Here is a 72,089-nt window from a genome sequence, read left to right on the forward strand (position 1 = left end):
GGAGTGCTCCTAATCTCAGCTTGTTACCTGTATAAAAGACACCTGTCCACAGAAGCAATCAATCAATCAGATTCCAAACTCTCCACCATGGCCAAGACCAAAGAACTCTCCAAGGATGTCAGGGACAAGATTGTAGACCTACACAAGGCTGTAATGGGCTACAAGACCATCGCCAAGCAGCTTGGTGAGAAGGTGATAACAGTTGGTGCGATTATTCGCAAATGGAAGAAACACATAATAACTGTCAATCTCCCTCGGCCTGGGGCTCCATGCAAGATCTCACCTCATGGAGTTGTAATGATCATGAGAACGGTGAGGAATCAGCCCAGAACTACACGGGAAGATCTTGTCAATGATCTCAAGGCAGCTGGGACCATAGTCACCAAGAAAACAATTGGTAACACAGTACGCCGTGAAAGGACTGAAATCCTGCAGCGCCCGCAAGGTCCCCCTGCTCAAGAAAGCACATATACAGGCCCGTCTTAAGTTTGCCAATGAACATATGAATGATTCAGAGGAGAACTGGGTGAAAGTGTTGTGGTCAGATGAGACCAAAATGGAGCTCTTTGGCATCAAATCAACTCGACGTGTTTGGAGGAGGAGGAATGCTGCCTATGACCCCAAGAACACCATTCCCACCGTCAAACATGGAGATGGAAACATTATGCTTTGGGGGTGTTTTTCTGCTAAGGTGACAGGACAACTTCACTGCATCAAAGGGATGATGGACGGGGCCATGTACCGTCAAATCTTGGGTGAGAACCTCCTTCTCTCAGCCAAGGAATTGAAATTGGGTCATGGATGGGTATTCCAGCATGACAATGACCCAAAACACACGGCCAAGGCAACAAAGGAGTGGCTCAAGAAGAAGCACATTAAGGTCCTGGAGTGGCCTAGCCAGTCTCCAGACCTTAATCCCATAGAAAATCTGTAGAGGGAGTTGAAGGTTTGAGTTACCAAACGTCAGCTTCGAAACCTTAATGACTTGGAGAAGATCTGCAAAGAGGAGTGGGACAAAATCCCTCCTGAGATGTGTGCAAACCTGGTGGCCAACTACAAGAAACGTCTGACCTCTGTGATTGCCAACAAGGGTTTTGCCACCAAGTACTAAGTCATGTTTTGCAGAGGGGTCAAATACTTATTTCCCTCATTAAAATGCAAATCAATTTATAACATTTTTGACATTAGTTTTTCTGGAATTTTCTCTCACTGTTCAAGTTAACCTACCATTAAAATTATAGACTGATCATGTCTTTGTCAGTGGGCAAATGCACAAAATCAGCAGGGGATTAAATACTTTTTTCCCTCACTGTATCATTCACCCATTTTTCGTCAAATTTGGGACTGTGCTGTCTGAGATATCGCGTGGGTTAACTACACTCATATCCTTGAGCATTTGTGCCAAATTTCAGCAATCCGAGACAAATAAATCAAGCGATATAAACATGTGTCCATTATAGCAGCACCGTGTGGTCGATATGAATGTTCATGCATATGTTGAGTCTTGACAGTGTTTGCAACTTGTGTACCAAATTGTGTACAAAATTGTGTTAGAATACGAATAACCTTGACTGATTTATATTCATTTATGTGCCAGACCACGCCCACGTGAATGTTTAGTGGTCAATAGCGGCCATGTTGTTTGAGGTACTACTCTGGAAAATATTGCGTTGAGAGACCTTTGTCCATAGATGCCACATATCAAGTTTTCGTGAAATCGGTCATTTGGTGCCAGAAGAGCAGCGTTTTAAGTGTATTTCACAAAATGTTAAATGGTGGAAGATTCATCATGGCGGACCTTCTGGGTCCCTGAGGCAAATGTTTTCCTTGTGAGGAGTGGGACCTATGTACCACATTTCATGACTTTAGGTCAAACAGGGTGAGGGGTGTGAACTTTTAAAGTTTGAATTTTCCATCTCTTGTTATAGCGCCATCATCTGGCCAATCAGTGTAATTTAGTAAATACCGGATCTCAATGGCAAGATGCATCATTAACCCAGGTTTCGTAAAAATCGGGCCAGGGCTGTCTGAGATATTGTCTGTGTGTAACGTACGAACGTACGACCATACGAACGAACAAACGTACTAACGTACGAACAACGAACATACGGAGACAGATCCACAGTCCCCTCCCCAATTTAATCTTCATAGAAATCTGGAAACACTGGACAGTTACTTTTAAAGGTCGACTTTGGGCAATAATGCAAAAGTAACGGCTTTAAACTGTATAACTGATCAATACACCTTTTATACTAGGTCATTTAATGCTTAAAATGTTTTGATGAATAACATATTTGGCTACAGAAGTGTAATTTCTTACCAATCTCTACAGCTTCCTCCCAAAAACAAATCCTGTGAAATGACATCAAAACATACTGGAGGAGTTACTGGCTTGCTACAAGTGGTTAGCTTAGCTAACAAAGTAGCTACGTCGGTTGTGGCATGCATGACCAGAATGACACATCGATTAACTAGAAAATTGAGAAAGAGGAGGAGTTGGACTGTTTTTCCTGCAGTTCTACACATTTTGCCATTGCTTATGACGTGTTCTTATGCTATCTGTGGAGCCCCCGACCTCCAGGGGGTGCCCAACCATGAGCCAGTTTATCAGTGCCATCTCAATGTGATGAACATATTTCAGTCGCTGGTTCATATCTGGCTAGAAGGACCATTTGCTCCAAATTTGGTAGTGTTTTTTAATCACATATCATGGTTAAATTCTTTATTTTTGCTGAGGAGTTGTGTTTTTCAGATGTTGTTTTGTTTTGTTGTCTTGTAAATAATCTATTATCTCTAAAAGCAAAATGCAAATGTGTGCTTTCACATGTAACAAAAGTGTCACGCCCTGGCTCTGGGACTCTTATGTTGAGCCAGGGTGTGTTGTTTCAATGTGTTTTGTGTTCTAGGTTGATTATCTAGCTCATGTGTTTCTGTGTTGGCCGGGGTGGTTCTCAATCAGAGGAAACGAGTATCAGCTGTTGCTTGTTGTCTCTGATTGGGAACCATACTTAGGCAGCCTGTTTTCCACAGTGTTTTGTGGGATCTTGTTCCGTGTATGGTTTGTGTCTGTTACCTAGGACTTCACGTATCGTTTTGTTTCGTGTGGTGAATCAAATAAAAAGTATGTTCACTCATCACGCTGCGCATTGGTCCACATCCTCCAACGATCGTGACAAAAAGAGCCCAGTTTACAGTAAAAGTGTCTGAAAACCGCTGTACGTGTTGAGACCATTGAGACTCCTCCTGTTGTAATTGATTCTATATATTATTCTGTCTTTATCCCTGGGAGATATTTGCATTACTTTTACCCATACAGTGCCTTGCAAAAGTATTCATCCCCCATGGCATTTTTCCTATTTTGTTCCATTACAACTTGTAATTTAAATTGATTTTTATTTGAATTTAATGTAATGGATAAAATAGTCCAAAATGGTGAAGTGAAATTAAAAAAATTACTTGTTAAAAAAAATGTCTAAAACATTAATAACGGAAAAATGGTGCGTGCATATGTATTCACCCCCTATGCTATGAAGCCCCTAAATAAGATATGGTGCAACCAATTACCTTCAGAAGTCACATAATTAGTTAAATATAGTCCACCTGTGTGCAATCTAAGTGCCACATGATATGTCACATGATCTCAGTATATACAGTCGTGGTCAAAAGTTTTGAGAATGACACAAGTATTGGTCTTCACAAAGTTTGCTGCTTCAGTGTTTTTAAATATTTTTGTCAGATATTATTATGGTATACTGAAGTATAATTACAAGCATTCCATAAGTGTCAAAGGCTTTTATTGACAATTACATAAAGTTTATGCAAAGAGTCAATATTTGCAGTGTTGACCCTTCTTTTTCAAGACCTCTGCAATCGCCCTGGCATGCTGTCAATTAACTTCTGGGCCACATCCTGACTGATGGCAGCCCATTCTTGCATAATCAATGCTTGGAGTTAGTCAGAATTTGTGGGGTTTTGTTTGTCCACCCGCCTCTTGAGGATTGACCACAAGTTCTCAATGGGATTAAGGTCTGGGGAGTTTCCTGGCCATGGACCCAAAATGTAGATGTTTTGTTCCCCGAGCCACTTAGTTATCACTTTTGCCTTATGGCAAGGTGCTCCATCATGCTGGAAAAGGTATTGTTCGTCACCAAACTGTTCGTGGATGGTTGGGAGAAGTTGCTCTCAGAGGATGTGTTGGTACCATTCTTTATTCATGGCTGTGTTCTTAGACACATTTGTGAGTGAGCCCACTCCCTTGGCTGAGAAGCAACCCCACACATGAATGGTCTCAGGATGCTTTACTGTAGGCATGACACAGGACTGACAAGCTTTTTTCCGGATGCCCCAAACAATCGGAAAGGGGATTCATCAGAGAAAATGACTTTACCCCAGTCCTCAGCAGTCCAATCCCTGTACCTTTTGCAGAATATCAGTCTGTTCCTGATGTTTTTCCTGGAGAGAAGTGGCTTCCTCGCTGCCCTTCTTGACACCAGGCCATCCTCCAAAAGTATTTGCCTCACTGTGTGTGCAGATGCACTCACACCTGCCTGCTGCCATTCCTGAGCAAGCTCTGCACTGGTGGTGCTCCGATCCCGCATCTGAATCAACTTTAAGAGACGGTCCTGGCGCTTGCTGGACTTTCTTGGGCGCTCTGAATCCTTCTTCACAACAATTGAACCTCTCTCCGTGAAGTTCTTGATGATCCGATAAATTGTTGATTTAGGTGCAATCTTTCTAGCAGCAATTTCCTTTCCTGTGAAGCCCTTTTTGTGCAAAGCGATGATGACGGTACGTGGTTCCTTGCAGGTAACCATGGTTAACAGAGGAAGAACAATGATTTCAAGCACCACCCTCCTTTTAAAGCTTCCAGTCTGTTATTCTAACTCAATCAGCATGACAGAGTGATCTCCAGCCTTGTCCTCATCAACACTCTCACCTGTGTTAACGAGAGCTGGTCCTTTTGTGGCAGGGCTGAAATGCAGTGGAAATGTTTTTTGGGGATTAAGTTCATTTTCATGGCAAAGAGGGACTTTGCAATTAATTGCAATTCATCTGATCACTCTTCACAACATTCTGGAGTATATGCAAATTGCCATCATAAAAACTGAGGCAGCAGACTTTGTGAAAATTAATATTTGTGTCATTCTCAAAACTTTTGACCACGACTGTATACACCTGTTCTGAAAGGTGTTCGCCAAAAGGCATGTGGGAGAATCCCCAAACATATGAAAGAAGGTACTCTGGTCAGATGAGACTGAAATTGAGCTTTTTGGCCATCAAGGAAAACGCTATGTCTGGCTCAAACCCAACACCTCTCATCACCCCGAGAACACCATCTTTTTCATCGGCAGGGACTGGGAAACTGGTCAGAATTGAAGGAATGATGGATGGCGCTAAATACAGGGAAATTCTTGAGGGAAACCTGTTTCAGTCTTCCAGCGATTTGAGTCTGGGACGGAGGTTCACCTTCCAGCAGGACTATGACCCTAAGCATACTGCTAAAGCAACACTCGAGTGGTTTAAGTCAAAGCCCAGACCTCAATCCAATTGAGAATCTGTGGTATGACTTAAAGATTGCTGTACACCAGCGGAACCCATCCAACTTGAAGGAGCTGGAGCAGTTTTGCCTTGAAGAATGGGCAAAAATCCCTGTGGCCAGATGTGCCAAGCTTATAGAGACATACCCCAAGAGACTTGCAGCTGTAATTGCTGCAAAAGGTGGCTCTACAAAGACGCTCAAGTTTTCTGTTTCTGTTTTTTTTTGTCTTATTTCTTGTTTGTTTCATAATAAAAAATATTTTGCATCTTCAAAGTGGTAGGCATGTTGTGTAAATCAAATGATACAAACCCCCCAAAAATCAAGTTTAATTCCAGGTGTAAGGCAATAAAATAGGAAAAATGCCAAGGGGGGTGAATACTTTCGCAAGCCACTGTATGTTTTGTAGTATTTCCCTTTCATAGTGAAATAAAAGATGAGCAATCTTTCCAGTCTTTTTATTTCCAGTCTTTCACAGTCTCTCTGTAGAGATAATCTTCTGCACTCTTCTGCCCTCCCCTTCCCTTGCTCCGGATTGCTTTCCTTTGTTAAGGACCCCCTCTGGTGCAAGCCGGTGTCTGAAATTAAGATGAATGGAGGGAGAGAAAAGGAAGAGAATAATAAAATATTGACAAAGTGAGAAAAACGAGAGAGAGAAAGCCACGCTATAAATTGTGGCAAGAGAGGGATGAGGGATGCCTGAGTAAAAAATATCCTAGCAGAGGCAGGAAGTGATGAAGGCATCAAAGGGACGTACTTCCATTGTTGACTGCATCTCTTCCTCCTTTCATGCTGTGTTACAAATAGAACCCTATTCCCTATGAAGGTTGGCAGGTAGCCTAGCAGTTAAGCGTGTTGGGCCAGTAACCGAAAGGTCACTGGTTCGAATCACCGACTAGGTGAAAAATCTGTCGATATGCCCTTGAGCAAGGCACTTAACCCACATTGCTCTTGTAAGTCGATAAGGATAAGAGCATTGATATAAGTATAAAATGTAGTAAACTATTTTGACCAATGCCCTATGGGGACATATAGGGAATAAGGTGCCATTTGGGACACAGCCTATACCAGGGTTCTTCAATTCCGGTCCTGGAGGTTCGAAACACTTTATTTCTACCTGGTAGTTAATTGCACTCACCTCGTGTCCCAGGTCCGAATTAGCCCCTGATTAGAAGGAGAGGATGAAAAACAGAGGTGTTTCGGCCCTCCAGGACCGGAATTGAAGAACCCTGGCCTATACTCTCAGGTAGCTTTCAGCTCAGCTGTAAAAATTGTGAGACTGAGAGATCACAAAACCACTATTGCTTCTGGGCATGAAAAAAGGGATTTCAGAAAAGTCTAACTTAATTTAGTTTTCTCAGAATAAAGGGGCTTTGCTTTGAATTTGCATCATAGTTTTGAAGTAAATGTTAGATACTTCCTCTAATTCTAAGACCAGGGAACCAGTGAGATAATAGTACTGTATATCCATATAAATCCTTACTTCATTAGGGGCCGCTTAGTATTAACACATATAGAGGAAAGTTATTTCCCAGGCATAGAGGAGATCTCAGTGACTGCAGAGCAGAGATGGTGATCATCATTTCTCATCACACCTCTCATGTAAATAGATGGAGAATGAAGGAATGAAATATATGGAGGAGGGAGACAAGGTTTTAATGCAGTTCTGGAGTGTTCAAATCAGCAGGCCTCTGAACCACTAGACAGCTAGGAGAATGAAACCCAATGAGTGTTTATTAAATCTCAGGTCTCCCTGACACACATACTAATGGGAACGAGAGGGCCTGAATCAGAGGAACGGGATGTGTCCAGGATTAAATCATTCCAGACACTGACCCTAGGAAATAAAGCATACGTCCCAAATGGCAATGAGCCCTGGTGAAAAGTAGTGCTCTATGAAGGGAATAAGGTGCCATTTGGGATACAACCATACTGTAGGATGCTTTCATACTTAGGCTGGAATTAAATAATGGCAGATAGTGGCTATTCAATGATTGAATTCCATCAGTTAGTTATCCCCCCCCCTTCCCCTCAATTCAATTCCAATTTAAATTTCAAAATGGAATGATTCATGAACAATATCAATAACAAAAATAAAAGTAAATAAGTAATTAACATGAGGACATGTTGGTTGGTCTGTTAGACACCGTCCTACATTTTATGTCAGGCAGCAATGTAGTGTGCTGCCAACCCACAGTTATCTTTGTCCTACCCCAACATGATGGGTAGCCTCTTCTCATCAGAGAGGTCTTGGAAACCTTCAATAATGATTTCAAATTTGGGGAAATAAAATGGTCTAATTACTTTATATTTTTGTAATTTTGTCAGGAAATGCAGCTCTGTCTCAGTTTATGAGGCAGTTACATGACTGCACAGCCTTTCCTCTACAGGGAGCCAGGTTTTCCTGTCTACCCTTCTCAATGGCAAGGCTGTGCTAAGTCTCATTAAGTCTGTACTTTGTCAAGGTTTTTGTAAGGTTTTGATCAGTAATCATTATCAAATAGTTTGCCATGGTGTACTGTCGATTTAGGGCCAGAAAGCACTGCATTTTGTTTTTGCTTGTGTTTGTTTCGCAATAGGTGATTTAATTTTGTTTTGACTGTGTTGTAATTTGTTCTAGCCCTGAAGTTACAGTGTGTTAGTAGGACAGATTTGTAAACTCAGCCCCAGGACCAGTTACAGTGCCTTGTAAAAGTATTCATCCTCGTTGGTGTTTTTTTTATTTTGTTGCATTACAACCTGTAATTAATTTTTTTATTTGGATTTCAAGTAATGGACATACACAAAATAGTCCAAATTGGTGAAGTGAAATGAAAAAAAATTACTTGTTAAAAAAAAAATCAAAAAAATCAATACCGGAAAAGTGGTGCGTTCAAATGAATTCAATCCCTTTGCTCTGAAGCCCCTAAATAAGATCTGGTGCAACCAATTACCATCAGAAGTTACATAATTAGTTAAATAAAGTCCACCTGTGTGCAATCTAAGTGTCACATGATCTGTCACATGATCTCAGTGTATATACACCTGTTCTGAAAGGCCCCAGAGTCTGCATCACCACTAAGCAAGGGGCACCACCAAGCAAGCGGCACCATGAAGACCAAGGAGCTCTCCAAACAGGTCAGGGACAAAGTTGTGGAGAAGCACAGATCAGGGTTGGGTTATAAAAAAATATCCTAAACTTTGAACATCCCACAGAGCACCATTAAATCCATTATTAAAAAATGGAAAGAATATGGCACCACAACATACCTGCCAAGAGAGGGCCGCCCACCAAAACTCACGGACCAGGCAAGGAGGGCATTAATCAGAGAGGCAACAAAGAGACCAAAGATAACCCTGAAGGAGCTGCAAAGCTCCACAGTGGAGATTGGAGTATCTGTCCATAGGACCACATTAAGCAATACACTCCACAGAGCTGGGCTTTATGGAAGAGTGGCCAGATTAAAGCCATTGCTTGAAGAAAAAAATAAGCAAACATGTTTGGTGTTCGCCAAAAGACATGTGGGAGACGCCCCAAACATATGGAAGAAGGTAGTCTGGTCAGATGAGAAATCAAACTTTTTGTCCATCAAGGAAAATGCTATGTCTGCCGCAAACCCAACACCTCTCATCACCCCAAGAACACCATCCCCACAGTGAAGCATGGTGGTGGCAGCATCATGCTGTGGGGATGTTTTTCATCGGCAGGGACTGGGAAACTGGTCAGAATTGAAGGAATGATGGATGGCGCTAAATACAGGGAAATTCTTCCAGACATTTGAGACTGGGACGGAGGTTCACCTTCCAGCAGGACAATGACCCTAAGCAAACTGCTAAAGCAACACATGAGTGGGTTAAAGAGAAACATTTAAATGACTTGGAATGGCCTAGTCAAAGCCCAGACCTCAATCCAATTGAAAATCTGTGGTATGATTTAAAGATTGCTGTACACCAGCGGAACCAATCCAACTTGAAGTAGCTGGAGCAGTTTTGCCTTGAAGAATGGGCAAAAATCCCAGTGACCAGATGTGCCAAGCTTATAGAGACATACCCCAAGAGACTTGCAGCTGTAATTGCTGCAAAAGGTGGCTCTACAAAGTATTGACTTTGGGGGGGTGAATAGTTGTTTGTTTCACAATAAAAAATATTTTGCATCTTCAAAGTGGTAGGCATGTTGTGTAAATCAAATGATACAAACCCCCAAAAAATCAATTTTAATTCCAGGTTGTAAAGCAACAAAATAGGAAAAATGCCAAGGGGGGTGAATACTTTCGCAAGCCACTGTAGATGCGGGGACTCTTTTCTTTGCTCAACTCTTGGCATATGCAGGGCTTGGTACTTATATGAGAGGGGGTTACTGTATTTGAGATGTTTCCAAAACTCAATTGCTAGTTTTTATTATTAGTGGATATTGGCCTATATCTGCCATGCAAGCATTGTTCGTAGTTTTCTCTCTCTCTCTCTCTCTCTCTCTCTCTCTCTCTCTCTCTCTCTCTCTCTCTCTCTCTCTCTCTCTCTCTCTCTATCGTGTTGAAAACACCCTCAAGTCATAATTATTGATATTATAAAAAGTATTAAAGGCTGATAGCAAAATCATGCCTTATGTGAGTTGGATTTCCCTTAAATATCAATTTTACATCTCATACGCTGCTGTTACTGTTTATTATCTATCCCGTTGCCTTGTCACTTTATCCCTACCTATATGTACAGTGGGGAGAACAAGTATTTGATACACTGCCGATTTTGAAGGTTTTCCTACTTACAAAGCATGTAGAGGTCTGTATTGTTTATTATAGGTACACTTCAACTGTGAGAGACGGAATCTAAAACAAAAATCCAGAAAATCACATTGTATGATTTTAAAGTAATTAATTTGCATTTTATTGCATGACATAAGTATTTGATACATCAGAAAAGCAGAACTTAATATTTGGTACAGAAACTTTTGTTTGCAATTACAGAGATCATACGTTTCCTATAGGTCTTGACCAGGTTTGCACACACTGCAGCAGGGATTTTGGCCCACTCCTCCATACAGACCCTTCAGGTTTCGGGGCTTTCGCTGGGCAATGAAGACTTTCAGCTCCCTCCAAAGATTTTCTATTGGGTTCAGGTCTGGAGACTGGCTAGGCCACTCCAGGACCTTGAGATGCTTCTTACGGAGCCACTCCTTAGTTGCCCTGGCTGTGTGTTTCGGGTCGTTGTCATGCTGGAAGACCCAGCCACGACCCATCTTCAATGTTCTTACTGAGGGAAGGAGGTTGTTGGCCAAGATCTCGCGATACATGGCCCCATCCATCCTCCCCTCAATACGGTGCAGTCGTCCTGTCCCCTTTGCAGAAAAGCATCCCCAAAGAATGATGTTTCCACCTCCATGCTTCACGGTTGGGATGGTGTTCTTGGGGTTGTACTCATCCTTCTTCTTCCTCCAAACACGGCGTGTGGAGTTAAGACCAAAAAGCTATATTTTTGTCTCATCAGACCACATGACCTTCTCCCATTCCTCCTCTGGATCATTCAGATGGTCATTGGCAAACTTCAGACGGGCCTGGACCTGCGCTGGCTTGAGCAGGGGGACCTTGCGTGCGTTGCAGGATTTTAATCCATGACGGCGTAGTGTGTTACTAATGGCTTTCTTTGAGACTGTGGTCCCAGCTCTCTTCAGGTCATTGACCAGGTCCTGCTGTGTCGTTCTGGGCTGATTCCTCACCTTCCTCATGATCATTGATGCCCCACAAGGTGAGATCTTGCATGGAGCCCCAGACCGAGAGTGATTGACCGTCATCTTGAACTTCTTCAATTTTCTAATAATTGCGCCAACAGTTGTTGCCTTCTCACCAAGCTGCTTGCCTATTGTCCTGTAGCCCACCCCAGCCTTGTGCAGGTCTACAATTTTATCCCTGATGTCCTTACACAGCTCTCTGGTCTTGGCCATTGTGGAGAGGTTGGAGTCTGTTTGATTGAGTGTGTGGACAGGTGTCTTTTATACAGGTAACGAGTTCAAACAGGTACAGTTAATACAGGTAATGAGTGGAGAACAGGAGGGCTTCTTAAAGAAAAACTAACAGGTCTGTGAGAGCCGGAATTCTTACTGGTTGGTAGGTGATCAAATACTTATGTCATGCAATAAAATGCAAATTAACTACTTAAAAATCATACAATGTGATTTTCTGGATTTTTGTTTTAGATTCCGTCTCTCACAGTTGAAGTGTACCTATGGTAAAAATTACAGACCTCTACATGCTTTGTAAGTAGGAAAACCTGCAAAATCGGCAGTGTATCAAATACTTGTTCTCCCCACTGTACATACAGTGAGGGAAAAAAGTATTTGATCCCCTGCTGATTTTGTACGTTTGCCCACTGACAAAGAAATGATCAGTCTATAATTTTAATGGTAGGTTTATTTGAACATTGAGAGACAGAATAACAACAAAAAAATCCAGAAAAACGCATGTCAAAAATGTTATAAATTGATTTGCATTTTAATGAGGGAAATAAGTATTTGACCCCCTCTCAATTAGAAAGATTTCTGGCTCCCAGGTGTCTTTTATACAGGTAACTCTTAAAGGGAGTGCTCCTAATCTCAGCATGTTACCTGTATAAAAGACACCTGTCCACAGAAGCAATCAATCAATCAGATTCCAAACTCTCCACCATGGCCAAGACCAAAGAGCTCTCCAAGGATGTCAGGGACAAGATTGTAGACCTACACAAGGCTGGAATGGGCTACAAGACCATCACCAAGCAGCTTGGTGAGAAGGTGACAACAGTTGGTGCGATTATTCGCAAATAGAATAAACACAAAAGACCTGTCAATCTCCCTCGGCCTGGGGCTCCATGCAAGATCTCATCTCGTGGAGTTGCAATGATCATGAGAAGGGTGAGGAATCAGCCCAGAACTACATGGGAGGATCTTGTCAATGATCTCAAGGCAGCTGGGACCATAGTCACCAAGAAAACAATTGGTAACACACTACGCCGTGAAGGACTGAAATCCTGCAGTGCCCGCAATGTTCCCCTGCTCAAGAAAGCACATATACAGGGCCGTCTGAAGTTTGCCAATGAACATCTGAATGATTCAGAGGAGAACTGGGTAAAAGTGTTGTGGTCAGATGAGACCAAAATCGAGCTCTTTGGCATCAACTCAACACGCCGTGTTTGGAGGAGGAGGAATGCTACCTATGACCCCAAGAACACCATCCCCACCGTCAAACATGGAGGTGGAAACGTTATGCTTTGGGGGTGTTTTTCTGCTAAGGGGACAGGACAACTTCACCGCATCAAAGGGACGATGGATGGGGCCATGTACTGTCAAATCTTGGGTGAGAACCTCCTTCCCTCAGCCAGGGAATTGAAAATGGGTCGTGGATGGGTATTCCAGCACGACAATGACCCAAAACACACAGCCAAGGCAACAAAGGAGTGGCTCAAGAAGAAGCACATTAAGGTCCTGGAGTGGCCTAGCCAGTCTCCAGACCTTAATCCCATAGAAAATCTGTGGAGGGAGCTGAAGGTTCGAGTTGCCAAACGTCAGCCTCGAAACCTTAATGACTTTGAGAAGATCTGCAAAGAGGAGTGGAACAAAATCCCTCCTGAGATGTGTGCAAACCTGGTGGCCAACTACAAGAAACGTCTGACCTCTGTGATTGCCAACAAGGGTTTTGCCACCAAGTACTAAGTCATGTTTTGCAGAGGGGTCAAATACTTATTTCCCTAATTAAAATGCAAATCAATTCAAAACATTTTTGACATGCATTTTTCTGGATTTTTTTGTTGTTATTCTGTCTCTCACTGTTCAAATAAACCTACCATTAAAGTTATAGACTGATCATGTCTTTGTCAGTGGGCAAACGTCCAAAATCAGCAGGGGATCAAATACTTTTTTCCCTCACTGTATATATATACAGATCAAACACAGACAGACTATGATTAGCTCGGTTTCAAGGGTGTTTATTAATAAAACAATCAAAAGAAGAGGTTAGGTCTCCCCCATGAGATCCTTTCCAGGATACCGTCTCAAACTACACGGCCGTTACCTTACTTTTCCCATGTGCTGCCCTTCTGGCAGCTTTATGGGCCTTGCACAACTGGTGAGCAATCCGCCCTTAATTACTCACCAGCTCCCAATCAGCCCCAATTAGTCCTGTCCGGGGAGCCCGTCGAGATCTGGCACGTCCAGCAGATGGAGCCACCGCCTCGTGATGTATACTCCATCTGTCACCAGGCCTTGACGAGTCTCCCCCTGGTGGCTGAACTGCTGTACTCCACTATATATATATATATATATATATATATATATATATATATATATATATATATATATATATATATATATATATATATATATATATACATATATATATATACATATACATACATACATACATAAATACATACACATATAAATACATACATACATACTGTGATGTCACGAGAGGCTGTGTCCTGGAGGGACGTTACATCCCCCTGAGGTGGCTGCAAACCCAGACAGCTATGGCTCCATCTGCTGGTATGGTCGGGAACTCCACCCCTCTATGGCCAATCTTCCCACGCAGCTGAAACAAATGAGGAGCTGATGAGCTGAAGGTTTGGGAAGGGAAGAGACACAGTCTCCAACCTGGGCTCTCTGGAGGACAAGAGTGCTGCACGTCCACTTCCATGAGGAATATAAGGATTTGGAGACACTTACCTTTGGGAAATACTCACCTTTGGATATATGCACCTGTGGAAATACGTGAGAGACATTTGGAAGGACTTTTTGCTGGGTTGGCCACTAGCTGCAACGTGGACTACAGTAAGGCTGGGGAAAAGTTATCTGAGCGAGTGAGAATTATGATTTTGGATGTGGAAGAGACATCCCTGAACTGTTAACCCTTAAAGAGCCACAAGAGAACAGAATTTTGTTATATTTTCGTTAATTTCCCAAGACCTATAATAAAATCCTTGTTTTGTTTGAACCTTGTCTCCTTGCACTACTTGAGCAATCCCGCTGAAAGCTGTGTAGCCTCTCGTGACGTCACAGATGGTGGAGAAAACGGGCACGCTCAAGCGTTAATAGTGCATGTCAGAGGAGGATACCGAAGGTTTGATCACCCAGTTTTCCAAGTTGGCCGTAGGCTCCCCGCCGACGGAAATGGAGGACATATTGAAAGCCCTTGTTGCTGGCCAGCAAGCCCAGATGCAAGCAAACGTGGCTCTCTTGGAGGAGCAAAAGAAAGCCAACCTTCTGAAGGCAGAGGAATTGCAGTTGCAGAGACAGAGGGTTGTCCAAAATACCCGCCCAATAAAGGCAAGTGACTTTATATCTAAGATGGGAGCTACCGATGACATTGAGGCATACCTGCATGCATTTGAGGCCACGGCCACTAGGGAAGCCTGGCCCAAGCAACAGTGGGTTGGTCTGTTAGCCCCCTTTCTAACCGGGGAATCGCTGAATGCTGTCCGGGACCTGGGCCCTGACCAGGTTACTGACTATGATGCCCTGAAGTCTGAGATCCTCAGCAGATATGGACTCACAAAGTTTGGTATGGCCCAGCGCTTTCACAGCTGGACCTTCCAACCAGACCAACCTCCTCGGGCGCAGATGCATGAACTTGTCCGAATCGCAAGGAAATGGCTGGATCCGCAGAGGAATACAGCAGCGGCGGTGGTGGAGGCCGTTGTGGTGGATCGTTACCTACGCGCCCTGCCTTATGAGGCAAAACGGTTCATCAGTCAACAGGCCTTGACCACGGCTGATCTGACCGTGGAAGCTGTGGAAAAGTACCAGGCCACAGCGGAGATGCTGAATGCTTCCCGAAAAGACCCCAGGAGTGCGGCCCCACCACAAATGGGAAGAACCCGTCCAAAGGACCCCAAGGTCTCGAACCCAGCCACGTCAGGACTTATCCCGGCTCCAGGGGGAGCCAGAAACCAGGCGGGTCCAAGAAGAGTACACCAGGAGGGGGAAACTCGACAGTGTTACCGGTGTGGGGAGATGGGACATATCTCCTGGCAGTGTGGGAAACCAGCCGAGGAACCTATGCCCACTGCGGAGTCCTCCAGCTCAGCACCCACACACCGTTTTGCCTCGCTCTTGGGAGTCGTAGATGGCGGCCCAGATCGACCCCCACCTGCCCGGTAACTGTGAATCACCATGATGTGGAGGCCTTACTGGATTCTGGTAGCCGGGTCACCCTGGTGCGTAAGGATTTGGTGGGCCCAACGTGTCTGACCCCGGGGAAAGTCCTCCCAGTTTCCTGTGTCCATGGGGACACCAGAGAATACCCCATTACTGAACTTACAATGACCAGCACACGGGGAACCATACACACGACGGCGGGGGTGGTTGATTCCCTCCCCGTCCCTGTCCTAATTGGACGAGACTGCCCAGCCTTTTACCCACTCTGGAGAGAGTCTCAGGAGAGGATAACCCGAGTACCTCGGAAACGGAGAGGCAAGACTCATCCTGGGAAGGCTCCGGTGCAATCCTCCGAGTTACTCACTCCCGCCCCGGGCTCTGATAGGGATGGCAGGTGCCCAGACCGACACAGAGACGGAGCTACAGAATCTGGACAAAGAACTGTCTGGTCTGAAGGGGACCGCTGAGAGGTATCGTTTGTTAAAGCAACAGTTAGACATGAAGACAGAAGAGTTAGATATCCTCCAGGCTAAACTCCAACAGAGCTCCTTCCCTAAGCAACAGGAGGAGCTGGAGAGGCTGCGCAGGACCATCGAGGAGTGTGAGGAGACCCTGCGCAGCCTCTCCAGCTCCTCCTGTTGCTTAGGGAAGGAGCTCTGTTGGAGTTTAGCCTGGAGGATATCTAACTCTTCTGTCTTCATGTCTAACTGTTGCTTTAACAAACGATACCTCTCAGCGGTCCCCTTCAGACCAGACAGTTCTTTGTCCAGATTCTGTAGCTCCGTCTCTGTGTCGGTCGTAGTAAGGAGGTCCAGAAGAAGGCAGAGGAGAAGTACAAGGTGTTGGAGAACAAGATGAAGAATGCGGAGGCAGAGAGAGAGAAGGAACTGAAAGCTGCTCAACAGAAGCTAAACTCTGCTAAAACCAAGGCTGATGCGTTCAGTAAGAAACTCAAGGAGAGACAACAGGAGGCTGAGTCCCTGGTCCTAGAGTTGGAGGAGTGGAAGAGAGAGCAGTCTGGCAAGCACCACGGCAATGCGGACGCCCTCTCCCGGCGTGATGCCTTCTTCGCTGCCTTTACCCCGACGAGGACGTCGGTCCCGAGGAGGGGATGTGTGATGTCACGAGAGGCTGTGTCCTGGAGGGACGTTACATCCCCCTGAGGTGGCTGCAAACCCAGACAGCTATGGCTCCATCTGCTGGTATGGTCGGGAACTCCACCCCTCTATGGCCAATCTTCCCACGCAGCTGAAACAAATGAGGAGCTGATGAGCTGAAGGTTTGGGAAGGGAAGAGACACAGTCTCCAACCTGGGCTCTCTGGAGGACAAGAGTGCTGCACGTCCACTTCCATGAGGAATATAAGGATTTGGAGACACTTACCTTTGGGAAATACTCACCTTTGGATATATGCACCTGTGGAAATACGTGAGAGACATTTGGAAGGACTTTTTGCTGGGTTGGCCACTAGCTGCAACGTGGACTACAGTAAGGCTGGGGAAAAGTTATCTGAGCGAGTGAGAATTATGATTTTGGATGTGGAAGAGACATCCCTGAACTGTTAACCCTTAAAGAGCCACAAGAGAACAGAATTTTGTTATATTTTCGTTAATTTCCCAAGACCTATAATAAAATCCTTGTTTTGTTTGAACCTTGTCTCCTTGCACTACTTGAGCAATCCCGCTGAAAGCTGTGTAGCCTCTCGTGACGTCACAATACATACACATAAATAAAGTTGAAGTCGGAAGTTTACATACACTTAGGTTGGAGTCATTAAAACTCGTTGTTCAACCACTCCACAAATGTCTTATTAACAAACTATAGTTTTGCAAGTTTATTAGGACATCTACTTTGTGCATGACACAAGTAATTTTTCCAACAATTGTTCACAGACAGATTATTTCACTTGTAATTCACTGTATCACAATTCCAGTGGGTCAGAAGTTGACTGTGCCTTTAAACAGCTTGGAAAATTCCAGAAAATTATGTCATGGCTTTAGAAGCTTCTGATAGGCTAATTGACATCATTTGAGTCAATTGGAGGTGTACCTGTGGATGTATTTCAAGGCCTACCTTCAAACTCAGTGCCTCTTTGCTTGACATCATGGGAAAATCAAAAGAAATCAGCCAAGGCCTCAGAAAAGAAATTGTAGACCTCCACAAGTCTGGTTCATCCTTGGGAGCAATTTCCAAATGCCTGAAGGTACCACGTTCATCTGTACAAACAATAGTACGCAAGTATAAACCCCATGGGACCACGCAGCCGTCATACCGCTCAGGAAGGAGACACATTCTGTCTCCTAGAGATGAACGTACTTTGGTGTGAAAAGTGCAAATCAATCCCAGAACAACAGCAAAGGACTTTGTGAAGATGCTGGAGGAAAGAGGTACAAAACTATCTATATCCACAGTAAAACGAGTCCTATATCGACATAACCTGAAAGGCTGCTCAGCAAGGAAGAAGCCACTGCTCCAAAACCGCATTAGAAAAGCCAGTACGGTTTGCAACTGCACATGGGGACAAATATTTTACTTTTTGGAGAAATGTCCTCTAGTCTGATGAAACAAAAATAGAACTGTTTGGCCATAATGACCATCGTTATGTTTGGAGGAAAAGGGGGGTGCTTGCAAGCCGAAGAACACCATCCCAACCGTGAAGCACGGGGGTGGCAGCTTCATGCTGTGAGGGTGCTTTAATGCAGGAGGGGCTGGTGCACTTCACAAAATAGATGGCATCATGAGGAAGGAAAATTATGTGGATATATTGAAGCAACATCTCAAGACATCAGTCAGGAAGTTAAAGCTTGGTTGCAAATGGGTCTTCCAAATGGACAATGACCCCAAGCATACTTCCAAAGTTGTGGCAAAATGGTTTCAGGACAACAAAGTCAAGGTATTGGATTGGCCATCACAAAGCCCTGACCTCAATCCTACAGAAAATGTGTGGGCAGAACTGAAAAAGCGTGTGCGAGCAAGGAGGACAACAAACCTGACTCAGTTAAACCAGCTCTGTCAGGAGGAATGGGCCAGAATTCACCCAACTTATTGTGGGAAGCTTGTGGAAGGCTACCAAAAACGTTTGACCCAAGTTAAACAATTTAAAGGCAATGCTACCAAATAATAATTGAGTGTATGTAAACTTCTGACCCACTGGGAATGTGATGAAAGAAATAAAAGCTGAAATAAATCATTCTCTCTACTATTATTCTGACATTTCCTATTCTTTAAAGTGGTGATCCTAACTGACCTAAGACAGGGAATTTTTACTAGGATTAAATGTCAGGAATTGTGAAAAACTGAATTTAAATGTATTTGGCTAAGGTGTATGTAAACTTCCGACATCAACTGTACATACTTACATATACACTATCGGTCAAAGGTTTTAGAACACCTACTCATTCAAGGGTTTTTCTTTATTTACAATTTTTTACATTGTAGAATAATATTGAATATATCAAAACTACGAAATAACAAATATGGAATCATGTAGTAACCAAAAAAGTGTTAAACAAATCAAAATATATTTTCTATTTGAGATTCTTCAAATAGCCACCCTTTGCCTTGATGACAGCTTTGCACACTCTTGGCATTCTCTCAACCAGCTTCACCTGGAATGCTTTTCCAACAGTCTTGAAGGAGTTCCCACATATGATGAGCACTTGTTGGCTACTTTTCATTCACTATGAGGTTGGGAGATTGTGGAGGCCAGGTCATCTGATGCAACACTCCATCAATCTCCTTCTTGGTAAAATAGCCCCTACACAGCATGGAGGTGTGTTGGGTCATTGTCCTGTTGAAAAACAAATGATATTCCCACAAAGCCCAAACCAGATGGGATGGCGTATCGCTGCAGAATGCTGTGGTAGCCATGCTGGTTAAGTGTGCCTTGAATTCTAAATAAATCACAGACAGTGTCAGCAGCAAAGCACCCCCACCCTATAACACCTCCTCCTACATGATTTACGGTGGGAAATACACATGCGGAGATCATCCGTTCACCCACACCGCGTCTCACAAAGACACGGCGGTTGGAACCAAATATCTCTAATTTGGATTCCAGACCAAATGACACATTTCCACCATTCTAATATCCAATGCTCATGTTTCTTGGCCCAAGCAAGTCTCTTCTTCTTATCGGTGTCCTTTAGTAGTGGTTTCTTTGCAGCAATTCGGCCATGAAGGCCTGATTCACACAGGTTCGTCTGAACAGTTGATGTTGAGATGTGTCTGTTACTTGAACTCTGTGAAGCATTTATTTGGGCTGCAATTTCTGAGGCTGGTCACTCTAATGAACTTATCCTCTGCAGCAGAGGTAACTCTGGGTCTTTCATTCCTGTGGTGGTCCTCATTAGAGCCAGTTTCCTCATAGCGCTTGATGGTTTTTGCAAATGCACTTGAAGAAACTTTCAAAGTTCTTGAAATGTTCCATATTGACTGTCCTCCATGCATAAAGTAATGATGGACTGTTGTTTCTCTTTGCTTATTTGAGCTGTTCTTAACATAATATGGACTTGGTCTTTTACCAAATTGGGCTATCTTCTGTATACCCTAAGCCACAACACAACTGATTGGCTCAAACACAATAAGAAGGAAAATATTCAACAAATTAACTTTTAAGAAGGCGCACCTGTTAATTGAAATGTTTTCCAGATTACTACCTCATGAAACTGGTTGCGAGGATGCCAAGTGTGTGCAAAGCTGTCATTAAGTGTGGTCCTCTGTATTGGTAGAGCATGGTTCTTGTAACGCCAGGGTAGTGAGTTCGATCCCCGGGACCACCCATACGAAAAAATATATGCGCACATGACTGTAAGTCGCTTTGGATAAAAGTGTCTGCTAAATGGCATGTTATTATCAAGTTAAAGGGTGGCTATTTGAAGAATCTCAAATATAAGAAATATTTTGATTTGTTAAACACCTTTTTGGTTACTACATCATTCCATATGTTTTATTTCATAGTTTTGATGTCTTCACAATTATTCTACAATGTAGAAAATAGTAAAAATAAAGAAAAACCCTTGAATGAGTAGGTGTTCTAAAACTTTTGACCGGTAGTGTATATATACTGTACATATCCTTTAAAAATATACACTGCTCAAAAAAATAAAGGGAACACTTAAACAACACAATGTAACTCCAAGTCAATCACACTTCTGTGAAATCAAACTGTCCACTTAGGAAGCAACACTGATTGACAATAAATGTCACATGCTGTTGTGCAAATGGAATAGACAACAGGTGGAAATTATAGGCAATTAGCAAGACACCCCCAATAAAGGACTGGTTTTGCAGGTGGTGACCACAGACCACTTCTCAGTTCCTATGCTTCCTGGCTGATGTTTTGGTCAATTTTGAATGCTGGCGGTGCTTTCACTCTAGTGGAAGCATGAGACGGAGTCTACAACCCACACAAGTGGCTCAGGTAGTGCAGCTCATCCAGGATGGCACATCAAAGCGAGCTGTGGCAAGAAGGTTTGCTGTGTCTGTCAGCGTAGTGTCCAGAGCATGGAGGCGCTACCAGGAGACAGGCCAGTACATCAGGAGACGTGGAGGAGGCCGTAGGAGGGCAACAACCCAACAGCAGGACTGCTACCTCCGCCTTTGTGCAAGGAGGAGCAGGAGGAGCACTGCCAGAGCCCTGCAAAATTACCTCCAGCAGGCCACAAATGTGCATGTGTCTGCTCAAACGGTCAGAAACAGACTCCATGAGGGTGGTATGAGGGCCCGACGTCCACAGGTGGGGGTTGTGCTTACAGCCCAACACTGTGCAGGACGTTTGGCATTTGCCAGAGAACACCAAGATTGGCAAATTCGCCACTGGCACCCTGTGCTCTTCACAGATGAAAGCAGGTTCACACTGAGCACGTGACAGACGTGACAGAGTCTGGAGACGCCGTGGAGAACGTTCTGCTGCCTGCAACATCCTCCAGCATGATGTCAGTCATGGTGTGGGGTGGCATTTCTTTGGGGGGCCGCACAGCCCTCCATGTGCTCGCCAGAGGTAGCCTGACTGCCATTAGGTACCGAGATGAGATCCTCAGAACCCTTGTGAGACCATATGCTGGTGCGGTTGGCCCTGGGTTCCTCCTAATGCAAAACAATGCTAGACCTCATGTGGATGGAGTGTGTCATCAGTTCCTGCAAGAGGAAGGCATTGATGCTATGGACTTGCCCGCCTGTTCCCCAGACCTGAATCCAATTGAGCACATCTGGGACATCATGTCTCGCTCCATCCACCAACGCCACGTTGCACCACAGACTGTCCAGGAGTTGGCGGATGCTTTAGTCCAGGTCTGGGAGGAGATCCCTCAGGAGACCATCCGCCACCTCATCAGGAGCATGCCCAGGCGTTGTAGGGAGGTCATACAGGCACGTGGAGGCCACACACACTACTGAGCCTCATTTTGACTAGTTTTAAGGACATTACATCAAAGTTGGATCAGCCTGTAGTGTGGTTTTCCACTTTAATTTTGAGGGTGACTCCAAATCCAGACCTCCATTGGTTGATGAATTTGATTTTCATTTATAATTTTTGTGTGATTTTGTTGTCAGCACATTCAACTATGTAAAGACAAAAGTATTTAATAAGATGATTTCATTCATTCAGATCTAGGATGTGTTATTTTAGTGTTCCCTTTATTTTTTTGAGCAGTGTATATTTTCCTTTATTACTTTCCAACCCCACCACCCCTCCCTTAATTGCAGTAAACTATTGAACAACAATGCTTAGGCCTCTACTTCCAGCTTATACATAATATATACATTTTATGGACACAGTCAATTTTACAATAGTTCTATTTTGTTTGTTTTTACTCCTGAACTTCCTCTACCCTCAACCTCTCCGATAATTTTCGTTATCTATATAACATATCTTTCTAACTGTGCTCTTTCAGAAAAGTTCTTAACCTATAACCTATATACAGTGGGGAGAACAAGTATTTGATACACTGCCGATTTTGCAGGTTTTTCTATTTACAGAGCATGTAGAGGTCTGTAATTTTTATCATAGGTACACTTCAACTGTGAGAGACAGAATCTAAAACAAAAATCCAGAAAATCACATTGTATGATTTTTAAGTAATTAATTTGCATTTTATTGCATGACGTAAGTATTTGATCACCTACCAACCAGTAAGAATTCCGGCTCTCACAGACCTGTTAGTTTTTCTTTAAGAAGCCCTCCTGTTCTCCACTCATTACCTGTATTAACTGCACCTGTTTGAACTCGTTACCTGTATAAAAGACACCTGTCCACACACTCAATCAAACAGACTCCAACCTCTCCACAATGGCCAAGACCAGAGAGCTGTGTAAGGACATCATGGATAAAATTGTAGACCTGCACAAGGCTGGGATGGGCTACAGGACAATAGGCAAGCAGCTTGGTGAGAAGGCAATAACTGTTGGCACATTTATTAGAAAATGGAAGATGTTCAAGATGACGGTCAATCACCCTCGGTCTGGGGCTCCATGCAAGATCTCACCTCGTGGGGCATCAATGATCATGAGGAAGGTGAGGGATCAGCCCAGAACTACACGGCAGGACCTGGTTAATTACCTGAAGAGAGCTGGGACCACAGTCTCAAAGAAAACCATTAGTAACACACTACGCCGTCATGGATTAAAATCCTGCAGCGCACGCAAGGTCCCCCTGCTCAAGCCAGCGCATGTCCAGGCCCGTCTGAAGTTTGCCAATGACCATCTGAATGATCCAGAGGAGGAATGGGAGAAGGTCATGTGGTCTGATGAGACAAAAATATAGCTTTTTGGTCTTAACTCCACACGCCGTGTTTGGAGGAAGAAGAAGGATGAGTACAACCCCAAGAACACCATCCCAACCGTGAAGTATGGAGGTGGAAACATCATTCTTTGGGGATGCTTTTCTGCAAAGGGGACAGGACGACTGCACCGTATTGAGGGGAGGATGGATGGGGCCATGTATCGCGAGATCTTGGCCAACAACCTCCTTCCCTCAGTAAGAGCATTGAAGATTGGTCGTGGCTGGGTCTTCCAGCATGACAACGACCCGAAACACACAGCCAGGGCAACTAAGGAGTGGCTCCATAAGAAGCATCTCAAGGTCCTGGAGTGGCCTAGCCAGTCTCCAGACCTGAACCCAATAGAAAATCTTTGGAGGAAGCTGAAAGTCCGTATTGCCCAGCGACAGCCCCGAAACCTGAATGATCTGGAGAAGGTCTGTATGGAGGAATGGGCCAAAATCCCTGCTGCAGTGTGTGCAAACCTGGTCAAGACCTACAAGAAACGTATGATCTCTGTAATTGCAAACAAAGGTTTCTGTACCAAATATTAAGTTCTGCTTTTCTGATGTATCAAATACTTATGTCATGCAATAAAATGCAAATTAATTACTTAAAAATCATACAATGTGATTTTCTGGATTTTCTGGAAAAAAAATTTTTTTGCTAAAAGCATTATTATATTATTGATCGATTGACTATGACTTTTCAGATCACCCAGTAGTGCTATCTGCAGGGTTAGCTCCAGGTAAATATTTCAATATGTCAGTCATTCCTGGACATGTGACCAAAAACAAGCTACAAATGGACAGTACCAATTCAAATGATCTAATGAGTCTCTTCACAGTAAAATCTGCAGAGCTGGGAAGATTGTGTCCCCCATATAAATAACATTCTACTGGTATCAAGAATTTTGTATAATCATGCTACGTTTTGAATCCGGTGTCGTTTTGCGTAGCAGTTCATAAACCATGTGCCATGGAATCGGTATGTCAAAAATCTCTTCCCAACTATTTTGCAATCTATATGGGACGGCTGTTAATCCATTGGTCCTTAAATGAAACTGGTATACTTTTTTTATTTATCACAATTTTCTTTAACCAAATATGGACTTTAATGTAGGGCCGACAGACAAGTTCTTTACATTTTCCCCCTTCCACTTTCCTCTTCCATTCTTTTGGTAATACTGCAATTATTTGGTTGTAATTTTGGGTAGAGCAGACATTTCCATATGTTTTTGTTAGCTGCATGTGTGACATAACTCCACCAGTCCTACCTATGATATCATTTACAAAATTATAATTTTTTAAAAAATGTCTTCAAAAAATATTGTTTTTTTTATCCATTAGTATATTTGAGTTTAACCACAATATTTGTTCCATTATTTGTTCTGTCATTTCTAGAGGATTAAATTGAAATTGCAACCAACTTTCTATGGCTTGGTGTAGAAATAGTGATATTTGGCAGATTATTTCCCAAATCTGAATAAAGGGAAAAAGGCCAATCTTGAACATGGGGTGAGACAATCTTACTAATTTGCTAGAGAACCAGTTCGGATTTAAGTTAAACTTTTGTATGACTGAAGCTTTTAGTGATAGGTCTAATGCTTTAATAATTAATACTTTCTGTCCTCCGAATTCATTTTCATTATATAAATAGGCCCGTTTTAATTTTGTCTGGCTTGCCATTTGAAATAAAATTGAATATTTTTTTCACATGTAATTTTAAAAACTGTTCGCTAGGCGTAGGCAAGTCCATAGGCAAATAAGGTAAACTGGGATAACACTAAAGAGTTAATCAGGGTGATTTTTCCACAAATAGACAGGTATTTACCTTTCCATGGTAGCAAGATCTTATCTATTTTTGCAAACTTTTTATTAAAGTTTATTGGAGAAAGATCATTTATTTCATTTGTGTGTTCCGAGTATATCACCATCAGACCATTTTATTGGTAAACTACACAATGTAATGAAAAGGTTGTATTTTTTAGTGATCCAATATGTAATATAGTACATTTATCCAAATCTGGTTGTAATCCAGAGGTCAGAAAATGTATCTAGATCCTCTATGAAGCTGTGGAGGGATTCAAGTTTTGGATGTAAAAAAAAAACATGAATCATCAGCGTACAATGACACCTTTGTTTTTAAGCCCTGGATTTCTAATCACTTGATATTATTGTTGGATCTGATTTGAATAGGTACAATTTCGATAGCCATAATAAATAGATATGCCGATTTTGGAAAACCTTGTTTTACTCCTCTTGACAATTTAAACTTTCAGAGAAATAGCCATTATTTACTGTTTTACACCTAGGGTTACTATACATGATTTTAACCCAATTTATAAGAGATTCTCCAAAATTGAAATGCTCCAGGCATTTATGTATAAACTCCAGTCATACTTTATCAAAAGCCTTTTCAAAGTCTGCTATGAATAGCAGGTCTGTTTTCCCAGATTTTTCATAGTGTTCTATTGTTTCCAGTACTTGCCTTATATTATCTCCAATGTATCGTCCATGTAAAAAACCTGTCTGATTAGAATGAATAATATCCGACAATACCTTATTAATTCTATGCGCTATACATGTTGCTAGAATTTTTGCATCACAACACTGAAGTGTAAGGGGCCTCCAAATGTTTAAATGGACTGGATCATTATATTTCCCACTTGTATCCTGTTTCAGTAATAATGAAATCAGACCTTCTTCTTGAGTGTCTGATAATCTACCATTTATAAAGGAGTGTTTAAAACATGCTAATAACAGTCCTCTGAGTATATCAAAAAAGGTTTGGTATACCTCGACTGGTATGCCATCCAACCCTGGAGTTTTCCCGGACTTAAAGTCTTTAATTGCATCCAGAAGTTCCTCCTCTGTAATTTCGCCTTCACATGAGCCTTTCTGTATGGCTGTTAATTTTACATGATCAATAGAAAAGCATTCATACAATTAGCTTCAGTTAGAGGAGATGGCGGCGACTGAAATGAAAACATATGCTTAAAGTACTTTGCTTCCTCTTTCAAAATATCATTTGGTGAATCATGGGTGACTCCATAATTTGTAACCAATTTCAGTAAATAATTTTTTGGTAGCATTTCTATATTGAAGATTTTAAAAGAATTTGGTGCATTCTTCCCCATATTCCATCCTGTTTGCTTAATTTTTATAATATATTACACTTGATTTTTCTTGAATAAGTTCCTCCATTTCTTTTTGTTTTTCCTCTAACTTATTCTGAGCCTCTATGTTACAGTTTTATTGCTATCTATATGTTCTGTTAGACCTTCTATTTCCTTTGTTATTATGGACTCTTTTGACCTAAATTGCTTTTGTTTTCTAGATGAGTACTGAATTGCATGGCCTCTAAAGGCACATTTAAAAGTGTCCCATACAATAAGGGGATTTGCTGTACCTATGTTATGTTGGAAAAATTCAGTTATAAATTCCTCTGTGCTAGTTAAAAACAAGTTATCATCCAGTAGGCTTTTATTACATTTCCAATATTGTCACCAACGTGGAAATTCAGTAAGAGTAATGTATGCCAATTGTATGATGGTCCGACCGCATTCTGTCCCCTATCAACACTTTTTAAACTTTCGGTGTCCATTCTCAGCCTTGAATTTTGGTAATTTATGAAGAAAAAAATACAATAATATGTATGCACTCACTAACTGTAAGTCGCTCTGGATAAGAGCGTCTGCTAAATGACTAAAATGTAAATGAAATGTGTGTTGTATTAAAAAAGATTCCACTAATATGTCAAATGAAATGTTTATAAAAGGCAATTTTTTCTCGGACCTGCAAATATGATGATAGATTCAGACAATGCTTTTATTATAAAGGAGATATTTCCACCGCTACTCTTGTCCACAGTGGTCTGCAAACCCACAACCTTGTGGCCTGTACAATAGAAGATGCCCTGGGCGCAATCAAAATTCCTGCGTTGCGTGTAATGCTTACAGGACAAAGAACAGTTTCTAAAACTGTATATATAAGGCTATGGTCTGTCCAAGAAGTGAGGGTTAACGGTTGACATGTTCTCTGTTATCCACTTTTTATTTTATTTTGGGCATAGGGGAGGGTCACTTTTCTCCATGTAACCCTTATTATAAATAACGTTCACTCCCTATCCTCTTTCATTCTCATCGCCCGGTTCTGTCCCTTCCTAATATTACGTATCTGTTTATGTATGTTCAGTTACATAGTGACCTGCAGAGATGTTCATGGCATACAAATTACACTGAACAAAAATATAAATGCAACATGCAACAATTTCAAAGATTTTACTGAGTTACAGTTCATATAAGGAAATCAGTCAGTTGAAATTAATTCATTAGGCCCTAATCAATGGACTGGGAATACAGATATGCATCTGTTGGTCACAGATACCTTAAAAAAAAGATAGGGGTGTGGATCAGAAAACAAGTCTGTATCTGGTGTGAACACCATTTGCCTGTACGGCTGTACAAATTTGCTGGATATTGGCGGGAACTGGAACACGCTGTCGTACACGTCAATCCAGAGCATCCCAAACATGCTCATTGGGTCTGCTAAGTATGCAGCCAATGGAAGAACTGGGACATTTTCAGCTTCCAGGAATTGTGTACAGATCCTTGCGACATGGGGTCGTGCATTATCATGCTGAAACATGAGGTGATGGCGGCGGATGAATGGCACGACAATGGGCCTCAGGATCTCGTCACGGTATCTCTGTGCATTCAAATTGCCATAGATAAAATGCAATTGTATTTGTTGTCCGTAGCTTATGCCTGCCCATACCATAACCCCACCGCCACCATGGGGCAATCTGTTTACAATGTTGACATCAACAAACCGCTCGCCCACACGACGCCATACACGCCGTCTGCCATATGCCCGGTACAGTTGAAACCGGGATTCATCTGTGAAGAGCACACTTCTCCAGCGTGCCAGCGGCCATCGAAGGTGAGCATTTGCCCACTGAAGTCGGTTACGACGCCGAACTGCAGTCAGGTCAAGACCCTGGTGAGGACGACAAGCATGCAGATGAGCTTCTGAGATGGTTTCTGACAGTTTGTGCAGAAATTCTTTGGTTATCCAAACCCATAGTTTCATCAGCTGTCCGGGTGGCTGGTCTCAGACGATCCCGCAGGTGAAGAGGCCGGATGTGGTGGGCTGGTGTGGTTACACGTGGTCTGCGGTTGTGAGGCCGGTTGGACGTACTGCCAAATTCTCTAAAACGACATTGGACACGGTTTATGGTAGAGAAATGAACATTCAATTATCTGGCAACAGCTCTGGTGGACATTCCTGCAGTCAGCATGCCAATTTCACGCTCCCTCAAAACTTGAGACATCTGTGACATTGTGTTGTGTGACAAAACTGCACATTTTAGAGTGGCCTTTTATTGTCCCCAGCACAAGGTTCACCTGTGTAATGATCATGCTGTTTAATAAGCTTCTTGATATGCCATTCCTGTCAGGTGGATGGATTATCTTGGCAAAGGAGAAATGCTCACTAACAGGGATGTAAACAAATGTGTGCACATTTTTGAGAAATAAGCTTTTTGTGTGTATGGAAAATGTCGGGGATATTTTATTTCAGCTCATGAAACATAGGACCAACACTTTCCATGTTGTGTTTATATTTTTGTTCATTGTAGTTACGTTACCTTCACTTGTATTCATTGCTGATGAAGATTTCCCCCATTGAACACTTTTGAAATGAGGTTTCCGTCCAAAGCTTTTTCCTCTTGCACTTAATTGACTGAAATTAATTGGTTTTAATCACCTTTTCAAAATGCTTACATCTCTCCCCAGGTCTCATAGGCTGCGTTTACACAGGCTTCCCAATTGTGATATTTTTTCAACTAATAGGTCTTTTGACCAATCACATAGCTGACCAATTTTTCATAGCTGATCTGATTGGTCAAAAGACCAATTAGTAAAAATAAAATAGATCAGAATTGGGCTGCCTGTGTAAACACAGCTATATAGTGACAGAGAGAAGCAATGACAGAATCAGATTGCCGTTTATTTTTTATGAAGAAACTTTTCTCTTCTCTGTCTATTTTTCTCTCCCTCTCTCTTTCCCTCAAAAATCTAATGATGTAAAATCAGTTTGATAATCTTTGATGGGAGCCATACAGCTTCCCTGTGGACTGAGTTAACATGGCTTTGAAGTCACAATAATTTGTTCTAATTTGCTGATTTGTTCCCAAATCTACAAAGAAACCCCAGTTTATCTCTTGTTATGTTATCAAATAAAAATATTCCTATTTTTGGTTGTTGTTGACTTGAACACAGAAAAAATATACTTGTCATTTTTTAACACTGCGTAATTGGTTCATGTGGCATTTCAAATTGTGTCTCAAGTGTTATAATACACATTTGCCTAGATATATAATATCAAATATATTTATGGAAGATATTTATGGAAATTAAATATTGAATGCATCTTAAAGGGCACCCTGTTCCTTACGTAGTGCACCGACAGGCAGTCCAATTCTTATCTTATTTTCACTATTTGGTCTTTTGACCAATCAGATCAGCTCTGAAAAATATCTGATGTGAAAAGATCTGATGTGATTGGTCAAAAGATAAATTAGTCTGGAAGAAGTGCACTATATAGGGAATACGGTGCCATTTGGTAAAGTCTTTCTAACCCTAAGTCCGCTACTGCAGTGTCCATATCCCCCATATTCCCCAATTCTGTGAGATGGGTCTCTCTTTCCTACTCTTACTACTAAAGTACTAGTTACTCAATCGACAGAGTGTGTGTGTTCCCTGATCATTAGTAAACAAGGAAAATATAAATGAAGACAATAGAATTGGCGCTTGTACTGACTTGATGGGATTTTTACCCCGGGAAGAAATCAGCAGATGGACTTTTACTTTGTTTGTGTTAGGTCATTGTACTCTGCCTATACTGCATATTAAATGTAATTTAGCATGTGGTCTTTGGTCAGGGACAACAGACCCAGAACCATGGATGGTCCCCAATTGGCACCCTATTCCATATTTAACGCCCAGTCAAAAGCAGTGCACTAAATAGGAAATTTGGTGGCATTTGGGATGCACCCCATCACTTCAGCTACTTTGGCTGACATAACCACATTTACCTGGGCCACTGAGTCTAATGTACTGTGATATTAGCAGGGGAAAGAATGTTTGCAATTTACCTACTTTTTACTATAAGCTTCATTAAGAACGAGCTAATACCATCAAATATGTGGTGATTTGTTTCTGATGATTAAATTAAAAGAGAAACTTTCTTTCAGATTACACAGCCAGGTGGTACGTTGTCTTCTCTGTTCCTTCAACCCACCTACTGCATTGTTTTTCCAAGACAAATTGTACATACTGTATCTATCACCATGAGTTAATAAATCCCTGGTTAGAAAAACCTACTGGGTGGATTTTTAGTAAAGCGTAAAGGATCTTTCATGAATTAATCTGAATCCGTGTTTATCTTGGCAATGAGTAATGTCCTATTTGATTCCGCAATATGAATGAACAGGTTTGATATTGTTATTTATTCTATATACTATATTCTCATTTACACTTTTACAAAAACAATAGCTGAGCATTTCTTTGCTTAGAGAACACAATGTCTGTGTAACAGAGTAGGATTGGTAACCTCACTCCTCAGCTAGAAAAGAGTTGTCCGGAGTTTGTAAACACTTTGGAAGTTTGTGTTTCCAATTGCATTCCGATTCCGGTCCACTCCCCCCGTCCAGTCTCTATTTGTGGATGCAGTGGAGTGGTTCTATGAGCTGGCAGTAGAACACTCATTACCATTCTATGTGCTGATCAGTATTAACATGTCCTACTGGCCAACAGACAGCTGCTGGGTAACATTAGCCATCCCATCTATAACCCTCCATTCACATCGTGTTGCACACGATTCGACTCAACGCAAGCAAGGCAATAGACCTTACCCAGGAGCATCAATGGTAGTTGAAGCAAAATACAAGCATTATAATGTTTTAACTATCCACCCACGAGTTTTCTATTCTTCTTATTTTTAATACTGTTCATTTTCATGTTCGTATTCAACACGTGCTTACCCCCTCTGTTTCTTCGTCACAATCCCTTGCTTTATTTCATTCCTCTTCCTTCATCACTTACACAGCCCATCCCAGCTGACAGCTCCCAAATGGCAGGAATATGTGCCAACAAAGCAACATTATTCATTTTGTCTGACAGCCTTCCTGAGAGACAGCTAAGGAGTTTGTTGCTATACAGATTGAACAAGCTAGGGTGTCACTATTTCTCTCCATCCCGCTCTCCCTCCCTCCCTCCTTTCCTCTCTCTGAAATTGATCTATCTTATTGTTTTCTTATGAGATTCCGATGAACATCCTGATTGCGCACTTGGATTCCGATGCATTCATCACTTTCATGACTCCATGGGGATGGGAAATGATAGCTCCAGATCTGACATCCTTGTCTCAGGGAGAGAATATAAGTGTTTTTCCGTCTGTCTGGCCTGGCTGGCTCCTCTTCTTCTCTACTCTTGAATACAGGCTTGTGATTAATTAGACCCTGTGTCTGAACCTGCACTGCCACCCCGGGGGAGGAGTGCTCTCAGCCCTCTAAAACAGTCACTCTAGGCCGAGGTGTTGAGTTTTATCCCCCGACAGCACCAGAACCACACTTGGCCTCAAGGTGCCTGTCCTATATACTGTATCACAGATTGTGTTTTTTTGGTTCCCATGCATGTATTCCTATTTGAATTGGATGAGGTGATGCACATATAAGAGCACAGTGTTCCAAGTGATATGACAAAATACCTTAGCTGTAATGGTTTCACTGTGGAGGGCTTCGGAATGAGGTTGAGTATTGTGAAGGAAGGAAGGAAGGAAGGAAGGAAGGAAAGAAGGAAGGAAGGAAGGAAGGAAGGAAGGAAGGAAGGAAGGAAGGAAGGAAGGAAGGAAGGAAGGAAGGAAGGAAGGAAGGAAGGAAGGAAGGAAGGAAGGAAGGAAGGAAGGAAGGAAGGAAGGAAGGAAGGAAGGAAGGAAGGAAGGAAGGAAGGAAGGAAGGGCCACTTGTGTAGCAGAAGGATGGGTGGACCTTACCTGTGTGCTGTGTGTTTCCATGTACCAATAGTCTAAAGGCAGACGTCCACACTCTCACAACTCCAGTTATAGAGAACATAAATCAAAGCACAGAGTTTTAATACCACAGTAGAATCACGTCTACATATAAATTCCCACTCATGTCGCTCCATCAAACATATTCTGAGACACATGTAAAACATACAGCCAATGATTGTCACAGCCTACAAATCAGACTTGGAAGAGCAATCACCACAGGCTCAAAATGAGGGTGAAGTACAAAGAACCTCCTCTGATGTAGATCAGACAGAGCTGATAGGCTGTGTCCCAAATGGCACCCTATTTCCTTTATAGTGGCACTACTTTTGACCAGGTCAAAAGTGGTCAAAAGTAGTGCACTATAAAGGGAATAGAATACCATTTGGGACGTAACTTACTCTGAATTTCTCTCCTACCCCCATGTCTCTGTAGTGAGATTGTGTTACCTCGGAAATTAAATTCCCCTGATCTCTTATTTAGCTGACAAGCCAACCCATGGATTTTCCTATAATGCGACAGAGATGCTCTGGCAAAGGAATGTATGTTGAAACTGCATATCAATTGCTACATGCTATGCAGGTACTCTTTTTCAGATAACATCCACCTAGTTCCTTTCCTTCACCAAATTTAACGAACCTCTCTCTACAACCAAAAAGTCAACCAAGAACTAAGTAATCATGGGGCGGCAGGTAGCCTAGTGGTTAAGAACGTTGGACCAGTAACCGAAAGGTAGTGGAACAGGTTGAGAGCTTCAAGTTCCTTGGTGTCCACATCACCAACAAACTATCATGGTCCAAACACACCAAGACAGTCGTGAAGAGGGCATGACAAAGCCTATTCCCCCTCAGGAGTCTGAAAAGATTTGGTATGGGTCCTCAGATCCTCAAAAAGTTATGACTGGTTGCATCACCGCCTGGTATGGCAACTGCTCGGCCTCCGACCCCAAGGCACTACAGAAGGTAGTGCTTACGGCCCAGTACATCACTGGGGCCAAGCTTCCTCCCATCCAGGACCTCTATACCAGGCGGTGTCAGAGGAAGGCCCTAAAAATTGTCAAAGACTCCAGCCATCCTAGTCATAGACTGTTCTCTCTGCTACCGCACGGCAAGCGGTACCGGAGCGCCAAGTCTAGGTCCAAAAGTGTTCTTAACAGCTTCTATCCCCAAGCCATGAGACTCCTGAACAGCTAATCATGGCTACCCGGACTATTTGCATTGCCACCCCAACCCCCTCTTTCTACGCTGCTGCTACTCTGTTAATTATTTATGCATAGTCACTTTAACTCTACCCACATGTACATATTACCTTAATTACCTCGACTAACCGGTGCCCCCCCGCACATTGACTCTGTACCGATACCCCCTGTATATAGCCTCCCTACCGTTATTTTATTTTACTGCTGCTTTTTAATTATTTGCTATTTTTTATTTTTTACTTAACACTTTTTAAAATTTTCTTAAAAACTGTATTGTTGGTTAAGGGCTTGTAAGTAAGCATTTCACTGTAAGGTCTACACCTGTTGTATTCGGCGCATGTGGCAAATAACATTTGATTTGATTTGACTAGGTGAACAATCTGTTTATGTGCCCTTGAGCAAGGCACTTAACCCCAGATGCTCTGGATAAGAGTGTCTGCTAAATGAATAAAATAAAGATTGCATGTCATCAAAGACTATTGTCTGCAAAGGTTGCTACATTGTAATTAAAAGTAATAACTACTGTGTCTCATCTTACATTAAGTTGCTTGATACAGAGTAGGTACATCATAATTACAAGTGCATCCGTTGTAATAACATTGTCATTACACAACATGTGATTCAATGTACCCATTGGGCCAGGTTATTGGGCCAGGTTTAATGGCAAGGTGTGCCTTGTTACAAGTGTTGTTACCAGGTCCTAGTCTATTAGGATCCACATATCAACACTGGGACTGGGTTTTTGCTTGTACTGACCCAGTGTAGTTACATGTAATAAGGTCACATTTTGTTTTGAGTAGTTTTTTTGTTTTGTTTTTATTATTAACCCATCCACTACCCCTCTCTTCGGAGAATACAGTTGAAGTCGGAAGTTTACATACACTCAGGTTGGAGTCATTAAAACTAATTTTTCAACCACTCCACAAATGTCTTGTTAACAAACTATAGTTTTGGCAAGTCAGTTAGGACATCTACTTTGTGCATGACACAAGTAATTTTTCCAGCAATTGTTTACAGATAGATTATTTCACTTATAATTCACTGTATCACAATTCCAGTGGGTCAGAAGTTTACATACACTAAGTTGACTGTGCCTTTAAACAGCTTGGAAAATTCCAGAAAATGATGTCATGGCTTTAGAAGCTTCTGATAGGCTACTTGACGTCATTTGAGTCAGTTTTAGGTGTACCTGTGGATGTATTTCAAGGCCTACCTTCAAACTCAGTGCCTCTTTGCTTGACATCATGGGAAAATCAAAAGAAATCAGCCAAGCCCACAGAAAAAAAATTGTAGACCTTCAGGCAATTTCCAAAATGCCTGAAGGTACCACATTCATCTGTACAAACAATAGTATGCAAGTATAAACACCATGGGACCACACAGCCATCATACCGCTCAGGAAGGAGACGCGTTCTGTCTCCTAGAGATGAACGTACTTTGGTGCGAAGAGTGCAAATTAATCCCAGAACAACAGCAAAGGACCTTGTGAAGATGCTGGAGGAAACAGGTACAAAAGTATCTATATCCACAGTAAAACAAGTCCTATATAGACATAACCTGAAAGTCCGCTCAGCAAGGAAGTAGCCACTGCTCCAAAACCACCATAAAAAAAAGCCAGACTACGGTTTGCAACTGCACATGGGGACAAAGATCGTACTTTTGGGGAAATGTCCTCTGGTCTGATTAAACTAAAATAGAACTGTTTGGCCATAATGACCATCGTTATGTTTGGAGGAAAAAGGGGGCTGCTTGCAAGCCGAAGAACACCATCCCAACCGTGAAGCACGGGGGTGGCAGCATCATGCTGTGGGGGTGCTTTGCTGCAGGAGGAACTGGTGCACTTCACAAAATAGATGGCAAAATGAGGAAGGAAAATTATGTGGATATATTGAAGCAACATCTCAAGACATCAGTCAGGAAGTTAAAGCTTGGTCGCAAATGGGTCTTCCAAATGAACAATGACCCCAAGCATGCTTCCAAAGTTGTGGCAAAATGGCTTAAGGACAACAAAGTCAAGGTATTGGAGTGGCCATCACAAAGCCCTGACCTCAATGCTATAGAACATTTGTGGGCAGAACTGAAAAAGTGTGTGCAAGCAAGGAGGCCTACAAACCTGACTCAGTTACACCAGCTCTGTCAGTAGGAATGGGCCAAAATTCACCAAACTTATTGTGGGAAGCTTGTGGAAGGCTACCCGACACGTTTGACCCAAGTTAAACAATTTAAAGACATTGCTACCGAATACTAATTGAGTGTATGTAAACTTCTGACCCACTGGGAATGTGATGAAAGAAATAAAAGCTGAAATAAATCATTCTCTCTACTATTATTCTGACATTTCACATTCTTAAAATAAAGTGGTGATCCTAACTGACCTAAGAAAGGGCATTTTTACTAGGATTAAATGTCAGGAATTGTGATAAACTGAGTTTAAATGTAATTGGCAAAGGTGTATGTAAACTTCCGACTTCAATTGTACATATCGTTTTTATTTTTTTACAGCTTTTCTGCTACATATACATACATTTGACATTGACATTTTACATATACATTTTACATACACATTTTGCATACACATTTTGCTTACATGGTACTTTTATATAAATCAATCACATAGCAATAATACATTACCAAACATAAGCTCTTTAATCCCACCCCTGCCATATATTTTTCAATTGTGCTGTGATGTTTTACATACATTTTGAACCTTTCTAATCGTATAGTATCCACAGATTGTGAGCTAAAGATGAAAACCTTTCCTACAAGTATTATAATATTATTTACTGACTGACTATGGCTTTCCAAATTGGCCAACACTGCAATTTGTAAGGTTAATTTTAAGTGAATGTTTTTTTTTACCATTCCTGAATCTGTGACCAGAAACAAGCTATATAGGGGCAATACCAGAATAAAGGATCTAGGGATTCTGTCTCTTCTACAGAGCTGAGATTGTTGTATGCCTCATGTATATAGCATTCTGTTGGTGGCAATAATTTAAATTGAAAAACTGGAAGTGTTGAATCAAGTGTTGTTTTTTGTACCAGTTCATAAACCATGTGCCATGGAATCAGTACATCGAAAATCTCTTCCCATTTATTTTGTAACCTGTATGGCGCAGCTGTCAAAATTTTATCAGCCGGTTCTGGCACCATGGCATCAGAGCCAGACCGAGGCTCCTGCGGTGGATGACTGGTTTCGGCACGCGAAGGAGACGTGGAATGCTGCTCACGTCCACCTCCAACGCGCTGTGCGTCGCCAGAAGGCCAATGCTGACCGCCACTGCAGTGAGGCCCCGGTCTTTGTACCGGGTGATCGGGTCTGGCTCTCAACCCGGAATCTGCCCCTCCGCCTGCCCTGCCGGAAGCTGAGCCCGCGGTTTGTGGGGCCGTTCAAAGTCCTGAGGAGAATAAACGAGGTTACTTCAAGGTTACTACTCCCTCCAGATTACCGCATTAACCCCTCGTTCCATGTGTCGCTCCTCAGGTCGGTGGTGGATGGTCCGCTCCAGGAGTCTGAGGTGCGGGAGGTCCCTCCGCCCCTTCTGGACATCGAGGGGGCCCCGGCATACTCCGTCCGTTTCATCCTGGATTCGAGGTGTCGGGTGGGGGGCCTTCAGTACCTCGTGGAGTGGGAGGGGTACGGTGCTGGGTCCCGGTAAGGGATATCCTCGATCCCTCCCTGTTGCGGGATTCCCACCGTCGCCATCCGGCTCGCCCTGCTCCGTGTCCCACTGGCCGTCCCCGAGGCCAGTGTCGGCGCACTGCTGGAGCTGCGCCTCAAGGGGGGGAGGGGTACTGTCACGACTTCCTCTGAAGCTGCCACCTCTCCTTGTTCGGGCAGGCTTCGGCGTTCATCGTCACCGGCCTTCTAGCCACTACCGCTCCTCATCTCATCATTCCATTTGTTTTGTCTTGTTTATTACACACACCTGGTTCATATCCCCTCATCAGTACCTGTATAAGTTTTCCCTTTGCCCCCTTGTCTTTGTGTGTGATTGTTTATTGTGGAGGAGAGAGAAGCTCAGTGGAGCTACGTGTATTTTGTATCGCCGGGAATATTCCACGTGTGCTTTGTATTTTCCAGTGCGCACTGGAGTGTTTTTACGCATTACTGCGTAACTCTGTGGTTCAGAATAAATCCTGTTATTCTGTGATTTACCCTCCTGTGCCTGACTCCTTCAAAGAAGATAGGGCGATACTTTAAACAAAATTTCATTTTCAGTTAGTTGGAAATGAGAAGTTGTAATCTGTATGAAGGCAGAAATGCCATTTTTGAACAAAGGATGAGCCTTTCTTAATAATCTACTGGAGAACCATTTTGGGTTTAAGTATAATTTATGTATGAGTGAAGCTTTTATTGAGAGGTTTAAAGCTTTAATATTTAATCATTTTAGCCCCCCAAACTCAAATTCATTATATAAATAGGCACGTTTAATTTTGTCTGGCTTAGAATTCCAAATAAAATGAAATATTTTTTGCTCATATAATTTCAAAAAACAAGTCATCTAGAGTAGGCAGCGCCATCAGTAAGTAAGTCAACTGTGATAGGACCAAAGAGTTAATCAATGTGATTTTTCCATAAATAGACGAGTATTTACCTCTCCATGGTTGCGGAATCTTATCAATTTTTGCAAACTTTCTAATGAAATCGATTGTGGTAAATTCATTTATATTTTTTGAGATGTGAATACCAAGTATGTCTACTTCACCATCCACCCATTTTATTGGTAAACTACAAGGTAGTGTAAACACCAATGACAAAACAGCTCACTGAACATTACTCGCCCTAGCAGAGCTGGTTAGGCTGTTATGTTATCCAGAGCGTTGGTGACTGCAACTGTGCTGTCAGATTGTCCGTTCATAAATTCAAAACGTGTCACTCTCGGAGCGTTCAGTGTGCCCTCCGGACGCTCTGGCCAATGAGTAGGGTTGACCCGAACGTTTTGACCTCCCAACGGCAGTCAAGCACCCAAGCTAACTGGCTAGCTACTTCCAGAAACATAATGAGAGAACACCCCACTCTGACCATTTTACTCGCCCTAGCAGAGCTGGTTAGGCTGTTTTCATGTTATTCAGAGCGTTGGTGACTGTAACTGTTCTGATGGCAACAAATTAATTAAGCTGTTTTGCCAAAGTTTACTGACAACGGCCATATTCAACGGGTGTTGAGTGTTCGTAAATTCATCAGTTATTCTGTGCTCTGGCACACTCAGACGGGAGTCTAAAATGGGAGTAACGTTAGATGGCCAGACTGAATTTACGAACGCACCAAAAATAATAATAAGGTCATACGCGTAACTTTAGCTAGCGAGCCAGCTAGCTAATGTTAGCTAGCTAGCTAGGTAAACAATTAACCATAATCACAACTCATGATGTTACTACCCTGCATGAATCTGCAGGTAGCTAACCAACCAGGTTCAATGTTAGCTAGCTAAGATTAGGCTATAGCTAGCTAAGCAAATGGCTCTGAGATATGAATAATAAGGTAATACACATAACGTTAGCTAGTGAGCCAGACAGCTAACGTTAGCTAGCTAGTAAGTAAACAATGTCATGAACCATAATCACAACTCATGAAGTTACTACCCTGCATGAATCTGCAGGTAGCTAACCAACCAGGTTCAATGTTAGCTAGCTAACAGTAGGCTATAGCTAGCTAAGCAAATGGCTTTTTCTGTCAAAATTAGAAACGTGTAATATCTGAAAATGTAGCTAGCTAGACTATCTTACTCGTATACATAATTGAATCATGGATGGACGCGTCGAGTCCTGTCGGATGCCATGTTGCCCTTATTTTGAAGATGTAATCCAGAGACAGGTGTTTTCTCCATCTCCTTAGCTATCATACTCGAATTCCACTGATTTCAAAACTCGGTCCTCCAGAAAGTGGAGAGCAACACTTATGCAGTTTTAATACACAATACATTTTTTTTTTTTATCATCACTAGTTGGAAGGTTGCTGTCTTTTTCTGTGGCTTAACCAACTGGGCTCGCAATTTAACAATTTTATTCGTATTTACAGATGGCATACAAATTTGTTATTAAGGCACTTGATAGTTCACATGTTCAAGAAGGCATTTATGCCAAAAAACACATTTTGATTTTTTAAAAAGTATTCATTCAAACGGCTCTCCTGTGAAATAGTGACCCGCGACATACGCCTAGTTTCCTGAAAGGGGTCACAAATGGACTGGATCTTTATACTTACCACCTGGGTCCTGTTTAAGTAGTAATGAAATCAGACCTAGTTGAGTACCTGAAAGTCTAAAAAATTTATAGGAGTAATTAAAACATGCTAATAATGGATCTTTGAGTAGATCAAAAAAGGTCTGATATACCTCTACTGGTATACCATCAAGCCCTGGTGTTTTTCCAGAATGAAAAGATTGAATTCCCTCAAAAAGTTCCTCCTCTGTAAGTTGGCCCTCACACAGGTCTTTCTGTACATTTGTTATTTTTACATTATTATTATTATTATTAGGAAATAAATCCTTATAGTTAACATCATTCAGTGGAAATAGAGGAGACTGAAAAGAAAACGTATGCTTAAAATATTTTGCTTCCTCTTTCAAAATATAATTTAGTGAATCATGGATGACGCCATCATTTGTAACGAGTTTCTGTAAAATCTTTTTGGTAGCATTTCTATGTTGATGATTCAAGAAAAATGTTGTGCATCCAATTCGCATTATTTTTGTAATACATTACACTTGATCATTCTTGAATAAGTACCTCCAATTGGTTTTGTATTTCCTCTAATGTATTTTGTACCGCTACAGTACAGTTTCCATTACCATCAACCTGCGCTGTTATTGCCTCTATTTCCTTTATTAGTCTAATCTCCTTTGAACTAAACTGCTTTTGTTTTAATAATGAGTATTGTATTGAACGGCCTCTAAAAGTACATTTAAAAGTGTCCTGCAGAAAAAATGTCAATTATGAAATATTTTGTCTTAGTTAAGAACAAATTGTCATCCAACAGGCTTTGATTACATTTCTGATATCCCCGTCCACGTGGAAATTCTGTAAGAGTTACATGGAGGCCAATTAGATGGTGGTCTGATCGCATTCGGTCTCCTATTAATACTTTTAAAACTTTTGATGCCAGCAAGAATGAGACCAGGAAGTAATCAAGACGGCTAGCTTCATTAAGCCTCCTCCATCTACAGTGCATTCGGAAAGTATTCCACATTTTGTTACGTTATTCTAAAACAGATTAAATGGTTTTTCTCCCATCAATCTACACACAATACCCCATAATGGCAAAGCTAAAACTGGTGTTTAGAAATTTTTGCTGAAATATCTGAAATATCACAATTACATAAGTATTCAGACCCTTTGCTCAGTACTTTGTTGAAGCACCTTTGGCAGCGATTACACCCTCAAGTCTTCTTGGGTGTGACGCTACAAGCTTGGCACACCTGTATTTGGGGAGTTTCTCCCATTTTTCTCTGCAGATCCTCTCAAGCTCTGTCAGGTTAGATGGGGAGCGTCGCTGCACAAATATTTTCAGGTCTCTCCAGAGATGTTCGATCTGGTTCAAGTCCGGGCTCTGGCTGGGCCACTCAAGGACATTCAGAGACTTGTCCCGAAGCGACTCCAGCGTTGTCTTGGCTGTGTGCTTAGGGTCGTTGTCCTGTTGAAAGGTGAACCTTCATCCCAGTCTGAGGTCCTGAGGGATCTCTCTGTACTTTCCTCTGTTCATCTTTCCCTCGATCCTGACTAGTCTCCCAGTCCCTGCCGCTGAAAAACATCCCCACAGCATGATGCTGCCAGCACCATTTTTCACCCTAGGGATGGTGCCAGGTTTCCTCCAGATATGACGCTTGTCATTCAGGCCAACGAGTTCAATCTTGGTTTCATCAGACCAGATAATCTTGTTTCTCATGGTCTGAGAGTCTGTAGGTGCCTTTTGACAAACTCCAAGCTGGCTTTCATGTGCCTTTTACTGAGGAGTGGCTTCCGTCTGGCCACTATCATAAAGACCTGATTGGTGGAGTGCTGTAGAGATGGTTGTCCTTCTGGAAGGTTCTCCCATCTCCACAGAGGAACTCTGGAGCTCTGTCAGAGTGACCATCAGTTTCTCGGTCACCTCCCTGACCAAGGCCCTTCTACCCCGATTGCTCAGCTCTAGCAAGATTCTTTGTGCTTCCAAACTTCTTTGATTTAAGAATGATGGAGGCCACTGTGTTCTTGGGGACCTTCAATGCTGCAGAAATGTTTTGATACCCTTCCCCTGTGGGACCTTATATAGACAGGTGTGTCCATTCAATTGAATTTATCACAGGTGGACTCCAATCAGGTTGTAGAATCATCTCAAGGATGATCAATGGAAACAGGATGCACCTGAGCTCAATTTCGAGTCTCATTGCAAAGGGTCTGAATACTTACGTGAATAAGGTATTTCTGTTTTTTTATTTTTAATACATTTGTAAAAATTTCCAAAAACTGTTTTCGCTTTGTCATTATGGGGAATTGTGTGTAGATTGATGAGGAACAATTTGTAATTAATCAATTTTAGAATAACGCTGTGACGTAACAAAATATGGAAAAAGTCTAGGGGTCTAAATACTTTCCGAATGCACTGTATATCTCACTAGGTCAGGGTTTTGGTTTGAGTTATTAAAATGGTAATTCACAGATGACTTTTTAAATGTGTCTTTACTAAACATTAGTTACATAGTTGAACAAGACCATGTGTAACAACATTAGTAATTACACATGTTGAATAACCTTCAGCAAGTGGATGTACAGTGCCTTCATAAAGTATTCATACCTCTTGACTTATTCCACATTTTGTTGTGTTACAGTCTGAATTTAAATTGATTAAATATATTTTTTTTACACCCATAATGATAAGGAGAAAACATGTTTGTAGAAATCTTTGCTAATTTATTGAAAATTAAATACATAAATATCTAATTTACATAAGTATTCACACCCCTGAGTCAATACTTTCTAGAAGCACCTTTGGTGGCGATTACAGCTGTGAGTCTTTTTGGTTAAGTCTCTAAGAGCTTTGCACACCTGGATTGTATAATATTTGCCCACTATTCTTTTAAAGATTCTTCAAGCTCTGTCAAGTTTGTTAATCATTGCTAGACAGAAATGTTGAAGTCTTGCCATAGATTCTCATGCCGATTTAAGTCAAAGCTGTAACTAGGCCACTCAGGATCATTCCGTGTTGTCTTGGTAAGCAACTCCAGCGTAGATTTGGCCTTGTGTTTTAGGTTATTCTGAAAGGTGAATTCGTCTCCCAGTGTCTGTTGGAAAGCAAATTGAAACAGGTTTTTCTCTAGGATTTTGCCTGTGCTTATACAGTGGGGAGTACAAGTATTTGATACACTGCCGATTTTGCAGGTTTTCCTACTTACAAAGCATGTAGAGGTCTGTCATTTTTTATCAAAGGTACACTTCAACTGTGAGAGACGGAATCTAAAACAAAAATCCAGAAAATCACATTGTATGATTTTTAAGTAATTAATATGCATTTTATTGCATGACATAAGTATTTGATACATCAGAAAAGCAGAATGTAATATTTAGTACAGAAACCTTTGTTTGCAATTACAGAGATCATACGTTTCCTGTAGGTCTTGACCAGGTTTGCACACACTGCATCAGGGATTTTGGCCCACTCCTCCATACAGACCTTCTCCAGATCCTTCAGGTTTCGGGGCTGTCGCTGGGTTATACGGACTTTCAGCTCCCTCCAAATATTTTCTATTGGGTTCAGGTCTGGAGACTGGCTAGGCCACTCCAGGACCTTGAGATGCTTCTTACGGAGCCACTCCTTAGTTGCCCTGGCTGTGTGTTTCGGGTCGTTGTCATGCTGGAAGACCCAGCCACCACCCATCTTCAATGCTCTTACTGAGGGAAGGAGGTTGTTGGCCAAGATCTCGTGATACATGGCCCCATCCATCCTCCCCTCAATACGGTGCAGCCGTCCTGTCCCCTTTGCAGAAAAGCATCCCCAAAGAATGATGTTTCCACCTCCATGCTTCACAGTTGGGATGGTGTTCTTGGGGTTGTACTCATCCTTCTTCTTCCTCCAAACACGGCGAGTGGAGTTTAGACCAAAAAGCTCTATTTTTGTCTCATCAGACCACATGACCTTCTCCCATTCCTCCTCTGGATCATCCAGATGGTCATTGGCAAACTACAGACGGGCCTGGACATGCGCTGGCTTGAGCAGGGGGACCTTGCATGCGCTGCAGGATTTTAATCCATGATGGCGTAGTGTGTTACTAATGGTTTTCTTTGAGACTGTGGTCCCAGCTCTCTTCAGGTCATTGACCAGGTCCTGCCGTGTAGTTCTGGGCTGATCCCTCACCTTCCTCATGATCATTGATGCCCCACGAGGTGAGATCTTGCATGGAGCCCCAGACTGAGGGTGATTGACCGTCATCTTGAACTTCTTCCATTTTCTAATAATTGCGCCAACAGTTGTTGCCTTCTCACCAAGCTTCTTGCCTATTGTCCTGTACCCCATCCCAGCCTTGTGCAGATCTACACTTTTATCCCTGATGTCCTTACACAGCTCTCTGGTCTTGGCCATTGTGGAGAGGTTGGAGTCTGTTTGATTGAGTGTGTGGACAGGTGTCTTTTATACAGGTAACGAGTTCAAACAGGTGCAGTTAATACAGGTAATGAGTGGAGAACAGGAGGGCTTCTTAAATAAAAACTAACAGGTCTGTGAGAGCCGGGATTTCTTACTGGTTGGTAGGTGATCAAATACTTATGTCATGCAATAAAATGCAAATAAATTACTTTAAAATGTAATTTTCTGGATTTTTGTTTTTGATTCCATCTCTCACAGTTTAAGTGTACCTATGATAAAAATGACAGACCTCTACATGCTTTGTAAGTAGGAAAACCTGCAAAATCGGCAGTGTATCAAATACTTGTTCTCCCCACTGTAGCTGTATTCAGTTTCTTTTTATCCTAAAAATCTCCCTAGTCCTCGCCGATGGCCAGCATACCCATAACATGATGCAGCCACTAACATGCTTGAAAATATGAAGAGTGGTACTCAGTGATGTGTTGTGTTGGATTTGCCCCAAGCATGACCTAATTCATTTCATTGCCACACTTTTTGCAGTATTACTTGAGTGCCTTGTTGAAAACAGGGTGCATGTTTTGGAATATTTGTATTCTGTATAGGCTTTCTTCTTTTAGGTTAGTATTGTGGAGTAACTACAATGTTGTTGACCCATCCTCAGTTTTCTTATGTCTCAACCATTAAACTCTGTAACTGTTTTAAGATCACCATTGGCCTCACGTTGAAATCCCTGAGCAGTTTCCTTTCTCTCCGGCGACTGAGTTAGGAAGGACACCTGTATCTTTGTAGTGACTGGGTGTATTGATACACCATCCACAGCCCAATTAATAACTTCACCAATCACAAAGGAATATTCAGCGTCTGCTTTTAAAATGTTTACACATCTACCAGTCAAATTATTCAAAAACCTCCCTGGTCTTTGTGGTTGAATCTGTGCTTGAAATTCACTACTCGGTTGAGGGACTTTACAGATAATTGTATGTGTGGGGTACAGAGATGGGGTAGTCATTCAAAAATCATGATAAGCACTATTATTGAACACAGAATGAGTCCAAGCAACTTATTATGTGATTTGTTAAGCACATTTTTCCTCCTGAACTTATTTAGGCTTGCCATTACAAAGGGGTTGAATACTTATTGACTCAAGACATTTCAGCTTTATATGTTTTATTAATTTCTCAAATAAATTACAAACAAAATTCCACTTTGACATTATGGGGTATTATGTGTAGATCAGTGACACAAAATCTAAATGTAATCATTTTTAAATTCAGGCTGTAACACAACAAAATTTTACTGACCGGCTCGATTCAAATTCTGGGATTTATTTGGGTTCAATGTACCAGTTTTGAGTGTAGTGGTTTCAAGAACCAGAATTTTCCATCCACACAGAAACGATTATGACATACGTCAACCAAGGTCTAGTGTGGTTGTTCCTCTAAAGGAAAGCCTTGGCCTTTTCCTGGAAGTTCCAACTTGTAATAAAGAGTCTGATAGAAAGGTCACAGCTACTGGGGTCTCTGTCATTGTCACATGACCCCATCATGCCACCATCACCTAACTCCCTTAATGAAGTAAAACGTGGCCTAGGACTGCATCTCAGATGCACCCTATTCCCTGTATAGTGCACTACTTTTGACCAGAGCTTATTCAGAAAACTAAATTAACAAAACAGTAAGATGCCTCTATACAATCAGTTTTGCAAAAGCTTGCCTTGCCTTATTCAGTCAACAAGTTATATAGTGCACTATATAGGGCATAGGGTACCATTTGGGATGGAACCTAGTCTTTTGGTGGAGGGACAGTGGAATCAAACCGTGGGGGTATGGTAGATAGATCCTTCACCCGCTCCTCTACTCTCCTTTTAGTTGACCATGGCAAGAGGATTGTGGGTAAAAGGTCAAAGGTCTCCGTGGTTACAAGCCTGAATTTGAAAGGCTGGTAAAGGTATTGGTGAAGCAGAGGAGCGAGAAGAGCGGAGAGAAAAAAAGATAGAGAGACACAGATGGAGCTGGGAGAAGACCCACTGGGCACACACTGGTTGAGTCAATGTTGTTTCTACATCATTTCAAGGAAATTACGGAGAAACAACATGGAATAAACGTCAAACTGATGTCTGTGCCAGTGGGAAGATACCACCCACAGGACCTGTAGCTGCCTTTGATGTTCAGTTATGTCTCTGTAAGATTAATGGTATCACAATAACATAAGGGAGTACTGACTATTTTCCTAACCACATCTAGAGTTATTGCACTGTTCACAAAATAACTCTATCCAAACCTAATAGGTAAATTCTCAACAATGTTCAAAGTCTTGATGTTTCCTTATGTGGCAAATACTTGTCCCAGCTGAATATTTTACTATAGCATAAAAAATGACATAACAACAGTCAGCCAGGGCAAAAATAAGGGGAAAAACTGAAGAGATTATTATCAAGAATCAAGAAGCATGTATCAGACTAGTACAGGGGGTATCTACAGTGGGGAAAAAAAGTATTTAGTCAGCCACCAATTGTGCATGTTCTCCCACTTAAAAAGATGAGAGAGGCCTGTAATTTTCATCATAGGTACACGTCAACTATGACAGACAAAATGAGAAAAATAAATCCAGAAAATCACATTGTAGGATTTTTAATGAATTTATTTGCAAATTATGGTGGAAAATAAGTATTTGGTCAATAACAAAAGTTTCTCAATACTTTGTTATATACCCTTTGTTGGCAATGACACAGGTCAAACGTTTTCTGTAAGTCTTCACAAGGTTTTCACACACTTGTTGCTGGTATTTTGGCCCATTCCTCCATGCAGATCTCCTCTAGAGCAGTGATGTTTTGGGGCTGTCGCTGGGCAACACAGACTTTCAACTCCCTCCAAAGATTTTCTATGGGGTTGAGATCTGGAGACTGGCTAGGCCACTCCAGGACCTTGAAATGCTTCTTACGAAGCCACTCCTTCGTTGCCCGAGCGGTGTGTTTGGGATCATTGTCATGCTGAAAGACCCAGCCACGTTTCATCTTCAATGCCCTTGCTGATGGAAGGAGGTTTTCACTCAAAATCTCACGATACATGGCCCCATTCATTCTTTCCTTTACACGGATCAGTCGTCCTGGTCCCTTTGCAGAAAAACAGCCCCAAAGCATGATGTTTCCACCCCCATGCTTCACAGTAGGTATGGTGTTCTTTGGATGCAACTCAGCATTCTTTGTCCTCCAAACACGACGAGTTGAGTTTTTACCAAAACGTTCTATTTTGGTTTCATCTGACCATATGACATTCTCCCAATCCTCTTCTGGATCATCCAAATGCACTCTAGCAAACTTCAGACGGGCCTGGACATGTACTGGCTTAAGCAGGGGGACACGTCTGGCACTGCAGGATTTGAGTCCCTGGCGGCGTAGTGTGTTACTGATGGTAGGCTTTGTTACTTTGGTCCCAGCTCTCTGCAGGTCATTCACTAGGTCCCCCCGTGTGGTTCTGGGATTTTTGCTCACCGTTCTTGTGATCATTTTGACCCCACAGGGTGAGATCTTGCGTGGATTTTCTTTTCTCAATTTGTCTGTCATAGTTGACGTGTACCTATGATGAAAATTACAGGCCTCTCTCATCTTTTAAAGTGGGAGAACTTGCACAATTGGTGGCTGACTAAATGCTTTTTTCCCCCACTGTATGTACATCAAGCATCCTCACGCTACAGAAACACAAGATAGGATCCTGCCCTATGGGCTGTTCTGGCTTGGACAAGGCTACTTACTTATGTAGCCTAATAAGCCATTCTGATAGCTGTAAATGTATTCATAATATTTTAACTGAGAACAATTATACCCAGCACCTCCAATTAACTCTATTGGGTTTGGCCTTATCATGAAATGCTGAACTGTGTCCCTTCAGCCTACTTGGGGACTGAAGCAGCGTCACAGAAGGCTGTGGTTGGTAAAGGGGACAAACTAAGGGGGTATTGTTTACTAAAGTAAGTCACCACCCGACAAAAGAGAGAAAGGAATCAATTAATCAATTTGCATCCATCTTTTCCGCTTGTGGAGAAATGATGAATGCTTAGTGTAGATGAAGTCAATTATAAACTCCATTCATCAACATGACACCGGGTTCTGCCAGGCGCCGCGCGGCATTCTTGAGGTAAAAAAATGCCATCCTCTTAAAGGCTGAGAAATGGCACCCTATTCCCTTTATAGTGCACTACTTTGACCAGGCCGCATAGGGCTCTGGTCACAAGTAGTGCACTATAAAGGGAATAGGGTGCCATTTGGGATGCACCCAGAGTCTCTGTTGCTGAAGATAACATGTTAACCATTATATTCCTGTTGGGCGATGCAGTATCCTATAGCCAAGATGAAAGCAAGGAGATAAGATTTATCTGCATGTGGTTCAGCACCGGTTGTTTTATTAACAAGTATTTATTTCGAGTTTTAGTTTCACAGTCATGTATTTTAAAACTACACTATTTACTGGTTAGGGACATACAGTAAGTGATGACTTATTCTCAACACGCTGAATGCACAACTGTAAGGTGCTCTGGATAAGTGTCTGATAAATGACTAAAATGTAAATGTAAAAATGTATATCAATGTTGTGAAATCGTTTCTTCTAATCAGCTCTCCCCTTTTAAATCTAAATGGGACTTCTGAGTTGAGGGTGTTAAAATAAACATGTTTAAACCAGCTCCTCTAAATAATATGGGGGGGAAATGATTTATAAAGCCAGGGTCAAAAACATCATCAACAGCTCTCACTCACTATAGCCTGACAACTACAGTACACATTTTAAAAAGGCCTTACCACATCCAAATGCGGCAGAATGTTTCAATACAGTGGGCGAAGGTGTATTTATATGTAAAACAGCTACCTTCTCCCTGCCGCTCGCTGTCAGAAAAGTATCCCAATCACTAAAAGTTGCTGTGATTACTAGAGGCAAGGGCACAGGCAGCTGTGCTGTCTTAGGCAGAATTACAACAGGGCTATCAACAACAGTTAGAGCACAGCTAATTGCTCCAAGGCAGAGATAGGAGACGCCAGCGCAGTAGACTAAATGAGTCACTTTGAAAAAAGTTTCAGCTTGGATACTCTCACACCCTCACACACCACGCAGAACGTTTGTGCTTTGCATGAACAGAAGCAGGCGCACACACACGCTATAAACACGCTATACACATACACGCTACAGACATACTCAAACACCATACAATCTTTAGGGACAGGTTCTAGAAACAATGTTGCAGTCAATACGTGCGTCCCAAATAGCAGTCTATTCCCTATATTCCATATGGTCAAAAGTAGTGCACTATGTAGGGAATAGGATGCAATTTGTGACGCCAATGTGACTACGCCACCACTAATAAACATTGGCTCATAGAAACATAGCTATTGTCAGCTTTGTCTAACTATCCATGATAGACATTTCTGAAAAAAGTTATTACACTTATCTATATACATGTTACTGCCAAAATAAAGGAAACACCAACATAATCTGACTTAATAGGGTGTTGGGCCACCACGAGTCAGAACAGTTTCAATGTGCCTTGGCATAGATTCTACAGTTGTCTGGAAATCTATTTGAGGGATGCAACACCATTCTTCCGCGAGAAATTCCATAATCAATTGTTGAATTAACTCAGGAACCACACCTGTGTGGAAGCACCTGCTTTCAATATACTTTGTATCCCTCATTTACTCAAGTGCTTCAGTTATTTTGGCAGTTACCTGTACATGTCTATTCAGTTATTAAAAGGATAGCTGAATGTATCCTCCTTTGTGGCATTTCATGTAGATACTATCACATATGAGTCAGTGTGGCTGTGAATTCCTAATTGGGTGAAGTAGAGGAAGTTAGTTAGTTGTGAAGAATCCCACTAAATAAAATCAAGCATAGCCTAATTGTCCCCGAGAGCCGTTCTTCTAACACTTACATAGATGAAAATGAAGTTGTGACCAGAATCGGAATTTTCATTTACATGAAAAATCCATTGTTCCTGGATAAACATGGGCCATATTAATTGGATGTATTGTAGGGTGATTGCACGTCAACACTGTTTCTACCCCTTTTGTTTTAGTTTTAAACACTTTTGCACACATAAAATAAAAATGTTTAACACAGGTGCGAAAGATAATCTAAAATTGAAAGTAAAGTGAAAAGGACTTCATGCATCTAATCAGTACTAACACTGCATCTCTATCCAACCTTGAACACAGACAGATGTAAATCTACTGGTGCCTCTTTTTGACTGTAATTACATTTCCATCATTCTTCTTACACGTGGCAATCTGTATGCTGGAGTAAGATTGTGCCTTCACTGACACAAATAAACAGAGACAAAGTAATTACCGTAACTGTCACAGGCAGACAGAGAGACGGGCTGAATGGCTCACAACTCATCCCCATCAAATTAGGGCCTAGCAGTGTTCTTCATTACTAAGTATGGAGAACAAGGCAGGACTGGAGAGACACAGTGTTCTTTCTCTAATTGTGTAATCAGATTGTTAGTGTGAGCTCTGTCTGTTTGAGAGAGAGAGAGAGAGAGAGAGAGAGAGAGAGAGAGAGAGAGAGAGAGAGAGAGAGAGAGAGAGAGAGAGAGAGAGAGAGAGATTATTCTCTCTGGTGCTTGAGTTAGGGTGATTTGGAAAGACAGTTTGGAGAAAAAAATGAAAAGCCTGTGTTTGAGAGAGTGTAATGACTTCCAATGTAAATATCTTAAAGCTTGATTGTGAGCACCAATTTATTCTGACCATTGGATCAGTATAAACCAAATACCCACTCTGATTTATATAAATATCACCAATCTCTTAAAAGTGGAGGTACTTGAAATGTGTTCTACTACTGCCATTGTCCAATTCCAATCATCTGCATTTTGGATGAACTATATCCTATAAGATTAGCCTACAATTCATTTAGTTTAGTGAATCTTGGTTGTTTAGATAGCCAGTGCATCTGAACCTTCTAAATGTTTAGATGTTACAGAGTAATGGTGCTTATCGGTAGTATAAACATAAACATTTCAAAACAGAGCTCTTGTTTCCATGCATCATCTTGACTCAGAGTGCTATATCGAGCACTACTTCTGACCAGAGCCTACATAGGGTGCCATTTGGGATGCACAGAAAATGTCATTAACAGAATATGTAATTAGTCATTAGTAATTAACAGAATATGCCCAAGTTATAACACCTCTCAGAGCATATCCAAAGAGACAGGTTTAGTATGTGCTGCCCAAACATTACAGCAGTAAGATAGGTTGTTCTGCGTATAAAGTGGTGGTGCTCCATTGCTCAGTGGTATGGATGTATGAGTCACTTTATGAAATGTAACAGATGAGGAGGACGCATTAGAGAGGATGGAATGAAGTGTGTTGCTCATCTTCAGGTTAACAGCAGTAAAACACAGATCATGTGAAATACATGCACATGTGCACACATGAACGAGCATATGTATACATACACTAACAAGCGCAAGCATGCGCACACACGCCTGCTTGCCGAGCTGTCAGTTTTGATGTTGCACACACACACTATAACTGTTTCTGCAAAACACAGATCCATCATTGTTCAAAGCCTTGCTGTCATCACTTGGAACCTGGCTTTGACAACAAAGTGTGTTGTTTAGACAATTCAATTTCCCCCACAGTTTTGATTATGCCAGTAATTTCAGTAATTTAGTAAAGATGAGATATTGTGAATGGTTTTCATATGAGAAGTTTCCGCAAACAACCTTTGCAGAAATGGACAGTTAATCAAATCATTTGTAAAGTGTTGACAAAAGCATTCTGTCTTGCACTTGCGTGGTCTGTGGGGGGCCAAGCCTTGTGTCGACTGTATTACAACATTTATACTGTGCCACAACAATTGCTACAACATTTATAGACCTGTTACCATGTATTGTCATAACAACACATACAGTGGGGAAAAAAAGTATTTAGTCAGCCACCAATTGTGCAAGTTCTCCCACTTAAAAAGATGAGAGAGGCCTGTAATTTTCATCATAGGTACACGTCAACTATGACAGACAAAATGAGAAAAAAAAATCCAGAAAATCACATTGTAGGATTTTTAATGAATTTATTTGCAAATTATGGTGGAAAATAAGTATTTGGTCAATATCAAAAGTTTCTCAATACTTTCTTATATACCCTTTGTTGGCAATGACACAGGTCAAACGTTTTCTGTAAGTCTTCACAAGGTTTTCACACACTGTTGCTGGTATTTTGGCCAATTCCTCCATGCAGATCTCCTCTAGAGCAGTGATGTTTTGGGGCTGTCGCTGGGCAACACGGACTTTCAACTCCCTCCAAAGATTTTCTATGGGGTTGAGATCTGGAGACTCCAGGACCTTGAAATGCTTCTTACGAAGCCACTCCTTCGTTGCCCGGGCGGTGTGTTTGGGATCATTGTCATGCTGAAAGACCCAGCCACGTTTCATCTTCAATGCCCTTGCTGATGGAAGGAGGTTTTCACTCAAAATCTCACGATACATGGCCCCATTCATTTTTCCTTTACACGGATCAGTCGTCCTGGTCCCTTTGCAGAAAAACAGCCCCAAAGGATTATGTTTTTACTCCCATGCTTCACAGTAGGTATGGTGTTCTTTGGATGCAACTCAGCATTCTTTGTCCTCCAAACACGACAAGTTGAGTTTTTGCCAAAAAGTTATATTTTGGTTTCATCTGACCATATGACTTTCTCCCAATCCTCTTCTGGATGCACTCTAGCAAACTTCAGACGGGCCTGGACATGTACTGGCTTAAGCAGGGGGACACGTCTAGCACTGCAGGATTTGAGTCCCTGGTGGCGTAGTGTGTTACTGATGGTAGGCTTTGTTACTTTGGTCCCAGCTCTCTGCAGGTCATTCACTAGGTCCCCCCGTGTGGTTCTGGGATTTTTGCTCACCGTTCTTGTGATCATTTTGACCCCACGGGGTGAGATCTTGCGTGGAGCCCCAGATCGAGGGAGATTATCAGTGGTCTTGTATGTCTTCCATTTCCTAATAATTGCTCCCACAGTTGATTTCTTCAAACCAAGCTGCTTACCTATTGCAGATTCAGTCTTCCCAGCCTGGTGCAGGTCTACAATTTTGTTTCTGGTGTCCTTTGACAGCTCTTTGGTCTTGGCCATAGTGGAGTTTGGAGTGTGACTGTTTGAGGTTGTGGACAGGTGTCTTTTATACTGATAACAAGTTCAAACAGGTGCCATTAATACAGGTAACGAGTGGAGGACAGAGGAGCCTCTTAAAGAAGAAGTTACTGGTCTGTGAGAGCCAGAAATCTTGCTTGTTTGTAGGTGACCAAATACTTATTTTCCACCATAATTTGCAAATAAATTCATTAAAAATCCTACAATGTGATTTTCTGGATTTTCTTTTCTCAATTTGTCTGTCATAGTTGACGTGTACCTATGATGAAAATGACAGGCCTCTCTCATCTTTTTAAGTGGGAGAACGTGCACAATTGGTGGCTGACTAAATACTTTTTTTCCCCACTGTATGTCATACATCATGATGATAGGTCTAATGTCACATTGACATAATTATGGCCTAATGGCACTTGAGATAAGGCAGCTGACTTGAAACAATTGAGGTTAGATTTTTGACTGCCATTGACAGAAAACATCAAGGATGCTTTTTTGGTGTTAAGGAAACAGAGAGGTCTAAATTGTGTTTTGGGCCAATTGTGTCATTTCCTCTTTCTGTTTGAATAGCAAACAGAATCATGGCTGCCCCTTAACCAAGCAAGGTTAGAGAAAACCTGTGAAATCTCACTCAATTAAACAAATAGTATACAATAGTCATACATATTAATACATATTCAATATTTATTCATCTACAATATTCGCTGACCTTTCACCATTGTACTGTATACATGCTGTCATTTTGAAATTATTCAAAGCTACAAATTGTCAAGGTTAGCTCAGACACTTGATATTGAGCGCTTAGCCATAAATCCATACAACGCTAAAGTCTGTAATACACTCCTAATCATCAACAGCACTCATCCAAATAAGACAACAATCTCCTGGGTGTTGTGAGATAAGCTTTCATAACTAGCTAACAATTAAAGCTATTACAAGTCTAACTCACATATGGGAATGAGGCAGATGGAGACAACATCAAAGCAGAGAGAGGAAGAAGAAGAAGACACCAGAACACAGCCTCGTTAGAGAGCCCCAAAAAATAGTTAGTACTGTAAGTGTAGTCAAAAATATTTCCACTGATGTGACACATGGGTAAGTGTACATGGTCACTCAAAAGATGGTAAGGGGCAATTCCATTGAAAAGGACCCATGAGCACCAACATGTGAAGTTCATAGCAGTATATCAAGTTGGGTGTCAAATGAAAGCTAAGAGTCTATATTTTGTGGAAATGAAGGCGTACAGTAGATACATTTTTCAACCATTTTCCATCTTAAAATGTAGGTATAAGTAAAGGCTTTGATTTCTGGATAAACAGATGGAAAGGGGGTCTTACAAAACACCTACCAGAAAAAATATTAAAAGGTATCAGAAACATATCAAAACACTATAATGTTGACGTAAAGACCCCTGCCAACTGATATCAACACTTAAAGTGCATTCAGAAAGTATTCAGACCCCTTCACTTTTTCCACATTTTGTTACGTTACAGCCTTATTCTAAAATGTATTCATCAATCTACACACAATACCCCAAAATGACAAAGCAAAAACAGGTTTTTAGACATTTTTGCAAATGTATTGAAAAAACAAAACAGAAATACCTTATTTACATAAGTATTCAGACGCTTTGCTATGAGACTCGAAATTGAGCTCAGGTGCATCCTGTTTCCATTGATCATCCTTGAGATGTTTCTACAACTTGATTCGAGTCCACCTGTGGTCAATTCAATTGATTGGACATGATTTGGAAAGTCCCACATCTATCTATATAAAGTCCCACAGTTGACAGTGCATGTCAGAGCAAAAACCAAGCCATGAGGTCGAAGGAATTGTCCGTAGAGCTCCGAGACAGGATTGTGTCGAGGCACAGATCTGGGGAAGGGTACAAAAAAATGTCTGCAGCATTGAAGGTCACCAGTAACATAGTGGCCTCCAACAATCAGTCCATTATGGTAGAGTGGCCAGACGGAAGCAACTCCTCAGTAAAAGGCACTTGACAGCCCGCTTGGAGTTTGCCAAAAGGCACCTAAAGGACTCTCAGACCATGAGAAACATTCTCTGGTCTGATGAAACCAAGATTGAACTCCTTGGCCTGAATGCCAAGCATCACGTCTGGAGGAAACCAGGCACCGCTCATCACCTGGCCAATACCATCCCTACGGTTAAGCATGGTGGTGGCAGCATCATGCTGTGGGAATGTATTTCAACGGCAGGGACTGGGAGACTAGTCAGGATCGAGGGAAAGATGAACGGAGCAAAGTACAGAGAGTTCCTTGATGAAAACTTGCTCCAGAGCGCTCAGGACCTCAGACTGGGGCGAAGGTTCACCTTCCAACAAGACAATGACCCTAAGCACACAGCAAAGACAACGCAGGAGTGGCTTCGGGACAAGTCTTTGAATGTCCTTGAGTTGGCCCAGCCAGAGCCCGGACTTGAACCCGATCGAACATCTCTGGAGAGACCTGAAAGTAGCTGTGCAGCAACGCTCTCCATCCAACCTGACAGAGCTTGAGAAGATCTGCAGAGAAGAATGGGAGAAACTTCTTAAAAACAGGTGTGCCAAGCTTATAGCGTCATACCCAAGAAGACTTGAGGCTGTAATCACTCCCAAAGGTTCTTCAACAAAGTACTGAGTAAAGGGTCTGAATTCTTATGTAAATGTGATACATACAAGAAAAAACACACAAAAAACGTTTTTTGCTTTCTCATTATGGGGTATTGTGTGTAGATTGATGAGAAGATTTCTTTTTTTAATCCATTTTAGAATAAGGCTGTAAAGTAACAAAATGTGGAAAAGGTGAAGGGGTCTGAATACTTTCCAAATATACTGTATGTTTAGTTTTGGAGAAATTGTTTACCTTCTGTACGTTTAAGAAATATTGCCTTGTGCCTTGTAATTTCGTTACCAAAAACCCACATAATGTATCTTTAAGATATTTCTAATTTCTCTTCCTCATGAGGAGGGAATATAATGAAAGTTCGCAGAAGTAACAATTTATGGTAGACCTACCAATTCGTTATAGTGATTTTACTGATATACATTTTGTTTATGAATTATTAAGTGATTAAAACTTGGAATTCCATTACCAAATTGGCTCTTACTGACACCTACCCATGAGCCCCCTCTCTTTCCATTTACTTTAACCAGCATCCTCACCCACTGAGCATCGACCAACACTGGACGTTAATCCACGTTGAAAAGTAGTTGAAATTTGGTCAGTCCAGCCTGGCCTCTGGATAGCACAGTAGGGTACAGTACAGTGAGTAGAGCACAGTAGAGTACAGTACAATACAGTACAGTACAGTACTGTATAGTGAGTAGAGCACAGTAGAGTACAGTACAATACAGTACAATACAGTACAGTACTGAGTACAGTACAGTACAGCACAGTACAGTACAGTACAGTACAGTACAGTACAGTGAGTAGAGCACAGTAGAGTACAAGACAATACAACACAGCAGTATAGTACAAAACCGTACCGTACAATACATTTAAAGAAAAGTACAGTACAGTAGAGTAGAGTACATAATAGTATATTGTACTGTACTGTACTCTACTGAACTATACTCTACTTTATGTACTGAACTCTACTGTACTGGACTCTACTGTACTCTGCTGTGCTGTATTGTACTGCACTCTACTATGCTCTGCTATGCTGCGAGGTCCAAACTTGTGAAACATGAGGACAAAGGGTGTAAATCCACTTCACTTACTATAGTTAAATAAAAAAAATAGATTTTTTCAAACTCAAGGTGCCATGTCAAAGCTGACACCCCATTCTTTATGCAGAGATCTTTGAATCTTAATTCGGAGCAGATATTAAACAGAGTTTTTGGAAAATGTGGTCACATGAAAACCTTAGGGAGATTTTACAGTAATTCAGTTACCGAAGCTTGCATCTGTAAATTAGTTTTAGTACATTTTTCAGTGGAAATTGTTCTTATTAGTCCTTGCATAGAGTTGTATGGATTGTTAAACTTTGAAATCAATGGTTTCTGTTTGGCATACATTTTAAAGTGAAAGAACTGAGTCAAAGCGTAATTCGGTTACCGTGGCATTGCCCTAAGGCCCTTCTATGGGCCACAAATAAAATAATACCATATCTTTCTCTCCTTCTCTCTCTTGCCCTCTCTCTTTTGACACAGATGCTATCAAAGGTAGTGCACTATATAGGGAATAGGGTTCTATTTGAGACACATGCTTGGCTACAGAAAGGCCTCTGACACTTTGCCAAAGACATGCTCCATTAATCCGCAGGTGTCAAATGTACATCATGTCTTAATCATCTCAATTTGTTCCACAGATCAAAGTGCCAAGATCAATCCCGTGGCGGAGAGGGAGATGTGACGAGCATTTTGTCACACAACTGCCTTGCATGTCATCCCTCTCAAATTGCATCACCGCTCGCTTACTGATACAGTCTAATTCCCCCTCTACAGAGGATATAGGGGATATGATAATGGTGGTTGGAGTGGCGGTTGGTAGAATGAAAATATAATCCACACCGTTTGCACATAAAATGGGGGGGCGGGGACGGGGGGAGTGGATAATTTTTATTGGCCCAATAGTTACATCATTAAAAGCACAAACTTTACTTCATTTTAACGGAAAGTTAGAACGTAACCCCCCTTCTCGTCCACTCTACATGGAATCCCTCTGACAGCCCACACCCCTATAAAGTCCCCCAGATGGTTCACCAGCCCCCCATATACATGCTCCAGTGTGAGCTGAGCCCGCTCCAGCAGCACAGCTCTGGGGTCCTTATACCCCGCTCCCTGCATCTCATGTTTCCTGGTCTTCCACATTGTTATTTTTGCCTGCCCCAACAAGTAATTTACAAGGCAGTCCCTCCACCTGTTTGCTACGCTATACCTAGGCCTCCAACGTATAGATCCAGAGTCAGCCTCTACCCTAGGCCTGTACATCACCCACATAGCACTGTCTCCTCCTCCCCACAGAACAGACACCACCTCCCCACTGATGGATCAAGGAGCGAAACGTATCTGTTCATAGCGATAGCCCTTTGAATAATCCTCCATTGTAGATCAGCAGTACGCTTCTCTATGGGAGGCTTATACAGAGAGCGGCAACATCCTCTCAGAGAAGAGCCCGGTCCCAAACCCCCCAGCCACCCCGTTGCCCTCAGCTAATGCAGTTGGTCTTTCTGAGCCACCTTCACAGCTACTGCATACAGAGAGCCCTTTTGCTGACTGTGCAAAAGGCCCCCAGCTCTGGAGTCTTGAAGGATAAGATAATTCTCTCACCCTCCTGGTGTTCCCCTGCAGCGGCAGCAATGGTGAAAGGAGGTAGGTCAGTGTCATTTGTGGTTAAACGGTCCAGTCTCTGCCTACTGCCCAGCAGCTCTCTGAATGTGCCTGGTAGTGCAGCACAAACCCCCTCCACCACCTGCTGCAGCAGCCTGGTGTTTTTTTATGGAGGAAGCCTCTGTCATGTCGCTGGCCTTTTTCCACCTAGCCTCTTCTTGCAGGTCACCCAACTTAGTGAACCCCTCTCTCACAAGCCTGGCCTGCAAGCTGGAAGAGGTCAGCACGTTGGTCCAGATAAGTGGGTTGTGAAACAGTGGCTCCTCCACTATCCATGCTTCTGGCCATGAAACGTCTCTGTGAACAGATAGTATTTTTCCGTGCCCAAAGCACAGCGCAGCAGAACAGAGTAATGGCTGACATATGGACCGGCTCCAGATCCTACCCAAGGTCCCTTTCCCTCCTCAGATCATTCTAAGCAGTGGCTCTCCAGCACATCCCCTCATGGTAGAGAGAGAGAGAGAGAGACACTAGATCATTGTTGTTGTCTTGGGACGTCCAGTACAGAGCAGTGGTCTGGTCTGGTTCCGTAGACTGGCCTGCTGTTGAAAGGCTGGCACCACACTGCACTGCCTTGTCCTTCTCCACGGCAGTTCATTTGTCTATAGACTATATCCTCTAGGCAGAAAATATCATACCTCACTGTACCATTTAGTTTCAAGATCAGAGGGAAATTTCTGTGGGTTTTCTGTGGGCTTAAGTACAGCAAATACCTTATATATTTATCTCTCTATCCCTCTCTCTCTCTTTGAAAATGATTGGTTTTTTCTCATCATGCATTTGTCCCTACTGCCCCCTGTTGACGCTTGAACATAATGTTGCTTGTACCTTCCTTCATATAAAACCTAACCACACAGATGAGATGAGAAATATATCGACCATCACTGAAAGCATGTATAGGCACACAGCATATCCAACACTGATGCTGATACACGCATCCTCATCTGTTTTCCTTCCACTTCGGCTTTAATTAGTAAATGTGTTGGTAATTGAGGGTATTCTCCTCAACCCCCAGCTTTCTCTCGCCGGTAGGTGACATTATGAAGATTCATTAAGTTGAAGTGCATTGACAGCCAGTGTAGTCTCTCGTCAGCCACATTAATTAATGAGAAGAAAATACAATCTCTGTGGGAAATTCCATGGTATATTTTTTTATCATTTGCCAAAAGCTGTGTGGATGCATCATGCTTCAGAGGATTGTATGTGGTTAATTATGCCAATGTACCAACTGTAAAGTGAATCTGTACAAAAACACCTTTCATGTGACAAATGAACCATCTGAATGACAGTTGGTACATCGAGATAATTATCGGGATCACTGTATCTAATCTTGTACAATCTCAGTCATGCCATAAATCTCTTGTTTCCTCCTTACATCCCTGAATACTGGAGTTGAATTGTCTGAATAGTTGTATCCTGAAAGTAAAATATCCTGACAGTAGAGAGTGAGAGTGGTGTCTAATCCTTGGATATTTAGCCAATTAACAGCTCCCGCAGCACAAAGGACCATTATCTTCCCCTGCACAGAGATATGACATAGAAATCTACACAAACACATTAAGTTTTGTCTGTTTGAGTATGGCAATGATGGGATCTGAGCAGCAATCTGCGGTGCGCTGAGTCCTTGGGCTAAAGAGAGCTAGCGCCTAGAGCTGAGGAAAATAAAAGGCCATTAAATATTATCTGGCTGTGGTCCAGCTGGCTGAATGATATCGCATTACAAAATAAGAATTGAATTCCTCTGCCCAGATGAGTCCCGATGGCCTCTTTAATACGAAGAGCAGAGATGCAATTATTTGTGATTCTGCACAGTGGTGCGCAGAGTGGTTCTGTCAGCCTTATAGGTACCTTTCGGAGGAGAGGAGAGAGGAGTCAACCAAGTTCATTCATTGTACCCATTCCCCTTCAGACGCATCCTCTGTTTTAGAATGAGTGACAATTTAGAAATTCCTTTTTCATCAGTGTGTGTAATGAGTGGAATTGAAAGCCTAGAGAAAGGTATAGAAGAGAAGAATGAAGGGATACTCGTGATGTGACCTCTTCAATGTGTGACGCCCAAAGTGGTTGTCCTTAGTTACACAGTTACCATGATGCATACTTACAGTTCCAAACTTTGGCAATGCATTTCACGTGTGTTTTATTCCTGTTGTAATGGAATCTTCATACGGAAGTGTTTATACCAAGATATATGCTGAAATTGTTATATGCATGCATTATTTTTGAAAGCATAATCCAGTGTAAGTGAGCAGTATATGTATCAACCTACCTACAGTGATAAACTGATCCAAAAAAAAAACACAACTTGTTATGGAAATAATATCTATATTACAGAAAATTACCAGTAATACAAATATGGCTTTCTTATTCTTCCACCACGTATCCAGTTGATGGTATTTTCAGAAATATAATGTGAGTTTGAATTTATGTGATGCTCTCTCAGAGGCAGCATTGGGATGTAATTAAGTCCACAAAAGCATTAAACCAAATCCCCATTTGTTCAGTAAGTCTAGGTTAGGTTTCAGTGTAAAGCCAATGTAAACCTGTTTCTCAAGCCAAAGCTTAAAGCAAACAAAGATGGCCTTACTATTAACATTTGCTTTTCTCACCCCAAATAAAATCCAAGAGAAACTAAACAAAATATGGTTTCTTATTGCTCATCACTTGAAAGTAGGACGTTCAACCACTTTTAAATGTCAGAATGACATCAACGGAGCAAGAATTACTTAACTGTTTATTTGACATCTGTAAAAAAAAAAAAACGTGTCTACTTGGTGCAAGAAAACATGCAAAACATTTGCTTGTCTGCGTCCCAAATGGCAACATTTTCCCCATATAGTGCACTTGTGATCAGAGCCCTGGTCAAAAGTAGTGCACTACAAAGGGTTGTCACGATCGTTTACGAACGAGAAGGACCAAGGCGCAGCGTGATAAGCATACATGTTTATTATAACTGTGCAAACACGACAAAACAACAAACAAACGATACGTGAAGTCTTAAGGTTACACACAACAAACCTATACAGAACAAGATCCCACAACCCACTAGTGCCAACAGGCTACCTAAGTATGGTCCCCAATCAGAGACAACGAGCTACAGCTGCCTCTGATTGGGAACCACCCTGGCCAACATAGATCTAAACGATCTAGAAACTAAACATAGAAAACACAACATAGAACTACACACCCTGGCTCAACATTTAAGAGTCCCCAGAGCCAGGGCGTGACAAGGGTATAGGGTGCAATTTGGGAAGCAGCCCATGTGTCAGCAAAAACAACCCAAAGTAAAGTAGAACAATAAAACACAACCATAGCCTAACCATCTGGACAAGAAGCAAACGTAATTTTCTTCCTTGCTTAATTTTTTATTGATTCAATATGCTACAGTAATGAAGTCCTCTCTTATCTGAAACCCAGAGGTGTAAAACGGAGTGATTTATAGTCTGCTCTGCCGTAGCTAGCGCCAGTGTTTAATAGCTGCTGGGTTAATTGTTAAGTTGTACCGCCAGGTCTCTCTATGAGGATCAATCATACACAGCTGTAATAATGACTTTCTAATGCTCCGTTGAGCCTGCCTACCCTACTCTGCAGAGAGAGGAGAGTGCCTGGCCCGAATGTCACCCTATTCCCTATGCAGTGCACTACGTTTGACCAGAGCCCATAGTGGGCCCAAAAGCAGCACACTGAATAGGGAATAGGGCGCCATTTGGAATGCAACCAGAGTACATTTATTCACACATCATGGTCGTCCAGGTTCTGGCCTAATGTTTTTATGTCCTCCTGTAAGACAACGGGCATCTTAATTTCTGCTGGGTTGAGTCTGCCTGATAAATCCTTATTTTCAGCCAACTCAGATGTACTTATAGTGGTTAGTACTGGAGCCGAAGCGCCATTTATATGTGCGCGTGCGTATGTGTGCGCTCGTACAGTGGGGAAGAAAAGTATTTAGTCAGCCACCAATTGTGCAAGTTCTCCCACTTAAAAAGATGAGAGAGGCCTGTAATTTTCATCATAGGTACACGTCAACTATGACAGACAAAATGAGAAGAAAAAAATCCAGAAAATCACATTGTAGGGATTTTTAATGAATTTATTTGCAAATTATGGTGGAAAATAAGTATTTGGTCAATAACAAAAGTTTCTCAATACTTTGTTATATACCCTTTGTTGGCAATGACACAGGTCAAACGTTTTCTGTAAGTCTTCACAAGGTTTTCACACGCTGTTGCTGGTATTTTGGCCCATTCCTCCATGCAGATCTCCTCTAGAGCAGTGATGTTTTGGGGCTGTCGCTGGGCAACACGGACTTTCAACTCCCTCCAAAGATTTTCTATGGGGTTGAGATCTGGAGACTGGCTAGGCCACTCCAGGACCTTGAAATGCTTCTTACGAAGCCACTCCTTCGTTGCCCGGGCGGTGTGTTTGGGATCATTGTCATGCTGAAAGACCCAGCCACGTTTCATCTTCAATGCCCTTGCTGATGGAAGGAGGTTTTCACTCAAAATCTCACGATACATGGCCCCATTCATTCTTTCCTTTACACGGATCAGTCGTCCTGGTCCCTTTGCAGAAAAACAGCCCCAAAGCATGATGTTTCCACCCCCATGCTTCACAGTAGGTATGGTGTTCTTTGGATGCAACTCAGAATTCTTTGTCCTCCAAACACGACGAGTTGAGTTTTTACCAAAAAGTTATATTTTGGTTTCATCTGACCACATGACATTCTCCCAATCCTCTTCTGGATCATCCAAATGCACTCTAGCAAACTTCAGACGGGCCTGGACATGTACTGGCTTAAGCAGGGGGACATGTCTGGCACTGCAGGATTTGAGTCCCTGGCGGCGTAGTGTTTTACTGATGGTAGGCTTTGTTACTTTGGTCCCAGCTCTCTGCAGGTCATTCACTAGGTCCCCCCGTGTGGTTCTGGGATTTTTGCTCACCGTTCTTGTGATCATTTTGACCCCACAGGGTGAGATCTTGCGTGGAGCCCCAGATCGAGGGATATTATCAGTGGTCTTGTATGTCTTCCATTTCCTAATTATTGCTCCCACAGTTGATTTCTTCAAACCAAGCTGCTTACCTATTGCAGATTCAGTCTTCCCAGCCTGGTGCAGGTCTACAATTTTGTTTCTGGTGTCCTTTGACAGCTCTTTGGTCTTGGCCATAGTGGAGTTTGGAGTGTGACTGTTTGAGGTTGTGGACAGGTGTATTTTATACTGATAACAAGTTCAAACAGGTGCCATTAATACAGGTAACGAGTGGAGGACAGAGGAGCCTCTTAAAGAAGAAGTTACAGGTCTGTGAGAGCCAGAAATCTTGCTTGTTTGTAGGTGACCAAAGACTTATTTTCCACCATAATTTGCAAATAAATTCATTAAAAATCCTACAATGTGATTGTCTGTCATAGTTGACGTGTACCTATGAAGAAAATTACAGGCCTCTCTCATCTTTTTAAGTGGGAGAACTTGCACAATTGGTGGCTGACTAAATACTTTTTTCCCCACTGTATGTGTATGTTAGGATTTTATTTATGATTTGAAGGAGGTAGTTTGTTATTTGTGGAAAGTGAGCCTGGAGGAGTGTGATCGGTGAAGAGTGAGGAAGTGAGGGAAAGAAGGAGGGAGGAAAGATGGACCGTACATTTGCCCCCCATAAAAACTGTCAGCTGAAGTTCGGAAAGTGTGTGCTGTGCTTTGAGGAAACATTGCAAATGAGAAGCATTATTTAGAATTCCCAATGGATAAAGTGAAAGGTGAATGGAGAGAGGAGAGATGAGAGAAGGTAATGAGAGAGAAGGAAAGCTGGAGTCCTCTTCTTTTCCCCCTCTCATAGAGGTTCAGATCTTTCCACTGGGACTTGGTTAAAAGTGGATTAGCTTCAATGAAGCCGCAAATTTCCAAGGTTTCACACTTGAAAGTCTGGAGAGAGACTGGACCTCCAGGACTGTAGATTATGACCAGTGACCAATAGTCTCAGGGTTGAGCTACAGTACAGCACTGACGTTTCATCTCAACCAAACACACCTTTGGGAAATATTGTAAAAATACTGGAGAAAAAAATGCTCAATTAGTGTATAGCCTACTCTTTCTTCCACGCTATGATGTGGGAATGTTTAATATACATTCTATGATTTTTCATAATGTGAGCTTGGGTAATTTTTTGGTCAACGTCTCACTTCAGAATTTTTCTGTGTGGATGATTGCTCTTGACAGTGCAGCACCCTCAATCTGTAATGTTCAGACAGTAAGACCTGCTTTGATCTTCCTCATTGATTTGGAAACAAGGCCATTGATATGTAGGAGAGAGACGGGGAGAGAGAGAGGGGGGAAGAGAGAGAGGTAGAGGCCCAACTGTCTATTCATTGCCTGTCTTCATGAGAGCCTACTTCTACTCTGAGAAGATGATCAAATCTGAACTTCACTCAACATTTAGATCTACAGTAAAATCTGAAGTTCACTATACAGTAAGGTGGAAAGACTTTGGCAATGTCATTAAACATTTAATCTGTTGAACAACCAACCATGTGTGATACCACAACACTAGCCCTAACCCAAGCCCTAGCCCTCTCATCAGAGTTGGTATTGCATTTAATATGGTAATGTTAAATGGCATCTACTGCATTAGTATTCACAGCCATGTTGAAGACATTGCTTCATCCATGCTGTAATTATTCCCAGTGGTTGCACCCAAAAGATACAAAGATCTTCAAGGTTCACTATTTGTCTCTTTTTCTCTAAAGTGCAGAGAAGGAAGCTATGTTCCCACATCCAGTGCTAATTATCAAATCACACACCCCTGAGAAAGTGGGGGGAAAAAACTTATTCATTTGAGAATTTCAGAGGTGAAATGCTAAAGATATCCTCCCTCCATGGAAGTAATCAGTTCTGTCTCAATTACTGCACATGTTACAATGTTTTAGTTAGAGTGCGTGTTTTCAACTGAATTCAGCACATAGAATGTACATTCTCTCATTAAAATGTACAGTATACTTCTGTTTTTGCCCTCCAGATAATCTCTTCGGGCCTATTGCAATGAACATTGGCCAGTGTACTAACACAAGGTAATCTCTTGTTAAACCATCAATACGCATTAAAAATCACCCGTACAGCTGACCCACCGATTTGCCAATCCTTAAAGCGGATGTCGATGTTATCTTTAAGTCCTGATTGCTGCCAACGTTTTTCAAGAATACTTCACCCTCTGGTAGGTATTATCATCTGAACCAATTTATCCTGCTTTTTTAGTAGACTCTTGGTGATTTATTTATGATTTACAATCACTCAGTGCAACTGAAGTAAAGTATTTCCTCGTTTACCACGGCAAATCTACTGTGGCAATTTACACGACACCTTGTATGAATGGAAAACTACTGTTGGTGTAGCCTATTTTTATAATTTTTTCGTTTCCAATTTATGTAATCCATTAATTACAACTTGTCTTTAAACATAAAGTTGTCTTAAAGGTATATTTCGGTATGTTGGCAATGAGGCCCTTTATCTACTTCCCCAGAGTCAGATGAACTGGCGGATACTATTTTTATGTCTCTGCGTGCAGTTTGAAGGAAGTTGCTAACTAACGCTAGCGCAATTGCTAACTAGCGTTAGCGCAATGACTGGAAGTCTATGGGTATCTGCTAGAATGCATGCTGGTAGATACCCATAGACTTCCAGTCATTGTGCTAATGCTAGTTAGCATTGGCTCACGAAACGACCTCTAACTTCCTTCATACTGGACACAGAGACATACAAATGGTATCCACAAGTTCATCTGACTCTGGGGAAGTAGATAAACATCCTCATTGCCAAAATACCAAAGTATCCCTTTAAATTATGGTTTTCTTATCAAGATCATGGGAAAATATCCCTGGACTGTCTATATTTGAAATGTGTAGGCTAATAAATCAAGTTAATCGTGATTAGGCGTATAATCTATATTTTTTATCAAATGAAAATGTAGTCTATTAAAGTTAGTTCAAATAGCACACATATTATTTAGCCATTTAAGGTTAAACGTTTGAACGAAATATAGGCCTACTACTTCTTTATTGTTATACTCTAATAAGTATTTTTAAATTCATCAGCCTTACGGTTTCCAATACTCCTGATAGGTTGATATTCCATTTGGGGCGTCAGAGGCATTTTAAGAAACTGACTGTAAAAACTGTTAAATCCCTGTGGATTGATGAGGAATTGAAAAATTGTATGGTTGAGAGGGATGAGGCAAAATAAAAAATAAAATAAGTCTGGCTGCACAACCGATTTACAAACGTATTGCAAATTGAGAAATCATGTGACAAAACTGAATAAAAAGAAGAAGAAATTACACTATGAAACAAAGATAAATGACAAAGAATGATAGTAAAAAGCTTTCGAGATCCTTAAATGAAATTTTGGGCAAAAAGGCAAACTCTGCTACATCATTCATTGAATCAGATGGCTCATTCGTCACAAAACCCACTGATATTGGCAACTACTTTAATTATTTTTTCATTGGCAAGATTAGCAAATTTAGGCATGACATGCCAGCAACGCTGACACTACACATCCAAGTATGTCTGACCAAATTATGAAAGACAAGCATTGTAATTTTGAATTCTGTAAAGTGAGTGTGGAAGAGGTGAAAAAATGATTGCTGTCTGATGTACTGAGGATAATAGCGGACGATATTGCCACTCATATTAGCCATATCTTCAATTTAAGCCTACTAGAAAGTGTGTGCCCTCAGGCCTAGAGGGAAGCAAAAGCAATTCCCATACCTAAGAATAGTAAAGCCCCCTTTACTGGCTCAAATAGCCGACCAATCAACCTGTTAACAACCCTTACTAAACTTTTTGAAAAAATTATATTTCACAGTAAACTAATTGACAACAGACTTTCAGCATGCTTATAGGGAAGGACATTCAACAAGCACAGCACCTACACAAATGATTGGCTGAGAGAAATTGATAATAAAATATTGTGGGGGCTGTTTTGTTAGACTTCAGTGCAGAATTTGACATTATCGATCATAGTCTGCTGCTGGAAAAACGTATGTGTTATGGCTTTACACCCCCTGCTATGTTGTGGATAAAGAGTTACCTGTCTAATAGAACACATAGGGTGTTATTTAATGGGTGCATGCTTATTAGTAACTGGGATAAGCAATTTCCTAAATGTGTCAAGTGCAGCGTCTGGTCGCGCTTCCCATTACACACCATGGACCAACTAATATTTTTTACATCAACAACATAGGAATCACTACAAAACTTATTGTATGACCTCTTATACACTATATTAGGCACATGCTTTGGAACTTTGGGTTTCCTAGATATGGCTACTATATTGTGATCACTACATCTGATTGATTTGGATACTGCTTTCAAGCAAATTTCTGCAGCATTAGTAAAGATGTGATCAATACATGTTGATGATTTCATTCCTGTGCTGTTTGTAACTACCCTGGTAGGTTGACTGATATCCTGAACCAGGTTGCAGGCACTAGTTACAGTTTGAAGCTTTCTCTTGAGTGGGCAGCCTGATGAAAGCCAGTCAATATTTAAATCACCCAGAAAATATACCTCTCTGTTGATATCACACACATTATGAAGCATTTCACACACGATATCCAAATACTGACTGTTAGCACTTAGTGGTCTATAGCAGCTTCCCACCAGAATGGGCTTTAGGTGAGGCAGATGAACCTGTAGCCATATTATTTCAACAGTATTTAACATGAGATCCTCTCTAAGCTTTACAGGAATGTGGTTCTGAATATAAATGGCCACACCTCCATCTTTGGCATTTCTGTCTTTTCTATAGATCTTATAACCATGTATTGCTACCACTGTATCATCACAGGTATTATCTAAGTAAGTTTCAGAGATTGTCAGAATATGAATGTCACTGTTACTAGCACATTTTTGATTTCTTAAGCATATGTTAATGTGGGCTATTTTTAGTACTTTTCTAGGATGCTTGATTGTTTTTATTGCTTTACTGGGAAGCTTAGCAGAGGTAGACATGCTCAGGTTATTTATGTTAGTGCAGGGTGAGCTGCACACAGTGGACTTCCTGCTAGGGAACAGCGCCTCAGTGCTAATGTTATAGCTCTGGTTCATAGGCACATGATTACTGTATACAATAGCTGTAGGATCAGCAGAGGCATTCAGGACAATTAGAGGGACATAAATTAGGTGACTTACATTGTGTCTTCCAGTGCCCCTGGGATAATGTGCATTTGCTGAAACATTATGATAACTCAGCGACACAATGGTAGGGATTAAATGAGCTGGGCTTGGGTCATGGATAAGTCGTTGTCTCAACGCAGCCTTATAATGCTGTGAAAGGATCCAGGAACCCAAATGATTTGGGTGGATCCCATCCTCCTTATAATACGAGCTTTGTTTCCAGAAGGTATCAAAATTCAAAATTGTCAATAAATGTTATAACCACAGAGCTGCAATAGTCTTGTAGCCAGTTATGGAGGGCTAAAATTCTGCTGAACTGTTCAATGCCACGATTGAGGAAGGCCAGAGAGACAGATATTATGGGGCGTTTGTTGGTGTCAAGTAGTGACCCAATTAGTTCTTTAAAATCCATCTTCAGCTGTTCTGAGCTGCCCTTCATAATGTAATTGAATCCCACATGAACTAGGATAGACTCAATTTCCTGATGCTGGTTTAAATTGTTTCAGAGCAGCTTATTGATGTCCTGTACTCGTGCTCCTGGATAGCACAAAGTTTTTGCTCCAGTGATTGAGACATTTCTCACCATTGAACAGCCCAACACAGCGGCCGGAGAAGGGAATTGAGAAATCCGCCTATTCCCACCCCTCACACAATTAGTTGAGCCTTTCACCAGCCCACAAGAAGCAGGATAGCGTACGCCCGCTGCTCCCGGCGATAGGTCCAGACCTCTCACAGCAGGCAGTGCCCTGTCAGATCCAGAGAGAGGGAAAGGAGACAAACTTGTGACATGGACTGTTCCCTTATTATTCACAAGGCTCCTGAATCCAAATAAAGGGAACACTTAAACAACACAATATAACTCCAAGTCAATCACACTTCTGTGAAATCAAACTGTCCACTTAGGAAGCAACACTGATTGACAATAAATTTCACATGCTGTTGTGCAAATGGAATAGACAACAGGTGGAAATTATAGGCAATTAGCAAGACACCCCCAATAAAGAAGTGGTTCTGCAGGTGGTGACCACAGACCACTTCTCAGTTCCTATGCTTCCTGGCTGATGTTTTGGTCACTTTTGAATGCTGGCGGTGCTTTCACTCTAGTGGTAGCATGAGATGGAGTCTACAACCCACACAAGTGGCTCAGGTAGTGCAGCTCATCCAAGATGGCACATCAATACGAGTTGTGGCAAGAAGGTTTGCTGTGTCTGTCAGCGTAGTGTCCAGAGCATGGAGGCGCTACCAGGAGACAGGCCAGTACATCAGGAGACGTGGAGGAGGCCGTAGGAGGGCAACAACCCAGCAGCAGGACCGCTACCTCTGCCTTTGTGCAAGGAGGAGCAGGAGGAGCACTGCCAGAGCCCTGCAAAATGACCTCCAGCAGGCCACAAATGTGCATGTGTCTGCTCAAACGGTCAGAAACAGACTCCATGAGGGTGGTATGAGGGCCCGACGTCCACAGGTGGGGGTTGTGCTTACAGCCCAACACCGTGCAGGACGTTTGGCATTTGCCAGAGAACACCAAGATTGGCAAATTCGCCACTGGCGCCCTGTGCTCTTCACAGATGAAAGCAGGTTCACACTGAGCACATGTGACAGACGTGACAGAGTCTGGAGACGCCGTGGAGAACGTTCTGCTGCCTGCAACATCCTCCAGCATGACCGGTTTGGCGGTGGGTCAGTCATGGTGGGGGGGCCGCACAGCCCTCCATGTGCTCGCCAGAGGTAGCCTGACTGCCATTAGGTACCGAGATGAGATCCTCAGACCCCTTGTGAGACCATATGCTGGTGCGGTTGGCCCTGGGTTCCTCCTAATGCAAGACAATGCTAGACCTCATGTGGCTGGAGTGTGTCAGCAGTCCCTGCAAGAGGAAGGCATTGATGCTATGGACTGGCCCGCCCGTTCCCCAGACCTGAATCCAATTGTGCACATCTGGGACATCATGTCTCGCTCCATCCACCAACGCCACGTTGCACCACAGACTGTCCAGGAGTTGGCGGATGCTTTAGTCCAGGTCTGGGAGGAGATCCTTCAGGAGACCATCCGCCACCTCATCAGGAGCATGCCCAGGCGTTGTAGGGAGGTCATACAGGCACGTGGAGGCCACACACACTACTGAGCCTAATTTTGACTTGTTTTAAGGACATTACATCAAAGTTGGATCAGCCTCTAGTGTGTTTTTCCACTTTAATTTTGAGGGTGACTCCAAATCCAGACCTCCATGGGTTGATACATTTGATTTCCATTGATAATTTTTTTGTGTGATTTTGTTGTCAGCACATTCAACTATGTAAAGAAAAAAGTATTTAATAAGATTATTTCATTCATTCAGATCTAGGATGTGTTGTTTAAGTGTTCCCTTTATTTTTTTGAGCAGTGTATATGATACATCCATGATCTATGGAGCTACCAAGTCCCAATATCCACTATTCATTAGAAACCATTTTATAAAACCTTTACATCTGGCTGAGAATTAGTTTTGTAGAATGTGGAGGCCATTTATGCATCCCAAATGGCCCCCTATTCACTATACTGTATAGTGCACTACTTTTGACCAGAGCTATGGGCACCATAGGGAATAGGGTGCCATTTGGGACGCAACCCCTTTGTTCTTTTCCTGTCAGCACACTGGTGATTTTCATCTCCATTTGATTTCACCTCATACTACAGTAATTACGGTAAGATTATTCCTCACTCATTATCCAAAAGCATCAAGCTAAATCATCCTGTGGGACATTTAAACAGATTTATATGTGCAAAATCTCAAAAGCAAATGGTGTAATTACAGACAGAGAAATAAAAGGGACAGTTTTATGGGCTATTTCCTTGACGAGAGAGATGACGTTATTTCAGATGTTCTGAACGGCCGGGACGATGACCTGCAGGTGGATAGTTCACTACAGCAGACGGCGAGGACAGACACTGCCTACGGTTCAGTGGTCCGTGAAGGAAACGGAGGAAGAGTAATGGCTTTGGTGTCACTTATTACCAAACAATAGTTTATTTGAGTAAGACACAGGTTCAGTTCATTTAGAACCAGGCCAAGTGACATAATCTGCCCTACTTTTGCTGATTTATGATCAGATGTCAAACAAACTTTCACACACATCTCCCCTGTTGATTTAGCTATGCAGGATTTCTCTCCTGAATAATTAGTTGGGATCCAGGATTGTGAGAGTAGCTGGCGGTGTGTGTGTATGTCAGTGTGTGTTTCAATTAATCTGTGTATGTGTGTGCCTGCATATGTGTG

This window comes from Coregonus clupeaformis, chromosome 25 (assembly GCF_020615455.1).
Source record: "Coregonus clupeaformis isolate EN_2021a chromosome 25, ASM2061545v1, whole genome shotgun sequence".
NCBI classification, from domain to species: domain Eukaryota; kingdom Metazoa; phylum Chordata; class Actinopteri; order Salmoniformes; family Salmonidae; genus Coregonus; species Coregonus clupeaformis.